Source organism: Cornus florida, unplaced genomic scaffold (genome assembly GCF_030987335.1).
Source record: "Cornus florida cultivar Cherokee Brave unplaced genomic scaffold, ASM3098733v1 CherokeeBrave_3.0.0_Hap2_Chr09, whole genome shotgun sequence".
NCBI lineage: Eukaryota > Viridiplantae > Streptophyta > Magnoliopsida > Cornales > Cornaceae > Cornus > Cornus florida.
In genome coordinates, this window is record NW_026775579.1 from 68,462,364 (window position 1) to 68,534,452 (window position 72,089).

The following is a 72,089-nucleotide window of genomic DNA, read 5'->3' on the forward strand; positions in this document are numbered from 1 at the left end:
GACCGATTCGATTCTTTCATTTCTCCAGGAAAGTGGTTTTTCTGATACCCATCTCGAGCGTATCATCAAACGCATGCCTCAAGTTCTCTCTGCAAATCTTGAGCGCTCCATCAAACCCAAATTCAAGTTCTTTCAAGACTTGGGTTTTTCTTCTAGCGATGTTGTGAAAATTGTTTCGTCTGAACCACGGATTCTAGCTACTAGCGTTGATAAACGGTTTGGCGCGTCGATTTTAGCATTGAAGAGTGTTCTCGGTTCGGATATGGATGTGTGTGGCATTTTAAAGAAAGATGTGTCGCTACTTAGGTATGATTTGGCGAAAACTATGATACCCAATATTGAACTTTTGAAGAGTTGTGGTATTAGTTCGTCGCAAATAACTCAATGTCTCTATACTTTCCCAAGAGATTTCTTGCATAAAACGACGAGAATTAGAGAAAATGTGAAGAGGGTTGATGAGATGGGCATTGACAGGAAGTCTAAAATGTTTCTTATTGCGATTCGGGCTATTAGTTGTATGAGTAAAGATAATTGGGAGTTGAAATTGGTGCTCTTTAAGAGTTTGGGGTTTTCGGAAGATGACATTTTGTCAGTTTTTAGGAGACAGCCTCAGTTATTTGTTCTGTCAGAGAGGAAAATTAAGGCGACAGCACAGCTTTTGCTTAGCACGGGCAAATGTGATATCTCATATGTTGTTAATAACCCAAACTTACTTTGTTACAGTGTTGAGAATAGGCTTAAGCCACGGATAAAAGTTCTGGAGGTTTTGGAAACGAGGAATTTGCTTCTTAAAAAGCCGAGTTTGTCGACTGTATGCAAGATGAGTGATAAGAAGTTCTTTGAGAAATATGTACTCCCATATTCAAATGAAGTTGGCCAATTATTTGTGGTTAACAAGCCCTCATTGAAAGCATAAATATGTGCTTAAGATCATGACATCTTTTGGGACTAAATGATTTAATACTTGGCGGCAGAGCATGGTAGGTAAGTAGTCACTATGTTCTTCTATCCATATGGTGTACTACTGAGAATAACATAGATTAATTTTCCAGCTGGCTGTATAATTTCAAATGTGTTTAAATGTATCCTTAATTTAACATTTCTTTTTTTTTTTGTTTTTTTTCAAAATTTTAAATTGAGGCATCATGTTGAACAATCCTAATAGGTATCATATTTTGCTCAAGCTTTCTCATTTTGTGTGATTATGGCCGTGATCTTATTCTTCACATATAATTTTCTCATTGTGCAGAATTGTTTGCTATTATAAGTTTTGTTTATCATGTACATTGGGGTACTTAACAGTAGTCATGTATGTCTGTACGGACCTACCAATATAACCATGATTTTGGGAAGTAAGGTGCTTCTTCCAATGCCAGCAGCATACTGAATAAATTCGTTCCCAATCTACAGCTGCTTCTTGCAATAGTGAATTTTGACTCTACTTCTTAATTGTCCTTCTTAAGCATATCTGATGTGGCTTCTTTTTTCATTTCCTTTCCTACAAATTTCCCATCTTTATGAACTTCTGAGTTGATTCTGGTTTTGTTTGTGGAACTCTGTTGCCACCTTGAGACCGGATTGACAAGAGATTAAGCACTGCAGTATAGAAGATTTTAGAAACTAGTCAGAGGAAGTTATTAGATGAAGAGTTCTGGACTGAATTGATACAAGAGATTAAGCACCGCAGCTTATGTTTCTTCTGAGAATCAACTTCCCTTTTAAGGTCACTCTCACAAACTAGCTGAGTTGATCTGTTGATGTCAGTTCGGGTTGGAGCAATAGTGTGTGTGTCTTACCTACCAAAAAAGAGGAGTTGATGCTGGTGAGCTGTTAAATATCATATCTAGTTGCTGTTCTGAATTGTATGTCGTTTGATTTTTCTTAGCATGGTTAAAAAAATGTTCTCTCTTGTTTATTTTCCTCTACGTCTCGGCCCAATAACTAGTCAGCAGAAGAGTGTAGGGTAGATTTATCCCAGGGCATTTGTAGATTGTGGGGCTTCTATGATTCTGCATTATATCGTAATCCTCAGACTCGAGACAGCTCTGTTTATCCCAGGCAGGCAGCATTAGACAGCTCTGGTTATCCTCAGACTCGAACTCTGTAGAGATGTTTCATATATCTGATGAGATTTGGTTGATTCTAGTGCTAAGATAGTATTATTACCAATGAGGTAGCGGATCTCTCATTCAGGTGATTCTAAGCTAGTGTTATTATAGCAGATGTGGTGGTTGCTACTGAGAAAGTTTTATGTTTTCATAGTAGTAAATAAAGTCATGTAGATATAGTCGCTTGTTTCAAAAGGGAGACTAGAGAACCTCTTCACACTGCAAATGTGACAAAACCCTAATATTTGATCTGAGAAATTGGTTGAAATTGAAATAGTTGTGGTGGTAATAAAAAGAATTGCATGTTGAACCTAATTTCACAAACAAAATGTGCAAAATTAGCTATTCTTTCATTCAATCAAATATAACAAAACAGAGCAAATATAACTTCAAGAATTGAAGCATATGTAATGATACAGCCAACCATTCTAACTAGTCGGGTTGCTGGTCCGTTTAATAGATGGCTGACAGCCGGAATGGAGGGACGCAGGGTAACTCAATCAGGAATCGAGGTGAAAAAAACCCTGTTTAAAAGATATTATAAAGACTGAGAATCCAAAGAAAAACAAAAATAAAAAATACAATTTGAGGCTCGTTGTAAAATATTCTTTTATTTTTATTTTTTTGGTATTTGGCAAAAGGTCTAGGTCGAGGTTGATTCGGTATTTGGCAAAAGGTTGAGGTCGAGTTTATCGGGCGGGACATATAAAATAACTTGTTATTTTAATTAAATTTTAATATTTTTTTTTTCCGTAAATATTTTAAACAACCAAACATCAACAAAATAAAAAAATATTTTCTGAAAAATATTTTACGTTCAACCAAACGGAGTCAGAGTAAGACGAACCTAATTATTATGAAGTTTGATTGAATTGAATCACTAAAAAACCTGGTGCTAAACAATCTAATAATTTCTCAAGAAAATGGCACAATCCTTTATTATTTTCATCTTTTGTCCAATATTACCTTTTGTCCAATATTACCGGAAAGAAGTTAGTTGTGATCTTAATATAGTCTAACACAATCAATTCAAAATAATGATCTCCAACAGTGTATTAGGTTAATCTAACAAAAGATTAAAAGGAATTGACATCATTAAACCCCACTACAACCATTAATTTATTCAATTCTTGTCTAAGTTCTACTTTAGAACATTAGTCATTTTATTTATTAATTCATTATATATTCTCCAAGTTTCTAACTTTATATTGGTTCAAAATTGTTTATGAATTGTTAGTTATGATTGCATTGCTAATGATTATTTGTTAGCATATACTAAGTGGCCCATTTGATAGGAATGCTATATTGGAAGAATTTGAAGCGTTAAAAATAATAATATGATTCATCACATCACCTAGTGAAACCAAGATACTAGAAGAACAAAAAGAGTCTCTTAAAGTTCAGCCCTATCTTTACGAGGACAATAGGTGCACATGTTCAATGGAAACAACAAATTAGTTTAACAAAAAATGAGAGCATATGGAGTTGGAATTTTCCATCTACTAAGTAATTTATGGCTATTGAATTGTTGAATGAGGGAAATTAAGCAGCGAAAGAGGGGAAAAGAGACTGAAAATTTTGTTGAAGTAAGGAAAGAGGGTTTTGAAGGGCATAGGTAAAAATCTAGAATGAAACATGATAGTGGTAATTATTACTGAGATTTCGATCCCTTTTAATAAGGGAAGAAGGTGTTGTCGGCCTCTTGTCCTTTTAATGAAGGAATGAGGTGTAGTCGGCCTCTCGCCTTTTAATGAAGGAATGAGGCGTAGTCGGCCTTTCATCTTTTTAATAAGGGGGCCTTTTAATACATGACATATTGACTTGATCCCTTTTAGTACAAGGAAGGACAATTGCGAGTTTCGTTCAACTTGGACCCTTATAGTATGGGGCAATTTGATTTCGAACCTTTTTAATATGGAGGACGACAATTACGAGTTTCATTCAGCTCGGCCCGTATAATACGAGGCACTTTTATTTCAACCCCTTTTAATACGGGGAACGACGATTATGAGTTTCATTCAGCTCGCTCCTTTAATAAGGAGGTTCGTAGTAATTCTGAGCTCGCCCCTTTAATCGAGTCTCAACGTGATTGGCCAATAATATCCTCGTCGAATGGCATTGTACGCTAAGTACTGCTTTCTGGATGACTTTATGCTTCAAAAGTGTGCTCGTGAGTCGTACTCAAGAAGTGAGCAAAGATGGACCAACCTTATAGTAATGTTTATATTTGTTGAAAATAATGTGCAGTAAATGATTTTTTTTTTTTCAAAAATCTTATTGTTTTAAGAAACGAAGTAGGGATACAGCATGGTCATAGAGTCTTGTGTGTTGTGTTGAATGTGAGAATATTACTTTTACTCAAGAACATTCAAATGCTCACTCTCATTAAACTATATATGCTCCGATTAGAAAGAACCTTTAAATGCTAAAGACGATTATCAAGTGCATGCAAGAATAATGCTCACACTCTAATTAGTTAAATCATAAAAAGTAGTGATATGATCAATTCTATATATGTACAAATATGTATATATGTACCATAACTCATGTCATCTATTAATGAGTAGATTTAAATTTATAAATATAAACTTGTTTACTTTACATACCATACTATGGACCTGAGTGATCTCACTGCTATATGCAATACATATGTCATATGTCGCTCAAAGCATGCAACAAGCTATTGGACATATATTCTTGAAAATTTATTTTATATATAATAATCCCAATACCCCAAGGTCTTGGACTTTGTGATCATATTAAAATTACAATGAATCGTAACAACTTCAAGACAACAATGTTTACCATTGGAAACATGTTTCTAATTTTTTTACTCATAGTTATGGACAGTCGTGATAATTTTCTTATTGAACCAGGAAGGACAACTCATGTCTCTAAAGTTCTTCAGTTTTATTGAATTAGCTAGTCAACTTCAACAAAATTCGGCAACTCATGTCTCTAAGGTTCTTCAGTTTTATTGAATTAGCTAGTCACACTTGATGCACAATTTACATTGTTTCAGTTTTTTTTTTCTTTTCTTCAGCCTCTGAAAAAGATCTTCAGTGAGATATACATTATCAAATAGAATGGTGGGTGAATGCAAAATGTGGTCTACCACCAAACCCAAATTATCTTTAGGCCAAGCACAAGGAATCTGATCATGTAATAATAATTGGTGCTTTCGGACCACTAAACCCAAATACCATTGGGTGCCTTTTAACATACTTATTGTTTATTATGATCCAATCTAACTCATGCTCATAGAAAGATCATCTGTATATGCTCATCTATGTAAGTATAAAATATATAGAATATATATTTATACAAGATATGTAACAGAGCATATATGAGAGAATTGGATTTATTGAGTATGAATCAACCACAAATTTGATCAAAGTAATAGACACGGGTAGAGTTGACGGCACGTACCCAGTTTCTTGGTTGTAAATATCGATGGAGACAGAGGCCTATTCCTCACTAAACCCATGGCATTTTTTTTTATTTTTTTTGTGATCGATAATGAACAAAATGTTGGACTTGGCCAGTGTCGACGACAAAGGCCAAGAGCACAAACACCGTTATAGATTAATAATTTCTTGGTCGTAATTTGTTGGGACTAACACACATTTCCCACTGACGGCGCCAACTATTGATGCAAAAATCTACACACTCCAGAGCCGGTTGCAATTCCTGTAAGACGAGAAAACTGATGACTGGTGTTGTGCCAGTCGGGAGCACTCCGACGGTCAAGTTAGTACTCGATGATTGAATATCCGATAAAGAATTAAATATAGAATTTATGGCGTACCTTTTTAAGTTGACTGATGACTTCTTTCATAGAAGTATTAACGATAGTAGTATTCTATTATAAAACAAATTTACGTTCCTTATCCATTACGGGTTTAAGAGTTATTGGAGAGGGTAATAGTTGTTATTTCTATCTCTTTAAGTTTATGTCCTTTGAGTCTCCATGTGACTTAGAATTCTTATCTAATCGAATATTCCATATCATCTACAATGTTCTAAATAAAAATTCATAAAATATCTTCCTTTTACCAAGTTTGCACAAGCTTAACCCGTCAAACACCGTAACCAATAACTGCCCTACAAGGAGTACAAAAAGAAGTTCAAACAAAAATACCACAACCTTGACATTAGAGTAGTAATATATAATATATTCACTTGGAGTGAACTTAATCACATCTTTTCTTTATCTTTCCTCTTATCTTGTATAGTTGTTAAATCTTTGAGTTTCTAAAAGTGCAAAATTAGCCACCTTCCTTAACTTAAAAAATTTTCAGTAATAGTGGGTGTATATTTGTTTAAACTTAAAAGAAAAAAAAAAAAAAAAACTAATATATTATTATTTTAGGTTAGAATTAAAAACAATATAACAATTTGACAATATTATTTTAGGTTAGGACTACTAAGAGCATCAGCACCGCCCCTAGCCAGGGGCGGAGGCAGCATGTGCCCAGGGAGGGCAGCTGCCCCCTGCCCATGCTGCCCCACTAGAATATATATATATATTAATTTTAGGGGGGGGGGGGGGGGGGGGCATTATGTCAATTTTTACAAATTTTTATATATATATATAAATTTGTAAAAATTGACATAATGCCCCCCCCCCCCTAAAATTAATAAAATAGCTCCTTTACCCCTGAATCAACTATATTTTATTTTATATATATATATATATAAATTTGTAAAAATTGACATAATGCCCCCCCCCCCCCTAAAATTAATAAAATAGCTCCTTTACCCCTGAATCAACTATATTTTATTTTATTTTATTCCTATAATTTCTAAATATTTATAAAACACCCTCACAAAATTTATAAATTATCCCCATAAAATTATTTATTTCTAAAAATATCTTTAATTCTATATTCGTTTTCCTTCTTATTCTACAAATTTCTATTTGTCATATTCAAAACTTTTACATTCTCTTTCTACAATTAAAACATATCTTTTCCTTCAAAATTCTCTCATATTTTTTTTTCTTTTTATTTCATTTCCTTCTTAAAAAATTCTTTTTTCTTCTTAAAAATTTCTTTTTCGTGCACTAATGCATAATTTATGTACAATAACCTTCTTTTTCTTTTTTCTCTTTTTATTCATTTTTTATTCACTTATTATAATACATTGTTGTTGCACTATTATATTTTCGGCCTCCTTGAAAAAAAAATATTTTATCAGTGCTAACATGCCCCCTTTGAACCAAATTCCTCGATCCGCCCTTGCACCTAGCTAAAGCCTAATTTTGGCGATTTTGAGGCCCAAAGTCACTCCATCAGGCTCGCGGAACTGGGCGGGGCTAACAGCAGCTTGCGGGCCACCTAGCGGAATACCGCGAGCCCAAGCCCAATCATTGTATTTTTTTTTTTTTTTTTTTTTTTTCTCTCTATCAAAACGGCAACGTTTTGGTGAATTTTTTTTCTAAATGGTTAGGAATAGTGCTGAACAGTGCCTTTTTTGGAAAAATCCAAAAATAGGTTATTTTGAGCTCATTTTTTTAAAAAAAATAAAAATAAAATTCATTAAATAAAAAATATATTGTTTAGGCACTGTTTGTCCAAAATAAAATTTATTTGGGCTAAAAATAAATTAAAAAACCTTTTTTTTCCCCCTTAAAATATGTTTTATTTTTTATTTTTTTTTTTTGCTTTAAATTTTAAATGTGTGCCACAAATAGTGTATTTGAATTTGAAATTTTTCTCTAATTCTAAATCGAACCGTCGATTCATCTCCCAAATATAGCATTATTGATTTTGATCGATAAAATAACATTATTGGTATTGATAGATAAGGTAAGGTTGTAATCAACTGCTTCAATCTTTCAATTAAATTTCCTTTAATCGTAGGGTGTGTAAGGCTACATGAAATTGAAGTTTTGGAATTTGAATTTGAGAAAAATAATTAAGAAAATTAAATCAAAATTTTCTTCAATTACACAAATTTCAATTATAAGGCTCCAATTTCATGCAGCCGAATACAGCCATACTGAACTTGCCAAAATTTTCAATATATGTATATATTTTTTGTTCTCGGAAATTAATGGGATCAAGTCCAACAACTTTCCTATATTCTCCACACGAAAGTGAATCCAAACACAAACTTGCATGCAAATGACAAGGAAATTGACACACAATTTCATTAAAAACTAGATGCATCTTATCAGATTAAGAGTACGAAATACTTAACAGTCAAATACTTAATAGTCGGGCTTGCGATGTTCATAACAAACCAACAGTACTACTGATTTAATGAAGCTGCAAAACTATATGATTTCATGATCTAAACCTTATAAATGGTCACAGCTTCTCCTCTGTCACATCTTGAGGATGATGGCACGTAGGCCGGATGTATCTTCTTGAAGATATAATTTATCATATAAAAGAAGCAACCTTGTGGATTTTCACGACTTTCATGGTCTGCAATTACCTCCCTTTTGGCCTTCTTCTTTGATGTTCTCTTCATTTTCTCCTTGTGGATTTTTTGCATCACGTAAACTTCAGCAAGATCAACTCCGGCGAACGACATGGCCGGAAAAATAAAGCCGGAATGGTGAAATTGTGTGTGAGAAATGGATTGTCTTTTGACAATTGAATATTGTGATGAAGCTATTTATACTCAAGTATAGGCTTGGAGAGCAAGCAAGTTTTTGTCACTGCATGTCCTTGACTGTTTCATTTCATGGCGGCTTAGAAATAAAAGATTGAATACTTGGTTGAAATTAAAAACATGAAGTGGGGTCACATGAAATTAAATTGGTCTTTTTAATATTCATAGCATGAATCAAGCATTGACATAAACATGCATAAAGTTAAAAGTTGGCTTTGTGCCCAAGTCATTTTTTGCCCTAATGCTCTTGCACAGCTCAACCATATATACTTATATATAAAGAATTAGTTTAATGAACGAGACTGGTTGTTACACGGTTCTGTATATAATTTTAACTTCACATGTGGATGCATAGTTGATTTCCGGTTTTTAACCATGGCCTATGTATGTCCATATATTACACAAATTAAATTGTAATGGTAAAACAGGTGTGGTGATAGTTTTCGGGAATAAAAAAAATTAATAATGACTTAGTTCCAAGTTACAATAGAGAAACGTAGTCACTGCAGGCGTTAGAACCCGTGTATATGTATGTACAATATGGGATTAGCTGCTTCAATATAGTCCTTTATCACGATCGGAGGAGAAATTACCAAACCTCTAGCATTCCCTCGTGATTGGCGCGGGTGAGATATTTATTTGAGAGTGGGAAGAAGATTGCAACAGAGGAGTTAAAATAAAAGTATCAAACAGCAAATGGACAGGCAACAGTGCCCGACTCTTACTTTTCAAATGGAGTTCAGAGATCCGAGTCTCTTATGGAGGGATAAGTATGTGAGAGTATCAATTAAGAAAAAAAATAAAAAAAGTTAAATAAATATTCAATATTTTACTTTTCAAATCACAACAAAATTTTTGTACTTCTCAAAGGGAGGTCAGAGGTGTTCGAGATTTTTTGCATGGATCAGATCAGATTGTTATATCCACGAATCGATAGCGAATTCAAAAAAATCGAATCTGTAACTCATGGATCGAATCACGAATTGGGCTGTTAAAAATTCAATCCGATTTGTGAGTTCGATCCTATCGGGAAATATATATATATATATATATATATATATATATATATATTCAAAAATATATTAGTTAATTTAATTAGTTAATGATAATTTAAAAGACTCTAAAGAACTATTAGTTAATAACTATTTAAAATATGAATTTAATATTAATAACTTAAAATAATATTATTGGGTTATGGTTAAAAGATAAATAAATAATATTATTTATAAAAATAATAATGAATAATTTAGATAAAATTTAATTCGTGAATTCAATCCAATCCGATCCGTGTGATCACGGATCAGTGACGAATTAAGATTTGTTTAATCTGTTAGGAACGAATCAAATTATAATTTATACCTTAGAGGATATGATCCATGGCCACCCCTACCTAAATATATATGCAACAATTTTCTCATTGAAGAAGACTACCAAGTAAAGTTTAGAAATAAAAATAAGTTGGACCATACGGTTATTTTTTATTTTTTGATAACAATATATGTCTCTTCCTTTTAAGTTTTAAACCTGTGATCCAATCTAATCCAAAAATGATGCAGACCTCCTCGAACTAGTTTTAGGGCCGTTGAGAGGTTGTTCACAAGCCCGCCTAATTTTTGAGCTAGGACTTTCACTCAATCCAACACTTTGAAGAGCTCGAACTAGGTTTAGGGCACACTGTTCACCATTCAAAACACTGTCAGAAAACCAGAGAGAGATCCAGAATGATAGAAAGGGAAAATCGAAGCACTGCAAATCTATGAAGCTCCCCACTTTACAGGCAAGTGCTCATCTCTACACTCTTCGCTTTGATTGATTGCATATTATATGTGTATGTATCTTCAAGAAATGAGGACTATTTATATCTGCAAAAGTCTCTTCTCACTCTCTCTCAAGAACTCCTCACATCTCAACAAAACCCCAATCTCTCTTCTCTCTCTCCTCTTCATCTCTTCCTCTCCAGAAACCCCCATTGCGGTGGCCGATTACTTGATTGACAGACACAAATTTTCTCCTGAAACTGCTTCGAAAGTCTCTTCCGTAGTAAAGTATCTGAAAAGGCCTGAAGAGACCGATTCGATTCTTTCATTTCTCCAGGAAAGTGGTTTTTCTGATACCCATCTCGAGCGTATCATCAAACGCGCGCCTCAAGTTCTCTCTGCAAATCTTGAGTGCTCCATCAAACCCAAATTCAAATTTTTTCAAGACTTGGGTTTTTCTTCTAGCGATATTGTGAAAATTGTTTCGTCTGAACCACGGATTCTAACTCGTAGCGTTGATAATCAGCTTGGTCCATCGATTTTAACATTGAAGAGTGTTCTCGGTTCGAATATGGATGATGTGTCTAGGGTTTTAAAGAAAAATGGGTGGCTTCTAAGGTATGATTTGGCGAAAACTATGATACCCAATATTGAACTTTTGAAGAGTTGTGGTATTAGTTCGTCGCATATAACTCAGTGTCTCTATATATTCCCAAGAGATTTCATGCATAAAACGATGAGAATTAGCGAAAATGTCAAGAGGGTTGATGAGATGGGCATTGACAGGAAGTCTAAAATGTTTCTTATTGCGATTCGGGCTATTAGTTCGATAAGTAAAGATAATTGGGAGTTGAAATTGGAGCTTTTTAAGAGTTTGGGGTTTTTGGAAGATGACATTTTGTCAGTTTTTAGGAGACAGCCTCAGTTATTTGTTCTGTCAGAGAGGAAAATTTTGACTCAGTACTTCTTAATTGTCCTGCTTAAGCATATCTGATGTGGCTTCTTTTTTCATTTCCTTTCCTACAAATTTCCCATCTCTAGGAACTTCTGAGTTGATTCTGGTTTTGTTTGTGGAACTCAGTTGCCACCTTGAGACCGGATTGACGAGAGATTAAGCACTGCAGTATAGAAGGTTTTAGAAACTTGTTAGAGGAGGTTATTAGATGAAGAGTTCAGGGCTGAATTGATACAATAGATTAAGCACCGCAGCTCATGTTTCTTCTGAGAATGAACTTCTCTTTTAAGGTCACTCTCATGAACTAGCTGAGTTGATCTGTTGATGTCAGTTCGGGTTGGAGCAACAGTCTGTGTGTGTATCTTACCTACCAAAAAAGAGGAGTTGATGCTGGTGAGGTGTTAAATATCATATCTAGTTGCTGTTCTGAATTGTATGCCGTTTGATTTTCTTAGCGTGGTTAAAAAAATGTTCTCTCTTGTTTGGTTTCCTCTACTTCTCAGCCCAATATCTAGTCAGCCGAAGAGTGTAAGGTAGATTTATCCCAGGGCATTTGTAGCTTGTGGGGCATCTATGATTCTGCATTATATCGTAATCCTCAGTCATGAGACAGCTCTGTTTATCCCAGGCAGCAGTAGAAAGCTCTGTTTACTTATCATTCAAGCCACCTTTGATCGTGTTATCCTCCAGACTCGAACTCTGTAGAGATGTCTCATAGCTGATGAGATTTGGTTGATTCTAGTGCTAAGGTAGTATTACCAATGAGGTAGCGGATCTCTCATTCAGGTGATTCTAAGGCAGTGTTATTATAGCAGATGAGTTACCGTGTGTTGTTAATATAGTAGATGAGAAAGTTTTATGTTTTAATAGATAATGTGCAAAATTTTAGCTATTCTTTCATTCAATCAAATATCAAAACAGAGCAAATTTAACTTTAGGCTATGTTTGGTTACAAGAAAATAAGCAAGAAAAGAAAAGAAAAAAGAAGTAGAAAATGAGAAGAAAGTGAGGTGAATGAACAGAAAAGTAATTTTCTAGCATACATTTGGAACCTATTTAAAGATGAGGGTTAGTCTCTTTGGGTTGATTGGGCACATTCAAACCTCATAAAAGGACAAGAGCTTTTTTGGAGTTTGAAGGCTAGTCAGCTTAGTTCTTGTAATTAGAGAATGCTTCTGAAATTAAGGCAACTAGCTAGGCATTTTATCAAACATCACGTAGGTGATGGGTAAAATGTATCATTATGGCATATTTTTGGTTACCTTTAGGTCCTCTTGCTGAGTCAGTCAGTCCCGACCTCATTGCCAATTCAATTTGTGTTTGTTTGGGCCTTGTTTTGCCTTCGGGCTTGTTGGGCTTTGCCCTCTGTTGTATTTTCTCTTTTTTATATCTATATATAGACTTACCCAAAAAAAAAAATTAGGTCACTTAATATCACAAATGTCACTGTCTTTTTTATAGTGCTTCTGTTTCTGTTTTGTTGTTTTAGGTTTAGCCTTTTTGACATTTTTTCCACTTGGGTTGATACAAGTCATCAATTTGTTAACAACTGTTAAACCACCACTAATCTTCATATTTTTTCTGTTCTGGGAGATTAATGGGAGCAAGTTCAACAGCTTTCCTATATTCTCCACGCGAAAGTGAATCCAAACACAAACATACATGCAAATGACTAGGAAATTTGAAAAACATTATATATATTACACACAGTTTCATTACAAACTATATGTATTACCAGACTTACAAAACACTTAAAATAGTCGGGGCTTGCCATATTCATAACAAACCAACAGTTCTGATTAAATGAAGCTGCCAAACCGTATGATTTCACGATCTAAACCTTATAAATGGTCTAATCTCACTGCTTCTCCTCTGTCACAGCTTGGCGATGATGGCACGTCGGTCGGATGTATCTTCTTGAAGATATAAAAGAAGCAACCTTGTGGATTTACACTTTCATGGTCTGCAATTACATCCCTTTTGGCCTTCTTCTTTGATGTTCTCTTCATTTTCTCTTCGTGGATTTTTCGCATCACGTAAACTTCAGCAAGATCAACTCCGGCGAACGACATGGCCGGGAAAATAAAACCGGAATGGGAAAATTGTGTGTGAGAAATGTGTTGTCTTTTGACAATTGAATTTTGTGATGATAAGGTTTGGAAGGGCTTAAAGAAGCTATTTATACACAAGTACAAGCTTGGAGAGCAAGCAAGTTTTGTCACTGCATGTTCTTGGCTGTTTCGTTTCATGGCGGCTTATAAATAAGACTGAATACTCTGTTGAAAACACATGAAGTGGGGTCACATGAAATTAAGTTAGTCCTTTTAATACTCATAGCATGAATCATGCCTTCAACGTGCATAAACCAAGGGCACTTGTGGCTAAGCCATATGTCTTCTATTTCTTAAAGAGGACGGTGAAAATTTTAGTCTTTAAAAATGAATAAAGTGGGTATGTAAGTGATGTGTGTAAATTTTTTGTCAAAAAAAAATAAATAAATAAATAATAATAACAATAATAAATAAATGCATAAAGTTGTGCTTGGTGACCAATAAATTTTTGGCCTAATGCTCTTGTAGATCAACCATACCCTTATACTACGTAATATTATGCAGATACCATTGCACCTTCCCAAAGGGTTGTCTATTAATTGACTTTAATATATTGGACAAAATTGGCCTGATTAAATACATCATATAAAGAAAGAGGGACTAGTTGTTGCAGAATGGAAGTTATGAATTGAGTGCAAGTGTAAGTTATAATGGGTCAACGCTTGTCCACTTGCTCAAAAATTTAAATTTTAAAAATTTAAACTTTGGAGGTAGTACTACATATACACTAATTTATACTCAATCACTTTCTCATTCGGATCTGATGTGGGACAAATAACCATTGTTACACTCTCTCCTACCCAAACTTGCAACTCCCTCGTTGTAGCTCAGGCCACCCTGCCTACTCAGGTTGGCTCACTCGGATGCCTTTCGAGTCGGGTGCTTGGCGTGGTATCGGATCAATAATTAAGTCTGACTCTGATACTAACTATAACGGGCGGTTACTTGTCCATTTATCGACTTACCCAAAAATACACGCGCGCGCGCGCACACACACATTGGACGAGGGACTAGTTGTTGCACGGTCCAAAGAGGGGTACTACACAATGGAAGTTATCAATTGGGTGCAAGTGCGAGAAAATATTACATCCTATTCTTTTGTTAGGTATATATATATATATATGCAATATGGGATTGGTAATTATGAGATGGTTGGCATGTTGTCATTAAGAGATTAATTAAATTCAACCCTACTTAAAAAAATTTCTATAGAACAAGACTATTATAATGGATTGACGTTTGTTTATTTACTCAAAAGTTCAAATTTAAAAAATTCAAATTGTTAAGTAGTGTTGCATAACCACTAATTTATACTCAATCACTTTTTTCATTCGGATCCGATGTGGAACAAATGACCATTGTTACATTCTCCCCTATTCAAGCTCGCAACTCCCTCGTTGCGGCTTGGGCCACCCTGCCTACTCGGGGTGGCTCATCCGAACGCCTTCCGAGCCCGGTGTTTGGCGTGATATCGGATCAAGAATTGGGTCTAACTCTGAAACCAACGGGCGGACACTTACCCATTTATTCAAAAATTCAAATTGTTAGGTAGTGGTACATACCTACTCATTTATACCTAATCATTTTTTCATCTGAATTCGATAAGAGACAAATAAACCAAGTAAAAATTACAACTAAAAATAAGTTGGATTATATGATTATTGTTTTTAATTTTTTTGATAACAACATAGCTGATAAAAAATGTATATGTCTGGTTATTACTGTGCGTGTAGTACTGATACACTCGTCTCCCAGCTTATTTCACACGGACGGTCTTGGGCCAGTTGCGCATCGGCTCTTCCTATTAAACTTGTGATTTGATGCAGACCTCGAACTACGTTTAGGGCCGTTATAGAGCTTGAGAGTTGAGCCAGGTTGTGCACCGGCCCACCTAATTCTTGGGCCACGACTTTCACTCAATCGAACACTTTGAAGAACCTGACACATGATACAGAGCTGGAACTAGGTTTAGGCACACTGTTAACTATTCAAACACTCTCAGATAACTAGGGAGAGAGATATCCAGAATGATAGAGAGAAAATCGAAGCACTGCAAATCTATGAAGCTCCACACCTTACAGGCAAGTAGTCATCTATATACTCTTCAATTTGATTGATAGCATATTATATGTGTATGTATCTTCAAGGAAATGACTATATATATTTGCAAAAGTCTCGTCGCACTCTCTCTCAAGAACACTTCACATCTCAACAAAACCCCAATCTCTCTTCTCTCTCTCCTCTTCATCTCTTCCTCTCCAGAAACCCCAATTGCGGCGGCCGATTACTTGATTGATAGACACAATTTTTCTCCTGCAACTGCTTCGAAAGTCTCTTCCGTCGTAAAGTATCTGAAAAGGCCTGAAGAGACCGATTCGATTCTCTCATTTCTCCAGGAAAGTGGTATTTCTGATACCTATCTCGAGCGTATCATCAAACGCGTGCCTAAAGTTCTCTCTGCAAATCTTGAGTGGTCCATCAAACCCAAATTCAAGGTTTTTCGAGACTTGGGTTTTTCTTCTAGCAATGTTGTGGAAATGGTTTCGTCTCAACCAATGATTCTAACTTGTAGTTTTAATAAACGGTTTGGCCAATCGATTTTAGCATTGAAGAGTGTTGTCGGTTCAAATATGGATGTGTCTGGGATTTTAAAGAAACATGCGTGGCTTCTTAGGTATGATTTGGCGAAAACTATGATACCCAATATTGAACTTTTGAAGAGTTGTGGTATTAGTTCGTCACAAATAACTCAGTGTCTCTATATTTTCCCAAGAGATTTCTTGCATAAAACAACGAGAATTAGAGAAAATGTCAAGAGGGTTGATGAGATGGGCATTGACAGGAAGTCTAAAATGTTTCTTCTTGCGATTCGGGCTTTTTGTTCGATGACTAAAGATAATTGGGAGTCGAAATTGGAGCTCTTTAAAAGTTTGGGGTTTTCGGAAGATGACATTTTGTCAAGTTTTAGGAGATATCCTCATGCTTTTGCTGTGTCAGAGAGGAAAATTAAGGAGTTAACACAGCTTTTGCTTAGCTCAGGCAAATGTGATATCTCATTTGTTGTTAATAACCCAGAATTACTTACTTACAGTGTTGTGAATAGGTTTAAGCCACGGTTAAGAGTTCTGGAGGTTTTGGAAAGCAGGAATTTGCTTCTTAAAAAGTCAAGTTTGGCAACTGCATTCAAGATGACTGATAAGAAGTTCTTTGAGAAATATGTACTCCCTTATTCAGATGAAGTTGGCAAATTATTTGTGATTAAGAAGGCCTCGTTGATAGCAGAAATATGTGCTTAAGATCATAACATCCTTTGTGACTTCATGATTTAATACCTAGGGGCAGGCTGAGAAAAGCATGGCAGGTAAGTAGATACTCTTTTCTTCTATACATATGGTGTACTACTGAGAAAAGCATGGATTTATTTTCCAGCTGGCTGTCTAATTTCAAATGTGTAACATTTCTTTATCTTTTTTTTTTTATATTTTCAATTGAGTCATCATGCTGAATAATCTTGATAGGTAATATATCTTGCTCAAGCTTTCTCATTTTGTGCGAGGCAATGATTATGACTGTGATCTTATTCTTCACATATAATTTTCTCATTGTGCAGAATTGCATGCTATCATAAGTTTTGTTTATCATGTACAGTAGTCATGTATGTCTGTACGGATCTACCAATATAACCAAGGTTTGGGGAAGTAAGGTGCTTCTTCCAATGCTAGCAGTATACGGAAAATTGGATCAAGTGAATTCAGCAGTAGGTTAAATCCATCAAAAGGGAGACTAGAGAACCTCCTCCCACAGCTAATGTGACAAAACCCTTTTTTAAGTGGAATATTTGAAGTGAGAAATTGGTTGAAATTGAATTTCAAGTTTATTTTTTTGTTTTTGTTTTTTATTATTATTATAATTATAGATGTGGTGGTGGTGGTGGTAATAAAAGGAATTGCAAGTTGAACCTAATTTGACAAACAAAATGTGCAAAATTTTAGCTATTATTTCATTCGACCAGGAATCGAGGTGAAAAAAAGCCTATTTAGGTAGTGGGTTGCCTCTCCTGGGTCGCCTTACAAATTAGGATGACCATTTTTTAGTTCTTATAATTTGGCAGAGCTTATATCGTCAAGATTTATTCTAGTAGGTCACACTGTCGATGAAATATACATTAGTAAAGTGCATAATTTACTCCTATAACATTCTAAATTCTATAGAAATGTATTTTTTTTTTTTTTTTTTTTTTTTTTTTTTTCCTTCTGATGATGATGATAAAGGAACATGCATTTTTCATTTAATTTGTGTCCTTAAATACTTGTGTATGCAGTGGTTTCAACCAGTCCATTGACCACACCAAAAGTCAATCTAACCAGTTCCCAAATTATTAGTCTATTTATTAATTATTCTAACAAAAACTCATACTCACATGCTCCTATAATGAATTCTCCACGTTTTACTTTGGAAGGTGATTAGAAAGTATTACTGAAGAGTCCGGATCCTCCATGGTGTACCACACAGTACAGTACACCATGGACAGCTGTGACCGCTGACATGTATGGGCACTCCACGCGTGAGTGATTAGACAGTGTGGTACATCATTGTGCTGTTGCCGTGTCTGGTCCTGACTCTTAAGAGAAACACTTAAACAGACAAACTAACTGGGACAGTGACACAAAGAAGAAAAGTTTATTCAAGCAGTTTTTTAGGAATGACAAACACAGTTGATTCAAGCAGTTGAATACAATACTGCACAATATAAAGATATCTTCATATGTGGGTGTCCTGTTTCTAAAATTATTGTCATAACTTGGAAGAAAGTGTGAGGAAGTGGAGAAGTAGAGTTTTAAAGCAAGTTTTTCACTTCTGAAAGGTGAGTGGATGAGCAAAGACCCCAAGAGAAGACTCCTCCTCCTGCCTTTCTCTATAGCAGTGATCTTTATTCTGCAATCCTCCTCCTGAACTAAAAATGTCTTTGGACAATGGTCTTTCTAAAATGCCCTTAACAAGAAACATGATGTGATGCTCACATATACAGTCATAATACTCTGTGTGTGTGTCTCTGTCTGTGTATATGTATATATATATATATAGTTAATTTAGTTGAAAGATTCTCCCAACTTGTGTCAGAATTATTAATTGTTATTGACCTGGCTTTTTGTCCATAGAATTAATGATGATATGCAGGGGTATTAAAGTATTTTTCCTCAACGATTCGTTCTTTCTCAAATTGTTAAATTGTCCTGAACCATTAGTCATTCGGATCGAGACCATAGTTCAATTGTAGTGAAACCCTTTCTCTATAGTAGTTATCTTTATTCTGCCATATATTGTTTACTCTCATCATATAAGCCATTGTTAACCCATGATTTTGGATAGATATTCTAAATCCCATGATAATTGTTCTTTCTCTTATTATTGTTTCCCATGTTACTTAATACTTTCATCCTTAAAAAATACTAAATGTAACCTTGGACTTTATTTGTGAACTATTGTATCAGACATGACAAATGAGTTGTTATAACAAGAGGGAGACCATCAAGAGAGTCTCCCATGACAAGAATTATGAATTCTTCATACTACCACTGGATTGAGAGATCGAACAACTATGTTTGTTTCCTTCTGATCCAATTTTTATTTACTCTATAATTATTTCCGAGTATTAGTTGTTCTTTAATATTATCTATTATCTCACAACATTTTTTGCATTCACTGAGAATAAGCGTGTTTTGCATTCTGGAAAATAATATCCCTAACAGATTCTTGTTTTAGCTTTGTTTGCATTAAATCTATATTCGTAAATAATCTGGTGATTGAGTCTGTTGATGGCAGAGAACCTTGAATAGATATGGAAAGATAAGTCTCTCTTTTCTATGGCGGAGAAAAAGTAATAAAAGAAAATAGCAGCATTACGTACATAGGTGGAAGCTGTTGCTATAAAGATGCGTGATGTATGATGCCTTCAAAGAACTATTTTGCCAACATTTTTCGATTAATTTTCATAGGAAAGTAATATGGTGTACTGGTAAAATGGACAAGGCTGAACTTTTACGATTGTCTAATGATTTTGGCATGCACTGCAGGGCTTATCTGACACTATTATGTTCCTCAAAAAGTTACAGATTACGTAAAAACTCTCCATTTCAGTGATTACCTTTTGTGATTGAATAGTGGACTCCAATCCTTTAAATGAACAAGACCAGCAGTGATTACAAATTTAATTCATCTGAACCTTATAAATGGTCTAATCTCACAGCTTCTCCTCTGTCGCATTTTGGCGATGGCATGTCGGTCGGATGTATCTTCTTGAAGATATAAAAGAAGCAACCTTGTGAATTTTCACCTTCATGATCTTCAATTACCTCCCTTTTGGCCGCCTTCTTTGATGTTATCTTCATTTTCTCCTTGTGGATTTTTCGCATAACGTAAACTTCAGCAAGATCAGCTCCGGCTAAAGACATGGCCGGAAAAACAAGCCGGTATGGTGAACTTGCGTGTGAGGAATGGATTGTCTTTTGACAAACTGGATTTTGTTATGATAAGGCTTCGGGAGACCTTAAACAAGCTATTTATACACAAGTAATAGGCTTGGAGAGCAAGCAAGTTTTGTCACTGCATGTTCTTGGCTGTTTCATTTCATGGCGGCTTAGAAATAAGATTGAAGACTTTCTTGGGAAAAATATGAAGTGGGGTCACAAGAAAAGTGGTCCTTTTAATATCAATTTAGCATGAATCATGACATAAACATGAATAAAGTTGGCTTGGTGACCAAGTCTTTTTTGGACACCATTTAACATTCCTAAAAGGTTGACTATTAATTGACTGTTATATATTGGACAAAATTGGCATCATCAAATATACCGTGTAAAAAAAGAAATATATTATGTATACACAATATAAAGGACAAGCTCAAGGTCAAGGGAGGCTTTGGTTGTTGCGGGTGTGAAGAAGGTACATAATTTTAACTTCACATGTGGATAGATTTTTTATTTTCTATTTCGAACTCATGACTTATGTATTTTCATATATTAGTAATACAAAAATTAAATTGCAATCATAAACAGGTGTGTTGATAGTTCAATTATGAAAAAAAAAAAACACAGGCGTGGTGATAATTTTTGGGGATTAAAAAAAAAAAAAAAAAAAAATTACAGGACTTAGTTCCAAGCCAAAATAGTGAAACCTAGTCATTACTGGCGTTTCCCATCATTACTTGTGATCAATTTGTTAGAAATTATCAATTCAGGCCCAAAGTGCAATTGCGCCCAACATTACATCCTATCCTTCTGTTACCTAGGTATATATATATATATAATATGGGTTGGTAATTCAGAGGTGGTTGGCAACTTGACATAAAGGCTACGTTTGTTTGGATATAAAATAATTTTTAGAAAATATTTTTTTATTTTTTAGTGTTTGGATGCTGTAAAATATTTTTGAAAAAATAAATTAATAAAATTTAATAAAAATAATTTATCTATCGATTTTGGACAAGTTATTTTACATGTCTAGTCCGATGAAACGAAGCCTAAGAGATTAATTAAATTTAACCCCACACAACAATTTTCCCATAGAACAAGACCCCAAGTGAAAATTAGAACTAAAAACAAGTTGGATGTGGTTCTTTTTTTAGAAGATTTGTGTGTATTGATGATAAAAATATTGATATCTATTTGGCCTTAACATCCATTAGCTATTGTTTGAAAATTTATAAGACCCTTAAAAATAATACCTCTTATTTCTTTTCTTTTCTACTCTATTCGTCACCAATTCTTTATCGAGAACTTGACAATATTTGATTTTTTCTTTTCTCCTCTTCTCTATCGGGCTTGAAATCTTTAATAAGGAATTTGAGAGTTAAAGACCCCAAACCATTAGGACAAAAGAAGAAGGACAAAAAATGTATGTTTTTTCCTTTTTAACCAAAGGAGCTATCAATTTGATATGAATCCTACAGGGATACCACAATTGCCCCCTTAGGGACTTAAGGTCCTCGTGGGCCACACTTTTGGTTGGGCTCTGCTTTGATACCATTTATAATGGCCCACTTCATTACATGGTATGATATTATGTGCTTTAAATCCAAGTATTTAGTTATTGAATTTTTACCCAATAAAACTTCGTACTATTTAGAAATAGCACTAACAGATATAAATACTTCACTTTCACCTAAGAATGACTTAAATGCAACAGTCCTAATGATCAAAATCAATATTATTAAACTAGTGGTCTTCATAAATAATTAATGGCAACAAGTAAACACTTTCTTGCTGATAGGTTCCACTATAATGTATGATGCACCATTTTTGATGATTTTATTCGTAAGATTAGTACATATCATATAAAAGGAGATTGAATATCCTCCTATTCTGTGCATTATTCAGTGTATAAAAATGACGTAGTTTAAATTGAGTGCAAAAAAAAATGGTAGAATTGGAGAATCGATTGGAATCGAACAGAACCAAACCGGTGCTTCGATTCCGGTTCCTCACTAGTCCGGTTCTAGTTCAAATTTTGTGAAACCGTTGAGTAACGATTCATTTATGGTTTCAGACCCTCTAAAACTTAGCCGAACCAAACCAGCCTCCAGTTTAGGCTTTTGTCTAATTAGCCCAATCCACTTTTTACTGGCTAAGAGAAACCAAATGTGCTTAATTGTGGAGGCAGTGTTCGGGGTTGTAGAGCGAGAGAGGTTGATGGGCCCAATTATTACTTGGCCCATTAAGATTTACTTCTTACACCCAGTCAGCTAAAGGCCCAATAATTTCTTTTTTAGTTGGTAATGAGCCTAACTTATTACAGAGCTCGAACTAGGTTTAGGGCACACTGTTCTTTGAGAATCAGAGAGAGAGATGCCACTGCAAATCTACGAAGCTCCCCACTTTATGGGCCCATTTGGCATGCGTTTTGCTTTAGGCGTTTTGTTTTTGGCTAAAACAGAAACAGTGTTTTTACGATTGGAGTGTTTTGGTAAAAATCGGAAGTACATTTGGGAACGATGTTTTGCTGTGAAAATGTCGGAAACAGAAACATGTAAAACATGTTTGGTAAGCCATGCGTTTCAAGAATTTTGAAAACTAAACATGTTTGGTAACTCCAACTATTGTAAAAATAAAAATAAAACAGAAACAAAAACATGTTTGGTTATCATTGTTTTTAATTTATTTTTATAATTTTATTTCTATATAAATAGTCTATATATTTTTAATAAATATATTGAAATTTGAACACACCAAATTACAAACACATCTTTTTTGCTATAAAAAAAAAAAATGAAGAAGCGTAAATGAATTAAGAAAGCCTTCATCTGTGCAAAATCTTGGTTTGCACCACAAAATTCCGAATTTTTTCCATCCCAAGACTAATGTTTTGGCATTAACTTGAGTCTTGATGACATGTAGAGTCTTTTTACTGTGTTATTATGATTTAGATATTAAGATCACCTTTTTCATTTCTAATTCATCTATTTGGAGTCAAACTTCACAAAACATCTATCAAGGAGTCATAACATTAAAAAAAATAATAATAAATAAATAAAAAAGAGCACCCTGCTAGAATGGAAGCTTGCAAGGAAGCTTCTCAAATCATACTAATTCTTCTGTATTAGGAAAAATGACAAAAAAAATTGAGAACAAATTAAACAGTAGATTAAATTAAACAGGAGATATAATTCAAAGTTCAAACACAATTCACTTCATTATTTACAAATTTCAACAATAGGATTCAAAAACGAAGAAAAAGATGCTTAACAAATAAAAAGACGTTTCATTGTGTTTTCCTTAACTGTTAGAAAAGTATCAGAAAAACTCAAAAAATCTTACAGGAGATATACTTCAAAAAACACAAATTTCACTTCCATGGAACAAGCTTCAATAGTAGGACACATCATCTTCATAACAGCACACATCACCTTCAAAAGAGTATCAACACACTTCACATCTGCAATGGTAGAATTTAAGTTGAAAAATATTAATAATAATATCAGCCAGTAATAGTAAAAGCAAAATAGTAACAACAAAAATAATATATATTACATATATATATATATATATATATATATATGTATGTATGTATATATATTACAAGCCCACAATAGCAACAAATATATTACATATAAAAGAAAAAACATACCATCACTTGTGTTGAAAACTTATGAGGAGGCATTGCCTTCAAAATAGCGAATCTCATCTTCAACAACCCAAAGCATCTAGTAATGTTCTTATCATACAAGAATCTGCTACATTTTTCCTTTTTACTGATCCTGAAAATGTATACATATCTTTTTCTTCTATCAAGATACAATGATTCACCATTAAACCATGTTAGTTTAAAGATAATTTAGGGTACAACTATTAGTAACCACCAGAACACATTTACTTTATGCAATTTGCTGGCTTTTTTTTACACTTTACTACTGCTAGATCTATGTTTGTATATAGGCTCTTGTATAATGAATATATGAACATAATAAGAATGTTGTAACCTCATCCAAGTGCTCAAAGGTACTGTAAGTCAACAGTAATGTTCCCATTCTTGCTCTTGCTGTAATCTCTTGTGTTCCCATTCACACAAGCCCTGACATAAGATTCTGCATATGATATCCACTGTTGGTTCCTCCATATCCAACAGTAACTAAGATACATAAAAAAGGAACAGAGCTGGATTCCTTATTAGTTAAATCTCCCTAGCCAAAGCCTACTTCAATCTAGAGTGCCATAGCTTAGCTTCTCTTTGCTATTATAGAATCTCCATGGTAGCTGCTTCTCCGTTATAACTCTCTCATCCACTTTTCTTTTTCTGCTTACACTAATTTGCCTCTTTTTTATGTCCTTTTCTTCTAACATTGATCTCTTTCCATTGTTCTTAGTCATCACTGTGCAGGACTTAGAGTGATTATCAAACGAAGGAAAAGTTAAAATTAGTAATACCATTTAGAAAATTAATTAGAATTAGCTCAGGCATCAAATGCTATAGCCTACAAGTTTGGAACAAAAATCTAAAGTCTCCAGGTGAATTCGAGTTTCCATTTCTTCTTTTTATGCAAAAACTCAATTATATCAGACTGGTTATCTGATTTTCCATTCCATAATTCTGTAATTCCACAAATTCCATCTTTTTAGCTGTCCAAGATTAAATCAGTATCACACCTCTTAAGAATTCCTCATATAGAATAACTCAAGCAGGATCATAGGACAATAGTAACAAATACCCTACTTCTAATCCAACACCACATGATCCACCTTTGCACTCGCTAAATTAGTATATCATACCTCTTATACTTGCACTAATCAAAAACCTCCTCTAAAATAAAATTGAGAAAGCATGAGTCGTGTTCAATATCAGCTTTCAAATTTTGATTTTACTTCCAATCACATAAACAACAAATTATGCAGCTATTCCACTAAGAAATGTGATATTAAGGGTTTCAACTTTGATACAATAAAAATTTGTTTCTAACTTTTTCGAAAACATAGTTTACATATCTGTGGTTATTTTCATATGAGTACATGCAGCTTATATAGATAACACAAATGACGGGTTTTATATAGTGTGAGCATCTCAAGCATCACAGATTCACAAGAAGTCCTCACTTGCCCTTCCCCTGTTTTCAAGAATAACCCTAGTGATATCACTCGAGATGGGAATTTCTGAAATCTAGCTTTTTCCTATTGTTAAATTATCAAAAACTTTATTTGTACAGTAACACTCTTTCCATGGCAATCAAGCCTTTGAAAGAAAAATTATTTTTACAGAGACACTTCAACTGAATAACAATCAAAGAAATACATGCCATAAAGGATAAGGATGATATTTTTCCTTTTTTTGGTAAGTAATAAAGAATAATGATGATCACTACTCCATCAAAAGAAATCTAGATTAATAGTTCCTAAAACCAAAAAAAGAAAATTCCAACACCATACTAATCATTAGCTCCTCACAAAATATTGAATTTTGTCAAGTGTTTGATACACACACACACACACACACGTAGTATATATTTACAGAAGCCTCATAAAAGTCATCAGTTGCAATCATTAGCTCCTCACAAAATATGAAGCAACTTGATTCATTCATAAACAAATAAATAAGCATGATTTTGAAGAAAAATGAACCAAATCAAACATCAGAAAACTTGCGTTTGTGGTTGTTTTTTAGAAGAAAAAAAAATAGGGTTTCAAATCAATGACTTAAATGTATAGGAAAACCCTAAAAGCATACAATATATGACAATTATTAACCACAAAAGTCGAAGAAAGAACTGAGAAACATGAAATATGTTCAACATAGTGTAATAAATAGGCAAAATTTGCTCAAACCTGCCTTGATCTACGACGAAGACAACAAAACGGTAAAGATCGGTGGTCAAATTGAGCGAAGACACCACTGAAAGCAAGGATCGGTCATTGTTTTCAGCCAAACAAGCACATAGTGTAGTGATAGGGAAAAATATAAACCTATCCTACCCTCGATAAGATTGATTAGATTTCATTATCAAGGATAATGAAATCAAATCTGACGTGGTTCAACAAGTAAGAATAATCCTACTATAACTAGAGGAGGTCAAAAGGATTAAATCATATCCCGACAAATCTGGTAATAAATCTCCTATAATTTCGCACAAGCGGAAGATAAGGTCAACCATCGATATCAGCGGAACGATTTTAATTCCAATCGATAGCCATAAATAGGGCATCAAGCCATTAAAGAAGATACGACGAAAAAACTATTATTAATCCCTGCCTTCTTTTTAGACTTCCGTGACTAATTTGATCGTCGGAGAGCTCTTGGCAGGCACCACACCGGTGCCGTCAAGGTTCATCGATCTTCTCCTCTCTTCCTTGCAGGAAAACGGTATTGTATCAGACTGCGCGAATTTCAGCCTCAACAGTTGGCGCCGTCTGTGGGAATCACGATTCCCTTGAATCAATTAATTACTCGTTGGGTATACACGTTTGCAGTCCGGTATGGTTGCAGTCCGGTATGGTTACCGAAGGAACACCGTCGCAGGGATCTGGTCAAAGGGTAGAGTCGGGTGAAAACCTGGACGTCCCAAACGACCAGGCACGGCTTGCAGCGTTGGAACTACAGGTTCAAACTCTGAGTCACGGAATGAACTAGTTGATCCAACAAAATGCAACGCTCTTGCAACACCTTGTTCCACCGGCTCAACACAACTTTCCAGGACAAGATCTCTTAAGTCCAAACGGAGGTAATGAAAATCTTGAAGAGAGGGATAATCATTCCCCCCAAAATAAGACTGAAGTGGAACAAAGCCAGGTGGGAACCCGACATAGAGAGGTGGTTCACTTATCTCTCCTACGGAGTTCCCGACCTCCTGAAAGCATAGCCTTCTGTCTTAAGGAAAAGACAAAGAAAGTTACCCATCTCGACTTGCAGATCAAGGATTTCAAGGGGAAAATGGAAGATGTAATGCAGGCTATGAAAGGGAAAGGTCCTGCCACCGTAGACGACCTGGTACAAAGGACCAACTTGCCTTTCAGCCCCGCCGTTATGAAATGTCCACTACCTAGCAAGTTCAGGATGCCCTTGTTCGAAAGCTTCGATGGGACCAAAGATCCCCTCGATCACCTAGAAACTTTTCAAGCTCTTATGCACACGTTGTGCCAGATGAAATCATGTGCCGAGCTTTTCCCACTACACTTAAGGGATCAGCGAGAGTTTGGTTCAACAAGTTGAAGTCAGGAACCATCAACACCTTCGAAGAATTGAGTAAGCTGTTTGTGAGCCACTTCATTGCAGGTCAGAGGCATAGGAGGCCGGCTATCTACCTGTTTACTATGGAGCAACAAAAGGAAGAGTCGATTCGGGAATACATCACCCGATTCAACGCAGAGATGTTGTAGGTAGAAGAGGCGGACGACAAGGTAGCTTTGACCGCTTTCATAGGAGGGCTCCAAACCTCCAGATTCTTGTTCTCCTTATCAAAAGAACCTCCCACCAGCATGATAGAGTTGCTAGTCAGAGCGCAAAAACACATCAACGCTGAAGACACCATGAGTGCACGGAAGGAAGGAGAGGACAAGAAGAGGCCAGCCCCTCTCGCCAGGGATGAAAATAATACCAAATATAAGAAATCGTTCTTCAGCCACAGTGACAGCACATATCATGAGAATGACTCAGATGAGTATACCGACTAGAAATTGTCTCACGGCTGGAATTAGCCTTATCAAGTCATTCACAATAAAGACTGGGGGCATCTTAGTTAATCATTTTAAATGGAGGGTAGCTCCATCACGTGTTATTTTGTTTTTAATAATGATGGTCTTTAATAAAATTCCTTTTAGTTTATACGTGCAGTATTCCCGTACTATAAGGGATAGTAAATGAGTGTCCTATATTACAAGGACCCGGGCTAAATGAATCCCGTAATCCGTATCCCCGTACATAAGGGATAGTAAATGAGTGTCCTGTATTACAAGGATTCGGGCTGAATGAATCCCGTAATCCGTATCCCCGTACTAAAAGGAGATAGTAAATGAGTGTCCTGTATTACAAGGACCCGGGCTGAATGAATCCTGTAATCCGTATCACCGTACTATAAGGGATAGTAAATGAGTGTCCTGTATTACAAGGACCCGGGCTGAATGAATCCCGTAATCCGTATCCCTATACTAAAAGGAGATAGTAAATGAGTGTCCTGTATTACAAGGACCCGGGCTGAATGAATCCCGTAATCCGTATCCCCGTACTATAAGGGAATAGTAAATGAGGGTCCTGTATTACAAGGACCCGGGTTGAATGAATCCCGTCATCCATATCCCTGGACTATAGGGGATAAGTATCTTGTATTATCAGGACCCGGGTTGAATGAATCCCGTAATCCATATTCCTGTAATATAAGGATAATAAATGAATGTCCTGGACTACAATGACCTGGGTTGGATGAATCCCATAATTAATATCCCCTTACAATAAGGGATAGTAAATAAAAATCCTTTATTAAAGAGGTGAGCTGAGTAAAACTCGTAAAGTTCAATTCCCTTACTAAAAGGACGAAACTCGTATAATTTATTCCCTTATAAAAGGAAAAGTACTGTTCCCTTGGGTAAAAAAAAAAAAACCCCGAGTTACTATTCACATGAATAGTGCCCGCGGGAATAGTACCCGCGGGTACTGTTCACCGGGGTTGGAAAAAAAAAAAAATTATTATTACTATTCATGAACAGTACCCGCGGGGGTACTGTTCATGCACAGTACCCGAGGGTTTGTTCCCTCGGGTGCAAAAAAAAAAAAAAAAAAAAACTATTCAGGAACAGTTCCCGAGGGTACTGTTCCCTCGGGTGCAAAAAAAAAAAAAAAAAAAAAAAATCCCTAAGTTACTATTTATGTGAATAGTACCCGCGGGTACTGTTCACAAGGGTATTAAAAAATATATATATATATATATATTCCCTAAGTTACTATTTATGTGAATAGTACCCGCGGGTACTGTTCACCGGGGTTGAAAAAAAAAAAAAAAAAAAAAAAAAAGAGAAAAAGAAAAAGTATTATTATTATTTATTACATTCCCAAAGCTAGACGTGCAAGCTTGGGAATGGGGGGTAACTGATAGGGAAAAATATAAACCTATCCTACCTTCGATAAGATTGATTAGATTTCATTATCAAGGATAATGAAATCAAATCTAACGTGATTCAATAAGTAAGAATAATCCTACTATAACTAGAGGAGGTCAAAAGGATTAAATCATATCCCGACAAATCTGGTAATAAATCTCCTATGATTTCGCACAAGCGGAAGATAAGGTCAACCATCGATATCAGCGGAACGATTTTGATTCCAATCGACAGCCATAAATAGGGCATCAAGCCATTAAAGAAGGTACGACGAAAAAACTATTATTAATCCCTGCCTTCTTTTTAGACCTCCGTGACTAATTTGATCGTCGGAGAGCTCTTGGCAGGCACCACACCGGTGCTGTCAAGGTTCATCGATCTTCTCCTCTCTTCCTTGCAGGAAAACGGTATCGTATCGGACTGCGCGAATTTCAGCCTCAACATGTAGAGTCGCCACAAAAGCGCCACAATCGCTTATATGACGACCTATTTTTAAGCCACAATCGCTTCAAATTCTCCGATTCCTGCCTTGTTCTTCGACCAAGACAACAAAAGAGCAAAGATCCGTGGTCAGTTTGGTGGATTTCAGCCAAACAAGCAGACACAGCAGAGTCGCCACAAAATCGCCTCTGCTGGAGCTTTTTAGAAAACCCTATAAAATGACTGAAATATTTTAAGCGTGGTTTATATACGTGTTGCAAGTCTGGTTTAAGTGAGTTTTTACTTCCTCCGCTACAGTGATTATTTGGGCCAACAGTACCCAAAACACGGTAAAACACCAAAATGGTGTTTCAACATTTGGCCTAAAAATTGAATCTGTTTTGACACTATTGGCAACAAAGCAGACCAAACCAAACATGTTTTCGGTTAAAAAATTACTACTGTAGCAAGCCTGCAACAAAAACACATGAAGTAAAACAGATACCAAACAGGGCCTATATGTGTGTATATTTTCAAGAAATGAGGACTATATATATCTGCAAAAGTCTCATCTCACTCTCTCTCGACAACACTTCACAACTCAACAAAACCCCAATCTCTCTTTTCTCTCCCCTCTTCTTCTCTTCCTCTCCAGAAAACCCCATTCTGGTAACCGATTACTTGATTGATAGACACAAATTTTCTGCTGAAACTACTTCGAAAGTCTCTTCCGTCATAAAGTATATGAAAAAGCCTGAAGAGACCGATTCGATTTTGTCATTTCTCAAGGAAAGTGGTTTTTCGGATACCAATCTCGAGCGTGTCATGAAACACGCGCTTCAAGTTTTCTCTGCAAATCTTGAGCGCTCCATCAAACCCAAATTCAAGTTTTTTCAAGACTTGGGGTTTTTCTTCTAGCAATGTTGTGGAAATTGTTTCGTTGGACCCACGGATTCTAACTAGTAAAGTTGATAGTTAGCTTGGCCCATCGATTTTAGCATTGAAGAGTGTTTTGGGTTCGAATATGGATGATGTGTCTAGGGTTTTAAAGAGATCTGGGAAGCTTTTAACGTATGATTTGGGGAAAACTATGATACCCAATATTGAATTTATGAAAAGTTATGGTATTAGTTCATCGCAAATAATCCACCATATCCGTAAATCCCCAAGATTATTCTTGCATAAACCAACGATTATTAGAGAATATGTGAAGAGGGTTGATGAGATGGGCTTTGACAGGAAGTCTAAGATGTTTCTTTGTGTGATTCGGACTATTAGTTCGATGACTATAGAGAATTGGGAGTTGAAATTGGAGGTCTTTAAGAGTTTGGGATTTTCGGAAGATGACATTTTGTCCGCTTTTAGGAGACAACCTCAGGTTTTTGCTGGGTCAGAAAGGAAAATTAATGTGACAACACAGCTTTTGCTTAGCACGGGCAAATGTGATATCTCATATATTGTTAATAACACAGAATTACTTACTTACAGTGTTGAGAATAGGCTTAAGCCACGGCTAAGAGTTCTGGAGGCTTGGGAAAGCAGGAATTTGCTTCTTAAAGAGCCTAGTTTGACGACTGTATGTGCGATTACTGATAAGAAGTTCTTGCAGAAATATGCACTCCCATATTCAAAAGAAGTTGGCCAATTATTTGTGGTGAACAAGCTCTCGTTGAAAGCATAAATATGTGCTTAAGATCATAACATCTTTTAGGACTAAATGATTTAATACTTGGCGGCATAGCATGGCAGGTAAGTAGGTACTATTTTCTTCTATCCATATCGTGTACCACTGAGAAAAACATAAATTAATTTTCCAGCTGGCTGTATAATTTCAAAGGTGTTGAAATATATCCTTAATTTAACTTTCTTCTTTTTTCTTTTTTCAAATTTTCAATTGAGGCATCATGTTGAATAATCCTGATAGGTTATAGATAATGGCCATGATATTATTCTTCACATATAATTTTGTCATTGTGTAGAATTGTATGCTATTATAAGTTTTGTTTATCATGTACATTGGTACTTACAGTAGCCATGTATGTCTGTAAGGATCTACCAATATAACCATGATTTGGGGAAGTAAGGTGCTGCTTCTTATTAGTTCAGCAGTAGGATAAATCCAACAAAAGGGAGACTAGAGAACCTCCTCACACAGAAAATGTGACAAAACCCCCTTTTTAAGTGGAATATTTGATGTGAGAAATTGGTTGAAATTGAATTTTAAGGTTTTGTATTTTTTTACTATTATATATTATAGTTTGTGGTGACGGTGATAAAACGAATTGCAAGTTGAACCTAATTTGACAAACAAAATGGGCAAAATTTTAGCTATTCTTTCATTCAATCTGGTGAAAAAAAGCCTACTTCGTCAAGATTTATTATGGTAAGTTACACTGTCAATGAAATGGAAACATACATTTTTCATTTAATTTGTCTTAAATACTTGTGTATGCAGTGGTTTCAACCAGTCCATTTGACCACACCAAAACTCAATCTTACCAGTTCCCAAATTATTTATTATTCTAACATTTTAATTTGGAAGGTACTGAATTCTACAAACTAAATGTCAAATGCAGTCCCATGGTTTGCCATAATTACAGGGACCTCCCATCGGGTTTGGGAAATTACGCGGATCTCCCCTAAGAATAAAAATAATTTACACGGACCTCCCTTTTGTTAGAGTCAACGACAGAAATTGATGACGTCAGCTACTATTTTTACTAAAATTCCTAAAATACCCTTGGCTATATAATTTTATATTATAAAAGATATATATATCTATAATATTATTAAATGTGCATAGTGTTTCAGTATTTATTTATTTATATAAAAAAAATTAATGGATATAAAAATAGTTTTTGAAAAAATAATTTCTATAAAACTCTAAAAATTACCTAATAAAATCAATAACATTCCATATAAAACTCTTATTTTTAGTTCAATATAAAAAGAATAGTTATTTTTTATGGATAATTATCACGATATAACGCACCCGGCCAGTTATGATTATGTCATTATCAGAAAAGGACACATGTCATCATCCTATTAATCCAAAAAGCCAATAAATAGAGGCATGGAAGGAGGAAGAGGTACAGAAATTGAGAATTCTATAAATCCAAAATTTCGGCATGGAAGGAGGAAGAGGTACAGAAATTGAGAATTCTATAAATCCAAAATTCTAGAATAAAATACAGTATTTTATTTTTTATTTATTTGTATAAAAAAATATTTATTAATTAATATAAAAAGAATTTTTATCTATACTATTATTAGATGTGCAAAGAGTTTCAGTATCTAAGTATTTATTTATTTATACAAAAAAATATTTATTAATTGATATGAAAAGAGTTTTTATATTAAAAAAAAAAACTCTATAAAACACTAAAATCTACATTAAAAATTTAAATTAACCTATTTATCTATTTATTATTATGAATTTTTTAATAAAAAAATCTAATTAGACAAGAATTATTAATATAAAAAATATTTATTAATTGATATATGAAATAAATTAATTTTTCTAAAACTCAACCACAAATTAGCTTTTAATATAAGTTTCTAAATAAAATTAAATCTAATTAGACAAAGATATATTTAAAGAAAATAAAATAATTTCTATAAAACTCTATCACAAATTACCTATTTTATTTTCAATAAAACACTATCACACCAGACAAAAATATATTTAAAGAGTTTCGATAAAACTTTATCGCAAATTACCGATTTATTTATTTATTATGAGTTTTTTTAATAAAAGGAAATCTAATTAGACAAGTATAATTAATATAAAAATTATTTATTAATTGATATAAAAAGAGGTTTTAAAAAAGTTTCTATAAAACTCTAACACAAATTACTTATTTATCTATTTATTATGAGTTTTTTTTTAATAAAAGTAAATCTAATTAGAGAAAAAATATTAAAATAAAAAATATTTATTAATTGATATAAAAAGTTTTTTAAAGAGTTTATATTAAACTCTAACACAAATTACCTATTTATTTAGTTATTATAAGTTTTTTAATAAAAGAAAATCTAATTAGACAAGAATTATTAATATAAAAAATATTTTTTAATTAATATAAAAAATAAAATAATTTGTCTAATCCTCTACCACAAATTACCTTTTATTATGAGTTTTTTTTTTTTTTTTTTAATAAAAGCTAATCTAATTAGACAAGAATTATTAAATTAAAAAATATTTATTATTTCATATAAAAAGAGTTTTAAAAATATTTTCTATAAAACTCTAACACGTATTATCTATTTATTATGAGTTTTTTTTAATAAAAAAAATATAATTAAACAATAATATATTTCAAGAAAATAAAAATTTTCTATAAAATCTATCACAAATTAGCTAACTCTAAAATCTACCAAATAAATTCAAATTAACCTATTTAACTATTTATTATTATGAATATTTTAACAAAAAAAATCTAATTAGGCTAGAATTATTTATATAAAAAATATTTATTAATTGATACATAAAATAAATTAATTTTTCTAAAACTTTTCCACAATTTAGCTTTTATTACGAGTTTCTTAATAAAATGAAATCAAATTAGAAAAGGATATATTTAAAGAAAATAAAATAATTTCTATAAAAACCTATCACAAATTACCTATTTTTTAAAAAAAACTCTACCATAAATTAGCATTATTATGAGTTTTTAATAAAAAGAAATCTAATTAGACAAATATTATGAATATAGAAAATTATTTATCAATTAATATAAAAAGAGGTTTTCAAGGAGTTTTTATGAAACTCTAACACAAATTACCTATTTATCTATTTTTAATGAGTTTTTAACAAAAAGAAATCTAATTAGACAAGAATTATTAATATAAAAAATATTTATTAATTGATATAAAATGAGTTTTTAAAAGAGTTTCTATTAAACTCTAACACAAATTACCTATTTATTATAAAATATTTATTAATTGATATAAAGAGAGAAAATTAGAGGGGCATAGACCCAGAATTACAAAAGAGTTTCAGTATTTATTTATTTATATAAAAATTATTTATTAAATGCGCAAAGAGTTTCAGTATTTTAGTATTTATTTATTTGTCTAAAAAATATTTAGTAATTGATATGAAAAGAGTTTTTTTTTTTTTAAAAAAAAAAAAAAAAAAAAATCTACCTAATAAAATTCAAAGTAATCTATTTATCTATTTATTATTATGAATTTTTTAATAGAAGAAAATCTAAAGTTTCAGTATTTATTTATTTATATAAAAATTATTTATTAAATGTGCAATGAATTTCAGTATTTATTTATTTATATAAAAAATATTTATTAATTGATATGAAAAGAGTTTTGAAAAAAAAAACCCTCTATAAAACTCTAAAATCTACCTAATAAAATTCAAATTAACCTAATTATCTATTTATTTTTACTACTTGCATGAGCAGGTAGTCTGTTGTTATGCTGTATACTAGCTGTTTACTTTTATGTCTTGTTTTGACATTGCATGTTGTTCCAGCTTGGTTGGTAGAGATTAATGCCAGGGCATTGTCTCTTGGGGTTTGTCGTATCCCTTGGATATATTCTTGTTTTGCAGAGTTTCTTCCTTGGATAGGAGAAATCTATTCTGTAAGGAACCCACGACGGGAACCTTCTTGTCCTTTTTATCGGTTTGGTTGTTTCGAGACCTTAGTCTGACGGTTGATATGAGTAAGGCTCATGTGAGCGTAGAATCGCAGTCTTTGTCTGGTCGAATGAGACGCAGGTCTAGGAGGCGCCGTTTCATTTCCTTTTTCCTTCGTGGCTTTACGACGTGGTCGGGAAGCGTCCGGGGTGTTGGTTTCGTGGTGACCTCGATGTGATGACGTCATTGGGGTCTTGTTTCTAGTGTCATGGGATGATGAGTTTGGGTCGACTCCAATCCTTCCTTGGGAAATTGGGAGGTTTGTCTTCGTGAGCCTCACGGCGAGGTTCTTGCATTTTGCCTTCTTAGGGTGATGGTTTCGGAATTTGGATAGGTGTGTTGACCTAGGATCTTTCTTGTGTTGCCTCGGATAGCTCTTACGAGCTACTATTGGGGTGTGAGTGGTTTCGTGTAATTAATTGCATCCTTGTCATTTAAGACTTAGGGTAGTGTCTTAGGGTTCCGATAGAATTCTGTCCAGTTCTCATCGAACTCATTGCATCTTGAGTTGAGTTCTCTGTTGGTGTCTTGTAATGGCTAGTGTTGGAACTATCTATTGCGTCGTTGTTTTGTTTTGTGTGGCGTTAGGATTTCATCTTGGGTTTGAGTTAGTCTTGGGGAAGACTTGTGGACTCTTTGTTTTGGGAACCTTAGTGTTCATTCAAGGAGATGATTCATTTCCTCACGGTGAGAGATTGGACCCATACGGGTTTTTGGGATTCACTTTCAGTGAGTTCGTCCTTTTGAGAGGCATTTCATCCCTTCTTGCTTTTGACCTGTGGGATTGTTATTTGCATAGTCCTTTCTTCATGTTTGTATGCCTTGTTGTTTTGAGCATGCCTTATAAACATGTTTAGGATACATGACTACCTGGTAGTTATGTGATAATATAGATAATGTGTTTTTCATTTACTATATCTGTTTAGCATGCTAGCGTCATAGACAATGTGTAGCGTGTCCTTGATGCTTGACCCCTATTTGATAAGTAGCATTTTTTATTACCCTAGTACACTATGTGTTTAGTTATATGATGTGATCTGCTATATATGATGTGATTTTATGAGTCATGACATGATCGTCTTATATATGTATGTCTTATAACTACTTATTTTTATATAGTTTATGTTTTTTTTTCCATTCCTATTCTATGCCTAGGGTTGTGTGACCTTTGTTGTCGAGATTGTGTGTGTGAGCTTGATCCGGTGTCTGGATTCCTAGGCGTAGCCTTGTAGTAGGTCAGCCTTAGGACGACGTGGAGGATTTTGGGTTATTTACCTTGTTGGGAGTCGTTGTGACTAGGACGGTGGTGATGTTGTTTGATTTCGTAAAGTCCGATCCATTGGCTTAAGGGCACAGACTTGTCAGGCTTTGTATTCGTGACTAGTGTTGTTGACAACGGTGTTTTGAATCTTGGGCTTGTCAGTTTTCTAGTATTGAGGATTTGAGGACTTAAGCATAGCGGTACCTATGGCATTGTTGTCAGAGTTTTGGGATTGGCCAGGATGGTTTGGCTGGACATCTTTGGACCGTATCTCAACTCTCACAAAATGTCTGGTCTCCGTGGTGCTTTTGGTAATGATCGTTTTTTACATTGATGTCATTTGTATCGGTAGGTTTCATGGGTAAGCTTGTTTGGGGCAGGTGATGAATTAGGGTTTTATACTGTCATGCTATAGTACAAGTTGTGTGTGGTGGGCGAGTGCTAGTTGCCGTCGATGCCATCTTGCATTACCTAACTAGTAATGTAAGTGTGGGCGGGCACTAAACGCTGTCGATGCTACCGCACCTTGAGTACGTTGTGGGCGGGTTCTAGTCGCTATTCGTACTGCCATGTTGCTTCTGGTCGTGTTTCTGGTTTCAATGTGTTGTTGCCTTGGTCTCCTTGGGTCATTGACATTGGGTTGTATGTCAATTTGTTAGGAGGAGTTGTCTTTCGGTTACATATCTCCTTATGGTCAGAGGCTTCTGGAGTTGTTCTCTAGTGTTTTATGATTTCTTTCTCGGTGTGACCTTGTGTTCGGTCCTTTTTCGGTTCTTCTAGTGATGTTCCAAATTTCGGGGACGAAATTTCCTTAAGAAGGGTAAGTTGTAATGACCCGGTCATTTTCCTTCCTTTCCTTTTTCTCAGATTTTTACAGATAAATTTTTTTAGTTGAATTTTCTTTTCTGAGTTCGGTTACTCATCACTTAGTGTCGTCTTGAGTGCTCGGAAATGGTTTCTGAGACTCTTTCCTTCGGATTGACAATTTCCTTAAAAGACTGCGTTTTTTTTTTTCTTCAGTTTTTTCGTTTTTCGACACTATACACTTTTTGTCTTTCTCTCAATTTGTCACTTTGTTGGCGTAACCTCACTTTTCGTGTTCGGAGTTGAGTTTTGACTTCACGAGTTTTCATTCCAGTTGATTTCCTCGAAATGCATAACTTTACTTTTGGAGAAAAGCTCGCCCTCCCGCAGGGGCGTGGATGAAAGGTTTTTTCAGAAATATTGATGTTTCTTAGGGTATTTTTCATAAATATATTTTAAGGATATTTTATTTCAGGGGTTTTTAAGAAAATATTATTTTTATTCTGAGTAATTTTGTAGTTATCCCTTTTTGTAGGGGCCATTGTGCAATTAACAAAAGTTATTACAAAATGCCTCGTTTTGAGCCTAGATTCTGTACGGGATTCATTTTCACTTTTCGTCGAGTCGTGTATTCTTAGGATTGTCTTCTGGTTATTCCTTGCAGTTTTCGGGGGCCCTGGTTGCCACCGAACTTGTTCGGGGCATATCTCTCTGCACGGAACTCAGTTTTCAATACCGTTTTATCCGTTGCTCTTTTTTTTTTCCGGTTCTTTTTCATTCACGGTGTTTTACCTTTTGAGCACGTATGCATAAATTCCACCTTTTCAAACCCGTTGGGACCCATTCGAGGCACTTTTTGAGATTTTCTATAAATGGGTTTGAGAGCAAAGAAGCTTTCACTGTGTGTCCGTGAATGGCTATGTCGAGACCCAATTTCATGGGGTTTGAAGCTTTTCGCTACAGTTTAGTTCATATTGCTTCAGTCTTGGAACAGTTTCATGGAGCTTCGAGAGACCTAGTTCATCACCAGTGCATCAAGACCCAGGTTCATGTGGTTTGTTGGGTCTTATGGGTATGGGTGCTTGCCTGGTGGTTGTGGTTTTGAGGTGGAGAATGAGGTTTGATAGGGGCATTTTTGGAAGAGTAAAAAGGTAAAATGGGCATTATATTAATTGGGGGGTGTTTTTGCACAAATTAAAAAAAATAGGGGTATTTTTTACACCTTTTTAAATAAGGGATAAAAATGTTATGAAAAGTTTACACATATTCCAAAAAAGAAATATATTATGTATACACAATATAAAGGACAAGCTCAAAAGAGGCTTTGGTTGTTCCGGGTGTGAAGAAGGTCACGTGTGAATAGGTTTTTTATTTTCTATTTTGAACTTTTGTATGTCCATGTATTAGTAGTACAAAAATTAAATTGCAATGATAAAGCAGGTGTGGTGATAAAAAAAAAAAAAACAAAAGAGAGAAAAAGAAAAAAAGAAATTGGTTTAGATCCAAGCCACAATAGTGAAACCTAGTCATTACAGGCGTTTCCCATTATTAGTTGTGATCAATTTGTTTGAAATTATCAATTTAGGCCAAAAGTGCAATTGCGCGCAACATTACATCCTATCCTTTGTTAGCTAGGTATATATATATATATATATATTATATGGGTTGGTAATTCTTAGGTGGTAGGCAACTTGACATTAAGAGATTAATTAAATTTAACCCACACACAACAATTTTCCCATATAACAAGACCCCAAGTGAAAATTAGAAGTAAAAATAAGTTGGATGTTGTCGTTCTTTTAGAAGATTTGTGTGTATTGATGATAAAAATTTTGATACCTATTTGGCCTTAACATCCATTAGCTATTGTTAGAAATTTTAAAAGTCCCCTTAACATCCATTAGCTTTTCTTCTCTATCCGCCTCGAATTCTTTATCAAGAACTTGACAATACTTGATTTTTTCTTTTCTCCTCTTTTCTATTAGTCTCAAAGCCTTTACTTGAGGGTGAGAGTTAAAGACCCCAAACCACTGGGACAAAAGAAGACTGGTAAAAAAATGTATGTTTTTTTCTTTTTTAACCAAGAAGCTATCAATTTGACCTAGATCTTATAAGGTTGCCACAATTACCCCTTAGGAACTTAAGGTCCTCGTGGGCCACACTTTTGGTTAGGCTCCAACTTTGATACCATTTGTAATGGCCCATTCTACCACATGGTATGATACTATGTGCTTTGAGTCTAAACTTGCATGATTTTGTTATTGAATTTTTACTCAAAAAAAACTTCATACCATTTGGAGATAATATCAACATATATAAATACTTCACTTTCACCCAAGAATGACTTAAATGCAGCAGTCCTAATGATCACATTCAATGCTATTAAACTAGTGGTCTTCATAAATAATTAATTGCAACAAGTAAAACACTTTCATACTGATGGGTTCTACTTTAATGTATGATGCACCATATATGATGATTTTATTCGTAAGATTAGTGCATATCATATCATATAAAAGGAGATTGAATATCCTCCTATTCTCTGCATCATTCAGTTTATAAAAATGACGTAGTTTAAATCGAGTGCACAAAAAATTGGTGGAACTCAAGAACCGATTAGAACCGAACCTGTGCTTCGGTTCCGATTCCTCACTAGTCCGGTTCTAGTTCAAATTTTGTGGAACTGTTGAATAACGGTTCATTTTTAATTCCAAACCCTTTGAAACCGAACCAAACCGAACCGGATGTATTATTTTTTAAATTATATAATTACAATGAATAATGATTAAGGGATACTGATATCCCTCCCATACTGAATGTTCCATCCTCATTTGGGCTTGTTATTAGGCTTTTATACACATATAGGCCTAGTTTGGATCCATCCTTGTATTTATGTCATTGCTTTTTTATTAGCCTCCAGTTTAGGCTTCTGGCTAATTAGCCCAATCCACACTTTTTGCCGACTAAGAGGATCCATATATGCTTAATTGTGGAGGCAGCGTTCGGGTTTACCTAATCGGTCCATATTTATCCAAACCTCCTTCTTTAAACTTCGTGCCGTTGTAGAGCGAGAGAGGTTGATGGGCCTAATTATTACTTGGCCCATTGAGCTTTGCTACTTACACCCAGTCAGCTAAAGGCCCAATAATTTCTTTTTTATTTGGAAATGAGCCTAAACTGGAGAGCTCGACCTAGGTTTAGGGCACACTGTGCTTTGAGAATCAGAGAGAGAGATCACTGCAAATCGACGAAGCTCCCCACTTTACAGGCAAGTACTCATCTCTACACTCTTCGCTTTGATTGATAGCATATTATATGTGTGTGCATCTTCAAGAAATGAGGACTATTTATATCTGCAAAAGTCTCATCTCACTCTCTCTCAACAACACTTCACATCTCAACAAAACCCCAATCTCTCTTCTCTCTCAACTCTTCATCTCTTCCTCTCCAGAAACCCCCATTGCGGTGGCCGATTACTTGATTGATAGACACAAATTTTCTGCTGAAACTGCTTCGAAAGTCTCTTCCGCCGTAAAGTATGTGAAAAGGCCCGAAAAGACCGATTCCATTCTTTCATTTCTCCAGGAAAGTGGTTTTGCGGATACCCATCTCGAGCTTCTCATCAAACGCATGCCTAGAGTTCTCTCCGCAAATCTTGAGCGCTCCATCAAACCCAAATTCAAGTTTTTTCAAGACTTGGGTTTTTCTTCTAGCGATGTTGTGAAAATGGTTTCGTCTCACCCACGGATTCTAGCTAGTAGCGTTGATAATCGGCTTGGCCCGTCAATTTTAGCATTGAAGAGTGTTTTGGGTTCAAATATGGATGTGCCTATGGTTTTAAAGAAATGTGGGAGGCTTTTGGGGCATGATTTGGCGAAAACTGTTATACCCAATATTGAATTTATGAAGAGTTGTGGTATTAGTTCGTCGCAAATAACCCACCATGTCTGTAATTTCGCAAGATTATTCTTGCGTAAACCGACGAGTATTAGAGAATATGTCAAGAGGGTTGATGAGATGGGTTTTAACAGGAAATCTAAGTTGTTTATTGAAGCGATTCGGGTTATTAGTTCTATGACTAAAGAGAATTGGGAGTTGAAATTGGAGGTGTTTAAGAGTTTGGGGTTTTCGGAAGATGACATTTTGTCAGTTTTTAGGACACAGCCTCAGGCTTTTCGTAAGTCAGAGAGGAAAATTAGGGCGATAACTCAGCTTTTGCTTAGCACGGGCAAATGTGATATCTCATTTGTTGTTAAAAACCCAGAATTTCTTGGTTACAGTGTTGAGAATAGGCTTAAGCCACGGTTAAGAGTTGTGGAGGTATTGGAAAGCAGGAATTTGCTTCTTAAAAAGCCTAGTTTGGCAAATGTATGCAAGATGAGTAATAAGAAGTTCTTTGAGAAATATGTACTCCCATTTTCAAATGAAGTTGGCCAATTATTTGTGGTTAACAAGCCCCCTCATTGAATGCATAAATATGTGCTTAAGATCATGACATCTTTTGGGACTAAATGATTTAATGCTTGGCGGCATAGCATGGCAGGTAAGTAGTCACTATGTTCTTCTATCCACATGGTGTACTACTGAGAATAACATAGATTAATTTTCCAGCTGCCTGTATAATTTCAAATGTGTTGAAATATATCCTTAATTTAACATTTCTTTTTTCTTTTTTCAAAATTTCAATTGAGGCATCATGTTGAATAATCCTAATAGGTATTATATCTTGCTCAAGCTTTCTCATTTTGTGTGAGGCAATGATAATGGCCGTGATTTTATCCTTCACATATAATTTGTTATTGTGTAGAATTGTATGCTATTATAAGTTTTGTAACATTGGTACTTACAGTAGTCATGTATGTCTATAAGAATTATTAATTGTTAATGACATCCCTTTTTGTCCATAATAAATGATGATATGCAGGGGCATTAAAGTATTTTTCTTCAAAGTTTAGATCTTTCTCAAATTGTTAAATAGTCATGAACCATGAGTCATTTGGTGATTCAATTAATCAATTGTAATGAAACCCTTTCTCTATAGTAGTGATCTTTATTCCGCCATTGTTAACTCATGATTATGGATAGATATTCTAAAGGGGAAATTTGAATTTAGTGATCAAACCTAAACAATATTATTCTAGGATGACATCAAAGTCAAGAATAGGTGAATAGTCACTAAAATTAAAACTTAAATGCTAAAAAAGTAATAAGTGACTATGTAATGAAAAATTATATAAATATCCTTCTTATAATAAAATATTTTATAATTAGACAAATCCACTATTTCGTTTCTTGACTATCTTTTTTTCTTTTTTTAAGTTTAGTCCAAAACTCCATTGATTATGGTTTCAGAGACAATAGGCTCACAACGGGCCTGCTTATATATATTCCATGAGCTAATCAAATTAGATCAAACATTAGGCCCACAACTCTACACTTTGAGTGATCCCCTCTCCCGTTATTCAAATTTTCATAGTTCCATTAATGTGGAGAGGGTTGAAGTTAGATAAAACAACCATAAAGAAGTCTCTTTTATTTTTTTTTTATATTTTTCGGTCAACTGCAAACTGTAAAAAGAAGAATTAATAAGGAAGGAGACAGAGGAGGATGACCCCAAAAGAGTTATAAGGGGCAATTTACTTCGCTTCGAACAAATTTACAAATTTTGATAAACAATCAAGTATTTTTGACTAAATTAATATCATTTAGTCACTTATTTGTAATTAAGTTTTAAATTTGATCACTATTCATCTTTTCATGAGTTTAAGGTCACTATAAAGCAATTTTGGTCACCAAAATCTAATTTTTCCTATTCTAAAATCCATGATAATTGTTCTATTTTTATTTACTCTATATTATTTCCGCGTATTAGTTGTTTTTTTTAATTTAACAATTAAAAGGATTATTTTTATTTACTCTATATTATTGCAGAGTGAGTGCAGCAGGCTACATGATAGGGTTTGGACCATAAATTTCTTCCACTACCACTGCACCTGCTAGATTCCCACCAATACCTTCAATTATATATGTTGTCATTAATTTGCCAGCTAAGGTTAGCATTTTTGTACTCTGCCACACCATTATTTGCAAGCATACTTATCGTAACTACTAGGACAAAAGAAGACAGGAAAAAAAAAATGTATATTTTTTCCTTTTTAACCAAGGAGCTATCAATTTGACCTGGATCATACAAGGTTGCTACAATTATCCCCTTAGGGACTTAAGGTCCTCGTGGGCCACACTTTTGGTTAGGGTCCGGCTTTGATACCACATGGTATGATATCATGTGCTTTGAGTCCAAGCCTGCATGATTTTGTTATTAGGTTTTTTACCAGAAAGACTTGGTACCATTTGGAGATACCACTAACAGATTTTGTTATTCGATTCCAGTTCCTCACTAGTCCGGTTCTAGTTCAAATTTTGTGAAATTGTTGAGTAACTATTTGTTTTCGGTTTCAGACCCTTTGAAACTTCGCATGTGGTTAGGTTTTTTATTTTTTATTTCGATCTCATGACCTATGTATGTCCATATATTAGTGGTACAAAAATTAAATTGCAATGATAAAACAGGTGTGGTGATAATTCAATTATGAAAAAAAAAAAAAAAAAAACAGGTGTGGTGATAATTTTTCGGGATAAAATAAAAATAATAATAATAAAAATAATAATAATAATAATAATAATAATAATAAAAAGGAGTTTTTTCCAAGCCACAATAGTGAAACCTAGTTATTACAGGCGTTTCCCATCATTACATGTGATCAATATGTTAGTAATTATCAATTCAGGCCAAAAGAGCAATTGGGCGCAACATTACATCCTATCTTGTTGTTAGCTAGGTATATATATATAATATGGGTTGGTAATTCTTAGGTGGTAGGGAACTTGACATTAAGAGATTAATTAAATTTAACCCCCAAAAACAATATTCCCATCTGCTTTTGATGATTACATTGGTAAAATGAAGTGTTTTAACTAATAAAATGATTTATTTTAGAATTTTACTTTTAATTTTAAATGAATTAAGTAAAATTTATCTATGTATGTCCATATATTAGTAATACAAAAATTAAATTGCAATGATAAAACAGGAGTGGTGATAATTAGTTATTAAAAAAAAGAAAAAAATAAAGAGACAGGATTTAGGTCCAAGCCACAACTAGTCATTACAGGCGTTTCCCATCATTACTTGTGATCAATTTGTTAGAAATTATCAATTCAGGCCAAATGAGCAATTGGGCGCAACATTAAATCCTATCCTTTTGTTAGCTAGGTAAATATATCTATTTACCCTATAAAAGTATATTCTATTTATATTTTTTATATACACTTTTTGGTAATAATATATAAGCGTCAATTTTTAAAAGCACAGTTTCTCACATTGCTTAAGACACCGTCAGTTTTATTTTTAGAATTTTTAAAAAACAAAAAACCCTATTTCTTCTACAAGGTTTGAAATCCAACATTACTTTTTTATTATACATTGTCGACTTCATTTTTTAGTTTTTTTCTTTTAAATTGTATAAGGGTCGGATTAACAGTTTTTACTCTCTTCTTTGGAAACTCAATTGAAAATTATATCAACCAAAAAAAGCAATAAGTTTTTTTAGGGTTCTATATGTGGCCTTGTCTATCTAACAAATAATTGTATTTGCAGATTTAAAGTCCACAGAATGTCCAAAAAAAGTACATCAAAAATTGTTGCACCAACATTGGAGCCTCTTGTAGAACAAGGGAGTCCCTCATCTACACTCAAAAGGCCTATACAACTGGCGAAATTCTCTTTTATATATTAAAAAAAAAAAATGATAATGTTTTTAATGAGTCACAATTTTTGAATTGATATAAAATAATATTAAAAAATCTAAGTATATATATAACTTTTGAGAAAATATATCACTACTCTAAGATTTAGACTAGAGATGGAGTCAATCTCTCTTCTTTTTTTCTTTTTTTCTTTTTTTTTTTTTTCAAATGACGATGGAGTCAATCTCTATTTTGCAAGATCTCCTAATTAACAAGAATTCTTCTTGGACTTGATGTTAATTGAAAACTAATACTTATTATGATGAGTCGTGTAATATTTATTCAAAGAGTTTGACTCTCACTCAAAATACAATTAAATATTTATATAACCTTTTCTTTTTTAAACGTGTCTCTCCACTTCCAACTATATTATTTAGTTTCCTCTCTTCTTAACTCTAAACTAATAAATTTTAAAATTTTATCATGGAAAATCATGAAATTTTTTAATTTATTTTTGTAAAATAGTTATTCTTTTTCTAATTATTTAATTTAAAATTAAAAAAAGAATGTTCCTAACTGTTTCAGCTTGTACCCAACAATGTGCTCTTTGGAAAAAGACTATGTTCTCATTTGCCGGTTGCCAAGAAGTTTTTGTCCTTTAAAAATCTGTAAATGGTAATACAATTATTTAGAAAAAATGAAAATATTAAAGATAAATATATTTATATGATACCGTCAATTTTACTTTTAGAATTTTTAAAAAAGAAAACAGTTTCCTTAATTTACACTTTTTGGTAATAATAACAATATATATTGAAAGGGTTGTTTCCGTTAAAAACGTATATGTTGCTTTCGATTACCCAATTTTCTCATTACATACGTGCTTAATACTACGACGTTAGTTTTATTTTAAGAATATTTCAGAAAACAAAATAATTTTCCTTTTTGTTTCTCTTCTTTTTTAAAAAAAAATAAATAAATAAATACTTCATGTTTTTCCATAGATTCGAAACAATAGCAATCAAATTGACACGTCTTCTTCTGAAGAACATTATATAATCCGCAGATTGGATCTTGCCTCTCTCATTCTACCTCTCTCACTTTTTCTACCCATCTTTCTTTCAACATTTACCATTTAACTCTATTTCAAAGCATACCCAGAAAGTCAATATTTTTGGTTGAAGCCCATAACTCAAGGCCTATGTTTTAGCTAAAGGTATGTTTCAATATGTATTTTGTGTTATTTATATTTTTGTTTTTGAGGAAACAGTGTTAAAAAAAGTTTTTCCTATTTTGTTTCTTAATTATCTGAAGTTTGTTGTCCATAATCCAAATTCATCATGGTGTTCTCATTCTCTTGTTGTGCTAATATGCTTATTGTTTAATATGTGTGTGTATATATATGCTATACTATCTGAAGAATACAGATCATGAATTCCCTATCATGTATGCCCTCGGTTAAGAGTTCTACTTTTATATATATATATATATCGCTTGAACAAGAATGAGAGACAAATTTCCTTTTTTTTCAAAAAAAAAAAAAAAGGGAAGATAAAAACAACTGGTAGTTTTAAAGTACAATTGATTCCTTGTTCATTTCTAAACCTTGAGGTAGATTATACTATAAAATACAATTGATTTAATTAAAAATCATTTTAATATATATGACTTTTCATTAGAGTTGTCTTAAAGAGTTGTTGAACACTTTTTTCCTTTTCTTTTCTTTTTTATAATACACTATAGTTTTATATATTTAATTTAAAACCAAGAGATGTTGGACATAAATTTTCATTTTAAAAGAAAAATAACCTTATTTTTTTAATTAATTCATTGTTCCTTTCTAAACCTTCATGTCATCAGACGAACTCTCTTTATCTTTTCTTAAAACCATTTTTATATTCCTCCAAAATCTAAATAAAGTCTAACAAGATGCAGTTGAAATCGTTGTTATAATTGAAAGGTACAAATTGTATAAAAAGTCAATGTTAATTATTTATATTATTGATTTCTTATTTACTTATCAAAAAATATATATATTATTGATTTCTTATTTAAATTTTTTTTTAAGTATTATTGATTTCTTGTTACTATATATTTGTGTGCTTATAAGAAGCATTCACTTTTCTTGATATATAAAATATAAATAACTTCAAAAAACCCTAAATGTTAATCAATTTAGTAGATGTTGTTAGCCTGTTGAGTGATACTGTAATACTATCATGATGTATCATGTTTTTCTTTTTTTATTGACACTTTTTCTTTCTCTATTTTCTTTTGTCACTCTTTTACAAAAATAGCCATTTATTTTTATTCTTAAAAAGTATCGTACCTCATTTCAATCAACAAAATCCTTTATTCCTGATTTTTTTATTTTGTGGGTCATTTAATACACTACTTAAGTGATACAAATTTATACCTATTTTTATTTCTAAGAGTTCTGATTTTATTTTCCTAATTTCAACATATCATTTTCTTTTCCATATCATTAATGATTAACTTTGGCATTTTTTCCCTAGAATTTTCGTCAATTATCTTAAATTACTTTATGCTTACTTATTATGTCAATGAGACACGGAAGTTTCATCAATCTCATTATATGCATGAACCGTAAATCTATTATTTTTTTAAATACTAACCTAATTATGTTTATATCATGGACGTATGCAAGTTGAACAAAGTACAATGCTAATTTCAAATAAAAGGGGGGAGAAAATTTATAAGTGAGTGAAAAATTTATATCTCGCTTTTAGTTAATAAAAATTCTTCTATTATGTTGACTTATGTGTAATTTTTTTTTTTTTTTTTGCATTAAATATTAATTAAAGTATTTATTAAGGTCTTGAATAATTTATTTTTCCTTAACATTAAAACCACTTTCATATTTTATTTCAATGAATATATAGAATGCATAAAAGCAAGTAATTAGAAAAAAATATATATCATCATCATTGTATGGTATTTAGAAATTAAATGCGCTATCTAGAGCGATTGCTCTTTATGCCTTCTCCTGATAAGCCAGGGAAGCAAGGAGTCACAAATGACTCTCTAAAAGTCAACTTTACAAGCTCTATTTCTCTTAGAACATTAGTAGGTTCTTCAGAGCTTACTCATCATCCCTTATCAATGAATATGAATAAGACTGCTCATATGGGTCCGTTTTTTAATAGTGTAAGTAGTAAGCTATGGCTTTTCCCTCTTTATGGAAATCTCTCATATTTTTTTTACATTATCAAAACATACTAGAAGGGTCAGTTTTATGTTAACTCGATAGAAAGCCTATATCCCATGGTTCCCTTTTTGGAGTGCCTCTGTCAATTCCATCATGGATGAGGTTCGATCTGTAAGCAGCCTATACCGTTCAGTTAGACACGTAGATTTTATATAAAAACACAACTTAATATATTTTATATTTTCTACTATTAGATGTAACAAGATCATGAGATCATCTTTTCCATCCTAGCTCGTGCTGCTTTCTATAAAGCACAGCTTGTGCTTCCCTCTACTCGCAACTGAGCTAACATTGGTATCATACCAAAAAGTAAACTGTAATTGTAATGGGGCTTCAAAATTATCTCCTCATAGCCCTACTCAGCCTTGAAAGTGCAGTGACAAGTAATGCAACATTTTTACGAAGAAACAGCATTTCTTTGTGCATCAAATTTCTGAAACCTCTAATTTTTTGGAAGGGTATAAAACTTCAAATCCATCTTTTTTCGACTTGATCTTTTGAATAACCAAATAGATTATTAGTATTCAAGGTTTAGTTGACATAGAGACATTATTTAATTTATTTTTCTTGATATCGGATGTAAACTGGGTTGCAAATTTAATTTGTTCCTGTTCTGTTTCGTTTTTCCTTATGTTTCTTATCTTTTTATTAAGAACCTACAATCAATAGAATCTCTAGAAAGGCCATACATTTTTTTAAAAAAAATTAATGTATAAAATTCTAATTCATGACTTTTCTCAACTCTTCTTAGCAGCAAATTAAGAGAATATTAGTGATCATAGTTTAGTTGACACGGATACATCTATTTTTCTTAATATTGTATGTGAGCTAGGTTGCAAATTTAAACCTTCAGTAACAATATTTAAAAAGTTTGAAACAAACCTCCACTTAAAAAGGAAACGGTCAATCTCTCAAGGAGGCACTATCACCAAATTCATTCTTCTAAAGTCACATCAATTGGTATTTCTCATAATATTTGATTCATTTTATGTTAAAGTAAAAAATATATTATTTTTTTATGCGGTCATGTAGAACACATATCACATGATTAGTTTAATTTGCTTGAAATTGTGTAAATCCTAAACACTAAGAAACCAACTATTTTTGAAAGATTGTATTGGTTTAATAAAAAAAGGGCAGTGTGAATATGTGTATTTGAGGGGGAAAAAAATTCCCTTTTTTTTTTTGCATGCTTTGACAACAAATTTATGAATTTTCATTTTTATTTTGTTGACTATGTATATATTGTATATTGCACCTCTTTATTTCTTAATTAACTTTATATGCAATACTTTTGTAATGATACAACTCATTCATTTTAATTAATTTATTTATATATACATATTTGTTTTTTTTTTTTTTTTTTTTATCATTATACATATTAGTTTTAATTACGTGCAATTGCACGTACGATTTTCTAGTATATATATATATATATATATATATATATATAGTATGGGTTGGTAATTCTTAGGTGGTAGGCAACTTGACATTAAGAGATTAATTAAATTTAACCCCACACAACAATTTTCCCATAGCTATTGAAATAAAAAATGATACCTATTTGGCCTTAACATCCATTACCTATTGTTTGAAATTTTAAAAGCCCCCTTAAAAACAATACCTGGTTTTTCTTTTCTTTTCTTCTCTATTCGTCTCAAATTCTTTATTTGACAATACTTGATTTTTTCTATTCTCTTTTTCTCTATCAAGTCTTGAAACCTTTCCTTAGGGGACTTCAGAGTTAAAGACCCCAAACCACTAGGACAAAAGAAGACGGATAAAAAAATGTATATTTTTTCCTTTTTAACCAAGGAGCTATCAATTTGACCGGGATCATACAAGGTTGCTACAATTACCCCCTTAGGGATTAAGGTCCTCGTGGGCCACACTTTTAGTTAGGCTCTGGCTTTGATACCACATGGTATGATATCATGTGCTTTGAGTCCAAGCCTACATGATTTTGTTATTGGATTTTTACCCAAAAAGACTTGGTACCATTTGGAGATAGCACTAACAAATTTTGTTTTTCGATTCCGGTTCCTCACTAGTCCGGTTCTAGTTCAAAATTTGTGAAACCGTTGAGTAACGATTTGTTTCGGTTTCAGACCCTTTAAAACTTAGCCGAACCGAACCATTCTTGTATTTATGTCATTGCTTTTTTATTAGCTTCCAGTTTAGGCTTTTGGCTAATTAGCCCAATCCACTTTTTACTGGCTAAGAGGAACCATATGTGCTTTATTGTGGAGGTAATGCTCGGGGTTGTCGTCCATATTATCCAACCTCCGGGAAGGTGAGTGTAATTTAGACTTCGTTGTAGAATGCGGGAGTGATTGATGGGCCTAATTATTACTTGGCCCATTGAGCTTTCCTTCTTATACCCAATCAGCTAAAGGCCCAATAATTTCTTTTTTATTTGGAAATGAGCCTACCTTACAGAGCTCGAACTAGGCTTAGGGCACACTGTTCTTTGAGAATCAGAGAGAGAGAGAGAGCTCACCACAAATCTACGAAGCTCCACACTTCACAGGCAAGTACTCATCTCTACACTCTTCGGTTTGATTGATAGCATATTATATGTGTGTGTGTTTTCAAGAAATGAGGACTATTTATATCTGCAAAAGTCTTATCTCTCTTTCTCTCAAGAACACTTCACATCTAAACAAAACCCCAATATCTCTTCTCTCTCTACTCTTCATCTCTTCCTCTCCAGAAACCCCCATTACGGTGGCCTATTACTTGATTGATAGACACAAATTTTCTGTTGAAATTGCTTTGAAAGTCTCTTCCGTCGTAAAGTATGTGAAAAGGCCCGAAGAGACCGATTCGATTCTTTCATTTCTCCAGGAAAGTGGTTTTGCGGATACCCATCTCGAGCTTCTCATCAAACGCATGCCTGAAATTCTCTCTTCAAATCTTGAGCGCACCATCAAACCCAAATTCAAGTTTTTTCAAGACTTGGGTTTTTCTTCTGGCGATGTTGTGGAAATTGTTTCGTCTCACCCATGGATTTTAAGTACTAGTGTTGATAAACGGCTTGGCCCGTCGATTTTAGTATTGAAGAGTGTTTTTGGTTCGAATATGGATGTGTATGGGCTTTTAAAGAGACATGGGGGGTATTTGAAGAATGATTTGGCGAAAACTATGCTACCCAATATTGAATTTATGAAGAATTGTGGTATTAGTTTGTCGCAAATAACCCGATGTGTCTACAACTGCCCAAGATTTTTCTTGAATAAACCGACGAGAATTAGAGAAAATGTGAAGAGGGTTGAGGAGTTGGGCTTTGACACGAAGTCTAAGATGTTTCTTTGTGCAATTCGGACTATTAGTTCGATGAGTATAGAGAAATGGGAGTTGAAATTGGAGGTCTTTAAGAGTTTGGGATTTTCGGAAGATGACATTTTGTCCACTTTTAGGAGACAGCCTCAGGTTTTTGCTGGGTCAGAGAAGAAAATTAAAGTGATAACACAGCTTTTACTTAGCACGGGCAAATGTGATATCTCATATGTTGTTAATAACCCATTCTTTCTTGCCCTCAGTGTTGAGAATAACCTTAAGCCACGGCTAAGAGTTCTGTAGGTTTTGGAAAGTAGGAATTTGCTCCTTAAAAAGCCTAGTTTGGCAAATGTATGCAAGATGAGTGATAAGAAGTTCTTTGAAATATGTACTCCCATATTCAAATGAAGTTGGCCAGATATTTGTGGTTAACAAGCCCCCTCGTTGAAAGCATAAATATGTGCTTAAGATCATGACATCTTTTGGGACTTAGCATGGCAGGTAAGTAGGTACTATTTTCTTCTATCCATATGGTGTACCACTGAGAAAACCATAGATTAATTTTCCAGCTGGCAGTATAATTTCAAATGTGTTGAAATCTATGAAGCACGGACACGTGTTGTAGGGCTGACGTACCAGTGTCGGACACGTGTCCGTGTCGGACACGCATATCCCAGCCTCGGACACGTGTCCGACACGGATCTGCCGGTGTCCTATTTTTTTATTCATTTTTTCACACTGGACACGCTATAAGACACTGCCGAGACACGCCGGAGGACACGACTGTACACCGGAGGACACTGATGTAGGAAACGACAGTTCCTAGGAAGCACGGACACTCCAAAATGGGCGAAGAATCCGTGTCCGACACGGACACGCGTCGGACACGGACACGCGTCGGACACGCCCCGACGGGTGTCGGACACGCCAAAAAACGTGTCTGGAATTTTTTTATTTTTTTTAATTTTCGGACACGGCACGGACGCGGCTCGGACAGCTTGGACACGGCTCGGACATGGTTCGGACACGGCTCGGACATGGCTCGGACACACTTTTCTAGATTTTTTTTTTTTTTTTTTTTAATTTTTAATGCTGATATGCTAATTTTTTTTTTTTTTTTTTTAAAATTTTTAATGCTGATATGTTCTATTTTTTGTTTTGTACTACCCTAAAGATGCTGATATATATATATACTAACCTAAAGATGCCACAATTCGCCGTGTCCGTGTCCTAAAGATGCTGATATATATATATATACTAACATATCAGTGATATATATATATATATATATATATATATATATATATATTCCAACCTAAACATGTCAGTGTTTTTTTAAAAAAACCTAAACATGTCAGTGTTTTTTTAAAAAAATTATTAATGCTGATATATATATATATATATATATATATATATATATATATATATATATATATATATATATATACTATTCGTCGTGTCCGTGTCCTAATTTTTTTAGATTTGCCGTGTCGCCGTATCCGTGTCGTGTCGTATCCGTGTCCCGTATCCGTGTCCGTGCTTCTTAGGACAGTTCAGATTAATAATAAAAAAAAAATGGAAGGGATGAGAGAGAAATTGGAAAGGAGAGGGAAAATCAACAAAGAGATGATGATGAACTGATCATGCTCTGGTTGGTTATTGATGGAGGGGAAAGAAGATAGAAAGTTAAGAGAAGGAGGAGATGGCATCTGGCCTAGATTCCGATTCTGCTAGAGTCTCTCTCGTCTCACTGCGAACAGATCTAACCAAAGGCTTGATCGCCTTTTTCTTCCTCTGTCACTGAGTTTGGTTAATAAAAAAGGAATTCAATTTTAAAGAGAGAAAGAGTCAATTTCGAACAGATCTAACAAAAGGCTTGTTGCCTTTTTCTTCCTCTGTCAGTGAGTGATTATTGGTTAATAAAATAGAAAGATAAGATTGTGATCTTATCTTTCTGTGTTCGGTTACAAAGTTAACCTTATCTTTTGTGTTTGGTTATAAAGTTAAAACTATTCTAGTATTGATACAAATTCTAGTATTGGATATAAAGATATACTATGTATTTATTGTTTGAATTTTAATAGAATTTGAATTGGACTTAATATAAATGGATCATGTCTATATAGTGTAAATTAAAAATTAAGAGAAATTAAAATTTTATATATAATAAAAATATATATTATTATTTTATTACCGTATCCTTGCCGTGTCCGTGTCCTATTTTTTTGAAATTTGCCGTATCGCCGTGTCCGTGTCGTATTGTACCTGTGTCCCGTGTCGGTGTCCGTGCTTCATAGGTTGAAATATATCCTTAATTTAACTTTCTTCTTTTTTCTTTTTTCAAATTTTCAATTGAGGCATCATGTTGAATTATCCTGATAGGTAATAGATAATTAATGTGATCTTATTCTTCACATATAATTTTGTCATTGTGTAGAATTGTATGCTATTATAAGTTTTGTTTATCATGTACATTGGTACTTACACTAGCCATGTATGTCTGTAAGGATCTACCAATATAACCATGATTTGGGGAAGTAAGGTGCGGCTTCTTATTAGTTTAGCAGTAGGATAACTCCAACAAAAGGGAGCCTAGAGTACCTCCTCACACAGAAAATGTGACAGAACCCCCTTTTTAAGTGGAATATTTGATGTGAGAAATTGGTTGAAATTAAATTTTAAGGTTTTGTATTTTTTTACTATTATTATATTATAGTTGTGGTGGTGGTGGTGGTGGTGGTGGTGGTGATGGTGGTGGTAATAAAAGGAATTGCAAGTTGAACCTAATTTGACAAACAAAATGTGCAAAATTTTAGCTATTCTTTCATTCAATCAGGTGGAAAAAAACCTACTTTGGCAGAGCTTACACAGTCAAGATTTATTCTGGTAGGTTACACTGTTGATGAAATGGAAACATACATTTTTCATTTAATTTGTCCTTAAATACACTTGTGTATGCAGCTTCTATAATGAATTCTCCACATTTTACTTTGGAAGGTACTGAATTGAGCGATTAGACAGTGTGGTACAGCATTGTGCTGTTGCAGCGTCTGGTCCTGACTCTTAAGAGAAACACTTAAACAGACACACTGACTGGGACAGTGGCACAAAGAAGAGAATTTTATTCAAGCAGTTTTTAAGGAAGGACAAACACAGTTGATTCAAGCAGTTGAATACAATACTGCAAAACGTAAAGATATCTTTATATGTGGGGTGTGTCCTGTTTCTAAAATCATTGTCGTAGCTATAGTAGTGATCTTTATTTGCAATCCTCCTGAACTAAAAATGTCTTTGGGCAATGGTCTTTCTAAAATGCCCTCAACAAGAAACATGATGTGATGCTCACAAAACAGTATTCTCGTTCTTGACTCACCATACTTGGACGCATTTCTCTAGCCTTTGCTTGATGGGTTGAAAGAACATAGTACCTCCTCCACCAAGCAAAACTTATAATGTCAAACCACTGAAAATATTTTTGTGTAGTTTGAGAACTAGGAAAATCACTCACATAAGCACACAATCTGATAAAGAAGACATCAAGTAGTTCAATCATTTCCCACATAACAGAAGCCCAATGGACTAGACATCCCAAATAATTACTCCCTCCGTCCCATAAAAAGTGTCATATTAGGGGAACCGTGACTCACAACTTCTGAGTCATGATTCCCCAAACATGACACTTTTTATGAGACGGAGGGAGTAGTTGTAAAGCACAATTCGAAACAATCTGTTCCTTGGTAAAGTGTCTCGCACGAAATCTGGTACTTTTATTTGTTTGCTATTGCCCTGGTAACAGCTTGTCTCCTCCACCACTAAGCATAAGTTTACATCTTATATTCCCTCTCTAGATTGATTATCCCTACTCTGAAAAGAAGCCCAATGCTTCCTTCCTGCAACATGGGAAGAAAGATATTAAGTCTTAAAAAATGCATGCAGAAAAAGGGAAAATAAAATGTATAGTGACCTGAATCAGGTCTTGCAACCTTAATCCTTTGCCTTGATCATGAGTACCAATAGAGAACAACCTTGGCCAATCGCTTCATGGCTGCTCATGCCCGATGGTTTTTGTAATTGCCCTTTTGCTGCTTCCTCCCATAAATTTGCAGAAACTTCATACCTAATATGCTGAAAAATCCAAAATTACTGTCCATTGTTTCTTTATTGAAGTTATATGCTTTGGAATCCAAAATTACTGTCCATTGGCCAAAGAAATATACCATATCGGAAGCTAACTCTAGTAACTTAGGAGTGGAAGAAAACATGTAATAGACATTGAAATATATATTATATATATGTATAATATATTACTAGTATATTTATTATACTCACTTTCCTTCTTTCTTCCTTGATTTATTCCTTTTGTTTCCCATCTTTCCTTATATATATATGTATAATATATTATATGTATATTTATGTATAATATTTATATATTATATTCGGTTTCCTTTATTTCCTTCTTGATTTACTTCTTGGTATATTCCTTTTGTTTCCCTTCTTTTCTCCTTCATTTATTCCTTTTATTAACTTTATTTCCTATATATATTATGTATCAATATAATGTAAACATATATTATCAAATACTACAAGGAATAAAAGAAATTTAGGTGACTCTTAATCCATGGATGTAGGCCTTAGTGCTGAACCATGTATATGTTGTGTTATCTTTCTCTCTTCCATCTTCATATTTTATATGTTATATTTCCGCATCATAAACTTAACATGGTATCATAGCAACAATCCTAAATCGTTTGCACCATCACGGGCCGACGCTCCTGCAAAGTAGATCTGACTCGTGCATCACTGCCCATTGATCTCACTCGCTACACGCGCCCACGCGTTCCTCCTTCACCGATGGTAGTCAACCCTCCGAATCGGTGACCGATTCACCATAGTTTCAGTTCCAGTCACCGTTAGCAACACCTCTCATGCTGGCGACTTCATTCTTCCACTACAGCTACCATTTTTCTCTTTCCTTGGTTGGTTTCCACCACCCAAAAAAAAAAAATTTGGGTAGTGTTTGCCTTATTTTACTAGGTTTGTTTTTGGTGGGTTTCTTGGGTGAATTTGTGGTTTGTTGAAAAGAAAGAAAAAAAAAAAAAAAAAAAAAGGGGGGGGGGGGGGGGGGGGGGGTTGGGGGCCTTAGTTCTGGCCTTTTGTTGGTTTTGTTCCGGATCTTTTTCATTTCTCAAATGGATTACCCGGATGTCTCCTAATGTTGCTCCAGCCCATTTCTCGTCTTTGTTCCGGCCCATTTCTCGGCTTTGTTCCGACCCATTTCCCCGGCGTTGTTCCGACCCATTTCCCCGGCGTTGTTCCGACCTATTTCCCCGGCGTTGTTCCGGCATTTCTCGGATTTGCTCCAACTATTCCTCGACGTTGTTTCGGCTAGGGGTGCACAAAAGAATCGTGGAACCGTGAGAACCGAACCGGAATCGAAGCTTCGGTTCTGGTTCTCATGATTCTGGTTCCGAATTTAGGAACCGTGGGCATACGATTCCGATTCCAGCCTGTGGGAACCGGTAAGAACCGGAACCGTATATATATTATATATTTAATTTTATACTAAAGTGTAAACTGGGCTGGACTTTTTTTTTTTTTTTTTTTAGTTTTTTGCCCTAAATCTCAGATCTCTCAGTCCTCGCCTCCTCTCAATCTCTCTTCTAATCACGCCTCCATCTCTATTCGCTCGACTCTGAACGTGCCCTCTCTCTCTCTCTGCAACTGTAAACTACAAAATCTACAAGAATCAGAAGTTCAAAACCCATACATTTCGGATCTGTCTGCAAGAATCAAAAGTTCAAAACCTTAAAATCCATATCTTTCAGTTTCCATCGCCCGATGTTCCAGTTCGGGTTCGTAAGCTTCAGCAGCTGTCTCTTAACTCTCAGGCTAACCCCTCTCTCTCTGTGCAACTATCTCTTTCTCTGCAACTGTAAACTACAAAATCTATAAGAATCAGAAGTTCAAAACCTATATATTTCAGATCTGTCTGCAAGAATCAAAAGTTCAAAACCCATATCAGCAATTCTGCATATCATTTCAGATTGTTCAAAAAAATTAAAACCCATATCTTTCAGTTTCCATTGCCCGCTGTTCCAGTTCGGGTTCGCAAGCTTCAGCTATTGTCTCTCAACTCATGGTTAATGGTTCTCATGGAACTGAACCGAAACCGAACCGGTTCTACGGTTCGGTTCCAGTTTGGTTATAATCTATACGAGAACCGGTTCGGTTCTAATCTATACGGTTCCGGTTCCGGTTCCGGTTCCGTTTTTTAGGAACCGTTGTGAATGGTTCCGGTTCCGACCGGAACTGTAAGGAACTGAACCGTGCGCACCCCTAGTTTCGGCCATTTCCTCAGCGTTGTTCCGGTCTTTCAGATGCTTTTCGCTCCACCACCGTTTTCAAGATTTCATCTCCAAACTCAAGTTGGCTTCGAGAAACCCATCTTGAGTTTACGGGAGAATATTGAAATATTATATATATATATATATATATATATATATATATATATATATATATATAAAATATTTGTTTTCCTTCTTTCCTTCTTTCCTCCTTAACTTATTCCTTTTGTTTCCCTTCTTTCTTTATACATATAATATATTATACATATATATTATATTCATTTTCCTTTATTTTCTCCTTGATTTACTTCTTGATATATTCCTTTTGTTTTCCCTGATTTATTCTTTTTGTCAACTTTATTTCCTATATATATTATGTATCAATACAATGTAAACATATCATCAAATACTACAAGGAATAAGAGAAATGTAGCCTCAGTGACTCTTGATTTATGGATGTAGGTTTTAGTGCCGAACCATGTATATGTTGTATTATCTCACTCTCTTCCATCTTCATATTTTATATCTTATATTTTCGCATCATAAACTTAACATTAGTGAAAACAACAGTAACCACTCACTCCCTAAAATAAGTAGATAGTGAGTTTGTCTATTGGTAAACATTTATATGTTGTTCATACATGAGTTCTAGCAAAAATTAACGAATACCTGCATTTAGTTTTGCATCAAGATTGATGTTTAGTGGTACTAATTGAACCTTTGACATTTCTTTTTTCTTTTTTTTTTTTGAAAATTAAAGCAATTTTCATTGAGAGATAGAATTTACAAAAAGGCTTAGGCCCAAAATGAAGACCTTTGACATTTCTTGAGAAGGTGAAAAAGAATAGGATAAGATAATGGTAAAGGACAATTTCAATAGTATCATCTCCTTTCTATATCTACTTTCATGGAAATTGCACAGCCAATATATATATATATATATATATATATATATATATATATATATATATATAAACATAAAGGAAAATGAGACTTTACAACATGTTTCTATTCAAAAATAAAACTTAAAAGAGTATTAAATCTATAAATAAATAAAAAGAAATACAAGAGAGGACAATTACTATCAGGTAATTGCAATTCATAGAATGAGTTGTGCTATCTTGTTTGTTTCAAGCAATGATTCCCTATATTTTATTAGTTTTCTCGCTAATCAGTTAGGAAGCCAATCATTGTTGTCACGTTTGTGAGTTTTTTTATTAGTTTTCTAAACCCTTCAAGTGTTGTTCCACAGACTATTAATTAGCGGGAAATTTACACAAATTTTTCCTATAATTTGTTATAATTACAGGAACCTTCTTTGTAGTTTGGAAATTTATTCAGACTTTTTTTAAAAATAAAATTATCTTACACGGACCTCCCTCTTAGTGATTGCGGTCAAAAAGGACTAACAGACTTGTCTAATTTACTGAAATACCCTCAAACTATTATAATAAATGACTAAATTACCCATAGAATTATATATATGTGTGTGTATATATTTGAAATCCATACCCTGCACTGGTACTGGTCTTGGCCTCCTTCAATCTCTGGCCAATTCTTGTGAAATTATCACATTTGACCCAGAGCTGTGTGGATCATTTGATTTTCAATTGTCGAACATATTACTGAAAGTTGGTTGGCCTTTTTAATTGTTTTTGTTGATTGTGCTCGACTTAACGGCCTAGAGTTTTGCTGATGATTTTTTGTCATAATATTTTCTTTTTTTGTAGAGCCCAATTATTAGTAATGGCATCTTGAGTTAGCTATTTGATAGTGTTCCAGTAATAAAGAAAAAAGAAAAAGAAGGGGAAAAGAAAAGAAGAGAGAGAAAAGTTATCAATATTTATATTTTCATGCATTTTTCGGGTACTGGGAAGGGCATGGGTTGCAGCTTGAGGCGTTCTAGAGGAGGAATTATAGGGTGTTGTTGGGTGCAGGAGGGATCGTGTTGTCCATTAATGAGTTGTGGAGGATTAGGGTTTTGTTTGGGATTGTTGGGTTATCCCAAGGCTTGACAGTTTCTTGCTCTTTCCACAAACAATTGTCATTGTCATATTTGCTGCAACTGTAAGCTCGTTCTGTTGTTTTCAAATTCTTAGGAGCAGAGAGAGGAGAGAGAAAAGGAAGAGGAGAAAGAAAAGAATATCCATAAAAAAATGTCAATTGGCAGGGAGAAGGTATTATGGGAATTTTAATAAAATTTGTGCATGACATCAACACATTCCGTTCTTGACTAAGGTTGAACCTAACAGAAGAGAAGTCCATGTAGGATATGTTGGAAATGGCATTAGAAAACGCAAACTTTGGAAGGATTTTTAAAAGATTCCGCTAAGAATTTTTTGCGAATCTATTGACGAGCGCGTTCCTCTCTGCGAGGAGATGAACGTGGTATATTTATTTTCTCAAATCCGTTTCCGGGTGAATGAGAAATTGGCTCCAAAGTAAGTGATTTATAAAGCCTAAATGGGTGTGAATAAAGTGGGAAATGCTTGTCCCACATCGAAAAAGTAGTAAAGCAACCTTGAGTATATATATGTCTAGTATGGGATTTGGGTTTGGGCCCAAGGGCACCCAAGTTTTTAAGAGGGGGAGGACCTAGGCTAGATTGGATCCGAACCAACTACCACGCGCGCGCCGCCCGCCCGATCCGGGCTTGGGCGGGGCGGGGCTTAATTGTAAAATGGGTCTAACCTTTTTACACAAAGTTGGACTGGGCCTGTGTGGTTGAAATTTATTTTATTTGTCTACTGGACTTATTTAAGTGGGCTTGCGGGTGGAGCACGCTGGGCTGGGCTGAATTAATGGCCGAAGTTTGCTTGCTAGGCTGGATCGGATTAATCTGTTTTGGGTTTAAATTCAAATTAAAAACCATAAAACAGTTTTTGTTTGAACCAAGGGTTGCACCTTTTGAACCTAAATCAGTTTTGGCTTTCTAATGTCTCATTGGTCCACAATGGTTGCATCCATTCGGAATATGGGTGCACCCATTTGGAATAGGCACCATTAAGCCTATAAATAGCCCTCCTTGGATTCATTTCAATATACTAAATTCAGAAAAAAAATCTTCTCCCTTCTGAATTTACTTATCCCTCTTTTTCTTTTATAATCTGTTTGGGTTCAACCCTAACTAATTGGGTTCGAACCTTAGTCACTCACTTCGAGTCCGAATCCGAGTCTGAGAGTACTTCACCGAGCCGGTTCGCCTATTCCATTGGTTTGAAGTGCTACTACCAAAGGAAGAAAAGTCGTTGTATCCTGGGAGATAAACGCCGAAGAGTCCGTTAGCACCGTAGTGGGGCGTATCTGTCTTAAGGCTATAGAATTAAATTCTAGCCTCGACTTTAACAGGTTCTTTTATTTTATAGTTTTATTTTCTTGATATTAAACTATATAAATATATATATAGATTATTATAATAAATATTATATTTACAAATAATATTTAAATAAATTATACTATAGTATATGATACATATTTGATCAACAATCTTAAGACAGATACCTTTATACTATAGTAATAATTATTTAATTATTATTGTTGTTATAATTATTATAATTTGACTCGTGGTCTGTATATCAATATATAACAGACAAATGGCAAGTACGAGTATTACCATGCCTAATGTTCCCGTCAGTCATGGGGAGAAGCCCGAAAAATTCAACGGGACGGAGTTTAAAAGGTGGCAACAGAAAATGATGTTCTACCTTACAACTCTGAATCTAAGCAAGTATCTGACTGAGACTGCTCCAGTGTTAGATGAGGGTGATACAGACATTACCAAGCTTGGAGCTGTTGATACATGGAAGCATAGAGACTTCCTATACAAGAACTACATCCTCAATGGATTGGACAACACCTTATATAATGTGTACAGTCCAATAAATACTGCTAAAGAGCTTTGGGAGTCGTTAGACAAAAAGTATAAAATAGAGGATGCTGGCTTGAAGAAATTCGTGGTTGGACTATTTCTGGACTTCAAAATGATAGACTCCAAGACAGTCGTGAGCCAAGTGCAGGAGCTCCAGCTGATCCTACATGAGATACATGCTGAGAAGATGACATTGAGTGAATCCTTTCAAGTAGCTTCAATCATTGAAAAGCTGCCACTTACTTGGAAAGATTTCAAAAATTACTTGAAGCATAAGCGCAAGGAAATGGGGCTCGAAGACTTAATTGTCAGGCTGAGAATTGAAGAAGATAACCGTACATCTGAAAAGAGAGCCGGAAATTCTTCAATGGTGTCAAAGGCAAATGTAGTGGAAGCTGGACAGAAAAATAAAAAGAGGAAGCACTCTGGAGAAGGTCCTAGCCAAGGAAACTACAAGAAGTTCACTGGGAAGTGTTTCATATACGGCAAGCTAGGACACCGAGCTAAAGATTGTCGTAGCCGCAAAACACATCATAACCCCAAGAAGAAGACCACTAAGGTGCACATAGCTGAAGAAGATAAGTTGACAGCTGATGTATCAGAGTTAAATCTTTCAGCTGTGGGTTCTGAAATCAACCTAGTAAGCAACAACAGAGAATGGTGGGTGGACACAGGAGCTACTCGTCATGTTTGCTCTGAAAAGAGGATGTTCACTACTTATGAAACTATAAATAATGAAGAACAACTCTACATGGGGAATTCTTCTACTGCAAAGGTTGAAGGACAAGGAAAGATCAAGCTACTAATGACCTCAGGGAAAGAGCTCACTCTTAATAATGTGCTGCATGTACCAGACATCAGGAAGAACTTGGTCTCTGGGTCACTACTAAGCAAGAATGGGTTCAAGCTGGTCTTTGTATCTGATAAGTTTGTGCTGACTAAGAATGGGGTGTATGTAGGCAAAGGGTATCTAAGTAATGGACTATTTAAGTTCAATGTAATGACTGTTGTACCCAAAGCTATTAATGATAATAATAAAGCTAGTGCTTCTTCTGCTTATATTATTGACTCATCTAGTGTATGGCATGGTAGGTTAGGACATGTTAATTATAATACTATTCGTAGATTAATTAACATGCAATCTATACCTAAATTTAATATTTATTTAAATCAAAAATGCCAAACATGTGTAGAAGCAAAATTGACTAGAACCTCATTTCACTCCATAGAGCGAAGTACTGAACCTCTAGCATTAATTCACAGTGATATCTGTGACTTTAAATCTGTGCCAACTAGAGGTGGGAAAAAGTATTTCGTTACTTTCATTGATGACTGCACAAGATATTGTTATGTATACTTGTTAATAAGTAAAGATGAAGCCTTGGAAATGTTTAAACATTACAAGAATGAGGTTGAGAATCAACTTGGAAAAAAGATAAAGATGTTTAGAAGTGATAGAGGTGGTGAATACAAAGTACCATTCGCTGACATTTGCTCAGAATATGGTATTATTCACCAAACTACCGCTCCTTATTCACCTCAACAGAACGGTGTTGCTGAACGCAAAAACCGTACCTTAAAAGAAATGATGAATGCTATGTTGATAAGTTCTGGTTTAACCCAGAATTTGTGGGGGGGAAGCTTTGCTCTCTGCTAATTATGTTCTAAACAAGGTACCTCAAAAGAAATCAAATGTGACACCTTATGAATTATAGAAAGGTCAAAAACCTTCCTATAAATTCTTAAAAGTATGGGGGTGTTCAGCTAAGGTTGCGATTCCTACTCCTAAAAAATTTAAGATAGGACCAAAAACCTTTGATGGTATTTTCATAGGCTATGCACAGAATAGTAGTGCATATCGTTTTCTTGTGCATAAATCAGACATTCCTGATATCCATGTCAATACAATTATTGAGTCAAGGAATGCTTATTTCTTTGAGGATATATTTCCATGCAAAAATCCTCTTAAAAGAAATTATGATACTGCTAATAGCAATATACAAGAGAATATAAACCAAGAGTCTATAGATGATGAAAATGAGGAAGAACCTAGACGTAGCAAAAGAGCTAGAACGTCTAAGTCATTCGGTCCTGACTTTCTGACATATATATTGGAGAATGAACCACAAAGCTACAAGGAAGCTATGTCTTCTCCTGAAGCTAATTTATGGAAAGAAGTCATAAATAGTGAAATTGAATCCATCATGCAAAATCATACTTGGGAGCTGGTGGATCTTCCTCCTGGTACTAAACATTTAGGGTATAAGTGGATTTTCAAGAGGAAGATGAAGCCTGATGGTTCAATTGAAAAATAATAAGCCCGACTTGTTGCTAAGGGATACAGCCAAAAAGAAGGCTTGGATTATTTTGATACATATTCACCAGTCACAAGAATAACATCCATTAGATTGTTACTAGCTATTGTAGCACTGCAAAACTTAGAAATACATCAAATGGATGTTAAGACTGCCTTCTTAAATAGTGAATTAGAGGAGGAAATCTATATGGAACAACCTGAAGAGTTTATAGTTCCAGGAAAAGAAAAGAAGGTGTGCAAACTTGTAAAATCCTTATATGGATTAAAACAAGCACCTAAACAATGGCATGAAAAATTTGACAAAGTGATGTTGTCAAATGGTTTTAAAATTAATGAGTGTGATAAATGTGTGTATGTGAAAAACACTCAAAATGGATATGTCATTGTGTGCCTATATGTGGATGATATGCTAATAATGGGTAGTAATGATGTTATAATCAAAACTACTAAAAAGATGTTGACCAAAAATTTTGATATGAAAGATTTAGGCATAGCTGATGTCATACTAGGAATTAAGATTTCTAGAACATCAGATGGTCTAGTATTATCTCAATCTCACTATATTGAGAAAATATTAGAAAAGTTTAATAAAGAGGATAGTAGTCTTATAAAGACTCCTGTTGATGTAAATCTTCATTTATCGAAAAATACTGGTCCTAACATATCACAACTTGAGTACTCTCGCATTATAGGAAGCTTAATGTATTTGACGAATTGCACACGACCAGACATAGCATACTCAGTTAATAAATTGAGTAGATATACTAGTAATCCAGGAAAGAACCATTGGACTGCAATAATCAGGGTTCTAAGGTATTTAAAATATACTATAAGTTATGGATTACATTATTCTAGATATCCAGCAGTACTTGAAGGATACAGTGATGCTAATTGGATATCAGATATAAAGGATTCTAAATCCACAAGTGGCTATGTCTTTACTGTTGGAGGAGGTGCCATATATTGGAAATCTTCAAAACAAACTTGTATTGCCAGATCCACTATGGAATCTAAATTTATTGCTTTAGATAAAGCTGGTGAAGAAGCTGAGTGGCTTCGTAATTTCTTAGAAGATATTCCAAATTGGCCTAAACCGGTGCCCGCTATATGTATACATTGTGATAGTCAATCAGCAATTAGAAGGGCACAAAGTAATATGTACAACGGTAAGTCTCGACATATACGTCGACGACATAATACCGTTAGACAATTGCTCTCAAGTGGGATAATCTCGATAGATTATATCAGGTCAAAAGATAATTTAGCGGATCCATTTACAAAAGATTTGACAAGAGAGCAAGTGTATAGTTCATCGAGGGGAATGGGATTAAAGCCGAAAACTAACGAGTCATCTTAATGGAAACCCAACCTAGTTGACTAGAGATCCCAAGATCGAGGTTCAAAGGGACAACAGAAATTCTGAATGGCTTACCAGAAGCACTGGGAAGATTTAATCTTCTACCCATTTCTATGATGAGACAGTGTTACCTACAGCGATGAGTAGGATATGCTATGCTTTTAATGACTCTTATACCTTGAAAATTCAAGTGGGGTATGGTAGGATACTCTTAATAAGAAGCCACCTATATGAGTGTGAAGTGGGGCCGCTTCTATGAAAACTTCTAAGGCTAAGTTTTCTAAAGCTCTCATGAAATACCAGGCGTTGTTCAGGGCCATATGAACACAACCATGAGAACCGACTCTGTGCGGGAAGGAACTGTGTGTTTACTATTGTCTTGGTTTACATAAACGGCTGAACAGTTCAAGACATCATGTTCACTGGTTAGCCAGTAAATCCGATAGTAATACACTAGGGAAGGTTCAAGGCCAAAAGCTACCTATCCCGATGCAGTAACTTTCCAATAGTACTCTCTATAGTGTCTGTATCTTCTCCTTTTGTAATCTGCGCAAATTTTCATTCATGTGGGGGGTTGTTGGAAACAGCATTAGAAAACGCAAACTTTGGAAAGATTTTTAAAAGATTCCGCTAAGAATTTTTTGCGAATCTATTAACGAGCGCGTTCCTCTCTGCGAGGAGATGAACGTGGTATATTTATTTTCTCAAATCCGTTTCCGGGTGAATGAGAAATTGGCTCCAAAGTAAGTGATTTATAAAGCCTAAATGGGTGTGAATAAAGTGGGAAATGCTTGTCCCACATCGAAAAAGTAGTAAAGCAACCTTGAGTATATATATGTCTAGTATGGGATTTGGGTTTGGGCCCAAGGGCACCCAAGTTTTTAAGAGGGGGAGGACCTAGGCTAGATTGGATCCGAACCAACTACCACGCGCGCGCCGCCCGCCCGATCCGGGCTTGGGCGGGGCGGGGCTTAATTGTAAAATGGGTCTAACCTTTTTACACAAAGTTGGACTGGGCCTGTGTGGTTGAAATTTATTTTATTTGTCTACTGGACTTATTTAAGTGGGCTTGCGGGTGGAGCACGCTGGGCTGGGCTGAATTAATGGCCGAAGTTTGCTTGCTAGGCTGGATCGGATTAATCTGTTTTGGGTTTAAATTCAAATTAAAAACCATAAAACAGTTTTTGTTTGAACCAAGGGTTGCACCTTTTGAACCTAAATCAGTTTTGGCTTTCTAATGTCTCATTGGTCCACAATGGTTGCATCCATTCGGAATATGGGTGCACCCATTTGGAATAGGCACCATTAAGCCTATAAATAGCCCTCCTTGGATTCATTTCAATATACTAAATTCAGAAAAAAAATCTTCTCTCTTCTGAATTTACTTATCCCTCTTTTTCTTTTATAATCTGTTTGGGTTCAACCCTAACTAATTGGGTTCGAACCTTAGTCACTCACTTCGAGTCCGAATCCGAGTCTGAGAGTACTTCACCGAGCCGGTTCGCCTATTCCATTGGTTTGAAGTGCTACTACCAAAGGAAGAAAAGTCGTTGTATCCTGGGAGATAAACGCCGAAGAGTCCGTTAGCACCGTAGTGGGGCGTATCTGTCTTAAGGCTATAGAATTAAATTCTAGCCTCGACTTTAACAGGTTCTTTTATTTTATAGTTTTATTTTCTTGATATTAAACTATATAAATATATATATAGATTATTATAATAAATATTATATTTACAAATAATATTTAAATAAATTATACTATAGTATATGATACATATTTGATCAACAGGATACTTTCATTGTCATTGTTAAGGGAGGTCTTTGTAAATTTCCCTCAATTATCCTTATATTTTTAAATAAATTCTCAAGGGCTTTGTGATCCAATAGTATCTTTGAACTCCTGATCTTTCTTTAGAAAGTAAGAGGCTGATACGGCTAGGTCACTGGCCTGTTAGTATCTCTTCTATCATTAAAAGTGAGTGTATGAGTGATGTGTGTGAGTTTCGTATCAATTGTGCTGCTTCATGGCTGTGATTGGCTAGAAAGTCGTCTTTGTGAGTTTTTTTTTAATTAATTTTTTAAACCTACCAAGTATCATTTGACGACTATTAATTAACCCTTTATTTTTAAATAAATCCTTTTTTTTAACAAATCTACAATTAGCCCCATCAATTTAAATCACAATCATTTAGATATCAAATTTGAAATTTAAAGTGGCACTAGTTATAATTTGTTTTTTCTTATGAAGATGAGGGTATATTTAAAAGAGAATCCTAGTCAATTTAAAACTATGATTTAAAAATCTAATTTACAATGACACTAGCCGTTTAATTTTTTAAAGATGAGGGTGTATTTAAAATGTGAAGTAATAATGATATTCTAGGTTTAGAAAACAAAAATAAATTAATAAATACCCCCACCAAAAAAAAAAATGGCAAGATTGATTGACTTTCTAGTTAATCATTGAACAATACTTGGGTCTAATCCAGGTTAAATGACTGCTAATGTGGGTCAATAGACCTAAAACAAGTGTTCAAAAGTAAAAGTTAGTATTTAAAACACATGTTCAAAAGTAAAAGTTAGGCAATGCCCAATTTAATTTTATATTTAATTTTAACACTTGTCGTAGAGCTAATTTGGCACAATCATTAGAACTTCTTACAATCTTACTGTACAAATAGCAGTATTCATTATTAAAGAAAATTTGGATCAACAAAATAGTGGACTCTTTGATTAGGTAAGTACTCACACACACATTTTTAACTCAGGTCAGGCCTTGAATTCATTATTGGCTAGAAAAGTTAATCACAGTTGTCACGTGTTTGTGAATTATTTATTTATTTATTTGCAAGTGAGTTTTTTTATTCGATTTTTAAACATATAAAGTGTTGTATGATAATCTATTAATTATTCCTTCATTTTTAAATAAATTTTCATTTTTAAAAAATTTACAATTACGCCATCAATTTAAATCACAATCATTTACCAAGGAAAGTGAACTTGTCATACGAAGAAAAAGGTGTACCTTTGAAATTTTTGAACGACTTTTGACCAAGGAATGATTGATATTAAATTTAAATTTCCATGAAGTTTGAATTTTTGTGAATTGAATTGGTATAATTGTATTGTTCTTGAATTTATTGTGGATTGAAAATATATATATATATATATATATATATATATATATATTTGTTATTGATTAAGTAGATAAAATATCTAAGATAGTTATATGGGACCCAGCATGTATCACTGAATTCAATGTCAACTTCAGGATGTAAATGCTTGTGGACATGCTGGATATAGTGCTTTGATAAATAAATAATCCGAATTTCAATTAAAAGGCGCACAAAATGTCTTGCACTCCTATGTTATTTAATATCCAACTACTCTATTGGACTTTTGGAATCAGTTCTTAATTCGAAGGAGGATAGATTCTGATATATCTGAACCCTTCTCGGTAAAATGAACATAAGATTAGGACAGAATAGTATTTTCCAAACGTTGGATAGACATAAGATCAATGTTGTCAGCCTCGTGTCCTTTAATTGCAATGTTGGTAAAACTGCAGTATTATCAGTTCTCTTGGTACACTAAAAGGATGCAATAGGTTTCAAGCATTTTTTCATATTTAGTCAAGCAATTCTCTTTCACAATTTTTTTTTTTTTTTTTCTATAATGTTTTAGGTAGGAAAAATGTAAGAATTTCACACTTAATCTGGTTCATAAAAGTGATAAAATTATTTAATCTAATAAGATGTCTCACCTTGAGGTTATGCAATACGAATATGAAGAAAAGAAGACTGCAAACTAAATCAATGATGTGCTGATCAAACTACTCCATAACACAGACCGAAATTGAAAATTCGACATTTCCTGAGAAGTTAAAAAGGAGGTATCTCTTTTCTAAAAGAATAGATAAGAAGAAAAGAAAGAAAGAAGTACAAGAGCACATTATTAATAACTTGTAGCTGCAATTCGTAGAATGGAATGTGCAGTCTTCTGTTTCTAGCAATGATGCATCAGTCTTGTGTAATTGTCTCACACAAAATAAATAAATCAATTGAACTTCAAAAGAAAGAAAGAGAGAGAGAGAGAGCGAAAATGAACAAGAAGAGAGAAGAATAAGACGGAGTTTTAAGGCGATCAACGAATTCATAACATAAATGATGGATATAGCTTGAATTTCACTGTTATGGTTGAATATAAACATATGGGTGATTTAATTCTGGGTTGTTGTAATTGAACATTATTTATTAAGTGAGTTTCATCATAAATTGTCCACAGATTGCATTAGCACAAAACAAGGGAACATGAATCATGCGAATGCTAACGTCCTAACTAATGGAACACCATGTGAATGAGCACTAAAATTGTCAAACGACGGAAAAATGAAGGCAATTTAAGGATTATTGTTATCATTAGCAAACTTTAGAGTTTAAGTGCACCACATGAATAAAAGTAATAAGGAAATGTCGCTGAGCATACTTATGAAGATTCGAGCCACAAAACAATATTCCGGTCCTCGACTAACAATTGTTGGGTTTGGATACACTTCTCTAGCCTTTGCCGGATGGGCTCAATGTTGCGAAATTAAACAGAATTTTATATAAAGGGTGTCTTTGTCCCAAAATAAGGTAAGTTATATCTGTGTGTCCTTTTTGTAAACTTTAAGGACTGTTGCTGTACTTTAACCTTTATTTATTTATTGTTTTTAAAGTGTAAAATTCAACCTAACAAGGCTAACGTTTTATAATGGGGTGTAATGCAAATAAAGGTAATAGGAATTGAGCCACACAACTACGTGAAACTTTTCAAATAATTGATGGCTAGTCTCCACAAGTAGCCTCACAACCACGTAGAACTCTTTTAAATAATTTATGGCTATTCCCCACAACCACAAGTGGCCTCACAATCACGTGAAACCCTTCAAATAATTGATGGCTAGTCTCCACAAGTGGCCTCACAACTACGTAAAACTCTTCAAATAATTAATGGTTATTCCCCATAACCACAAGTGGCCTCACTGCCACGTGAAACTCTTCAAATAATTGATGGCTAGTCTCCACAAGTGGCCTCACAACCACGTAAAACTCGTCAAATAATTAATAGTTATTCCCCACAACCACAAGTGGCCTCACAACTACGTGAAACTCTTCAAATAATTGATGACTAGTCTCCACAAGTGGCCTCACAACCACGTAAAACTCTTCAAATAATTAATAACTATTCCCTACAACCACAAGTGGCCTCACACCCACGTGAAACTCTTCAAATAATTGAAGGCTAGTCTCCACAAGTGGCTTCACAACCACGTAAAACTCTTCAAATAATTGATGGCTAATCCCCGTAAATATCACAGGAACTTCAGTTTTTTTTTTTTTTTTTTTTTTTTTTTTTTTTCTGCTGATGTAAGGGAGATGTGCATGGCCTTTTAAAAAGAAAAACAAAAAACAAAACAAAACAAAATCCCAGTCTGTGCAGTGCACTTTACCATTAAATTTTCAACATTTCTCCAATATTTTTAATTAAGGAGCTCAGTATGCTGTATGTTGCTGGGTTGGATTCCATAGACATGCAGATGTGCTGCTGTCAGTGCTGATGGGGGTACTTAAGTAATTCAGATGATGTGCTGATGGAGGTAATTAGGTAATTTGACGTATTTTTGCAAGTCGAGAGATTCTAAATCATTTTACATGGTGCGAGACCTATGCTAATGGTGTCAGGAGAAAGTACCCGAAGGAGTGTGTTGATAACAATTGCCCTAGTTTGTTTCCAACTGATATTAGGGCAAACACAAGGGGTGTGTCACTAGAATTTACCCACACTATAAAATTTTGTTTATATATCTATGACAATTACATAACTTTAATTAATTTAAGCTATTCAAATATAAAAAAATATACCAACAGGCCAGTATAAGAGGGGTTGTCAAGTGTTCCAAATGTGATGACCAAATTATGAACATATCCGCAAGTATGAATGCGTCCAATAGTGTCCATGTCCGACCCGGACACCACACACCGTACGTGCTTTTTAACAGGCAATACAGAGTCTTCTTCCACGCTCGTATCATCTGCCTGTGTCCATGTCCATAAGTATGAATGTGTCCAATAGTGTCCATGTCCGACCCAGACACTGCACATTGTACGTGCTTTTTAACAAACGCCATACATAGTCTTCTTCCACGCTCGTATCATCTGCCTGACGCAACCTTCGGGTGACATCAAACCAGTATTTTACATTTTCACAACCTTCAGGGGACATCAAGCCAGTATTTAACGAAAATGTCAATAGATATTCGTCTATAAGAAACAAGAAGTTAAATATTTGCATCTGATGGAGGGAGAGGCTGGCTTTCCCTTCAGCTGATTTATTCACTTTGTAAATCATTACCCCTCTTGTCAATAAGCATGGTGAGCATTTGATACATTATTGAAATGGGGATATTAAGGATTGCCGAATAGTCACCCAAAATTTCATTAGCCACAATAGTCAAAACCACAACTTGAAGATGTAACTTCTCTTCTAAACTTGTGGAGATTTGATTCCACAGTTCTGGTTCAAGATCCATCTAAGCAAGAACCATAATTTCAATACATAATATTTATGCTTTGCAAGATATGAATAGAGAGTAATTCCAGTCAAGCTAGTAGGATTGCACCAAAGGAATGCAGCTTGAATTCAC

At 34.3% G+C, this 72,089-nt stretch overlaps 7 protein-coding genes across 7 annotated transcripts in view; 6 read left to right on the top strand and 1 right to left on the bottom strand.

The window, feature by feature from the left end:
• LOC132272774 (uncharacterized) overlaps window positions 1-916 on the top strand; it is a 1,137-nt gene extending 221 nt beyond the window's left edge. The window contains exon 1 of the mRNA XM_059773867.1: window positions 1-916. This exon is cut by the window's left edge and continues 221 nt beyond it. Within this exon, the coding sequence (XP_059629850.1) occupies window positions 1-916 (916 nt within the window).
• Window positions 917-10,577: 9,661 nt separating this feature from the next.
• Window positions 10,578-11,483, top strand: LOC132272775 (transcription termination factor MTEF1, chloroplastic-like). Its single transcript, XM_059773868.1, has one exon. It carries the CDS (start codon window positions 10,578-10,580, stop codon window positions 11,481-11,483), a length of 906 nt encoding a protein of 301 aa, XP_059629851.1.
• Window positions 11,484-15,705: 4,222 nt separating this feature from the next.
• Window positions 15,706-16,851, top strand: LOC132272776 (uncharacterized). Its single transcript, XM_059773869.1, has one exon. It carries the CDS (start codon window positions 15,706-15,708, stop codon window positions 16,849-16,851), a length of 1,146 nt encoding a protein of 381 aa, XP_059629852.1.
• Window positions 16,852-30,568: 13,717 nt separating this feature from the next.
• On the top strand, window positions 30,569-31,225 carry LOC132272778 (uncharacterized). The gene has a single exon (XM_059773870.1). The coding sequence runs from the start codon at window positions 30,569-30,571 to the stop codon at window positions 31,223-31,225; it is 657 nt and encodes a 218-aa protein (XP_059629853.1).
• A 9,376-nt stretch (window positions 31,226-40,601) lies between these two features.
• LOC132272779 (transcription termination factor MTERF6, chloroplastic/mitochondrial-like) lies at window positions 40,602-41,732 on the top strand. The gene has a single exon (XM_059773871.1). The coding sequence runs from the start codon at window positions 40,602-40,604 to the stop codon at window positions 41,730-41,732; it is 1,131 nt and encodes a 376-aa protein (XP_059629854.1).
• Window positions 41,733-50,838: 9,106 nt separating this feature from the next.
• Window positions 50,839-51,822, top strand: LOC132272780 (uncharacterized). Its single transcript, XM_059773872.1, has one exon. The coding sequence runs from the start codon at window positions 50,839-50,841 to the stop codon at window positions 51,820-51,822; it is 984 nt and encodes a 327-aa protein (XP_059629855.1).
• Window positions 51,823-71,186: 19,364 nt separating this feature from the next.
• Window positions 71,187-72,089, bottom strand: part of LOC132274232 (signal peptidase complex subunit 2-like) — a 14,617-nt gene continuing 13,714 nt past the window's right edge. The window contains exon 5 of the mRNA XM_059775467.1: window positions 71,187-72,089. This exon is cut by the window's right edge and continues 93 nt beyond it. Coding sequence (XP_059631450.1) covers window positions 72,086-72,089 — 4 coding nt within the window. The 3' untranslated portion in view covers window positions 71,187-72,085.

Excerpts from the sequence above, each read along its gene's own strand:
- LOC132272775 (XM_059773868.1), top strand. The coding sequence starts at position 10,578 with ATGAGGACTATTTATATCTGCAAAAGTCTCTTCTCACTCTCTCTCAAG.
- LOC132272776 (XM_059773869.1), top strand. The coding sequence starts at position 15,706 with ATGACTATATATATTTGCAAAAGTCTCGTCGCACTCTCTCTCAAGAAC.
- LOC132272778 (XM_059773870.1), top strand. The coding sequence starts at position 30,569 with ATGGATGATGTGTCTAGGGTTTTAAAGAGATCTGGGAAGCTTTTAACG.
- LOC132272779 (XM_059773871.1), top strand. The coding sequence starts at position 40,602 with ATGAGGACTATTTATATCTGCAAAAGTCTCATCTCACTCTCTCTCAAC.
- LOC132272780 (XM_059773872.1), top strand. The coding sequence starts at position 50,839 with ATGAGGACTATTTATATCTGCAAAAGTCTTATCTCTCTTTCTCTCAAG.